The sequence below is a fragment of the Rhinatrema bivittatum genome, chromosome 4 (genome assembly GCF_901001135.1).
Source record: "Rhinatrema bivittatum chromosome 4, aRhiBiv1.1, whole genome shotgun sequence".
In the NCBI taxonomy this organism is placed as follows: Eukaryota; Metazoa; Chordata; class Amphibia; order Gymnophiona; family Rhinatrematidae; genus Rhinatrema; species Rhinatrema bivittatum.
Window position 1 is genome coordinate 428,800,763 of NC_042618.1, and position 72,089 is coordinate 428,872,851.

General features: G+C 45.6%; 1 protein-coding gene across 2 annotated transcripts; it reads right to left on the minus strand.

Annotated features, from left to right (window-relative positions):
* Nucleotides 1–1,510: 1,510 nt before the first annotated feature.
* On the minus strand, nucleotides 1,511–40,583 carry LMCD1 (LIM and cysteine rich domains 1). 2 transcript variants are annotated; one of them, XM_029601452.1, is made up of 6 exons: nucleotides 40,479–40,583; nucleotides 24,081–24,175; nucleotides 16,407–16,662; nucleotides 8,144–8,482; nucleotides 4,094–4,309; nucleotides 1,511–2,749 (listed from the first exon to the last, which is right to left on the minus strand). In XM_029601452.1, exons 1-6 carry the CDS (start codon nucleotides 40,548–40,550, stop codon nucleotides 2,591–2,593), a joined length of 1,137 nt encoding a protein of 378 aa, XP_029457312.1. In that variant the 5' UTR covers nucleotides 40,551–40,583; the 3' UTR covers nucleotides 1,511–2,590. The 2 variants fall into 2 exon arrangements, with proteins under 2 accessions (XP_029457312.1, XP_029457313.1); XM_029601453.1 differs by lacking the exon at nucleotides 16,407–16,662.
* Between the last annotated feature and the right edge of the window lie 31,506 nt (nucleotides 40,584–72,089).

Here is a 72,089-nt window from a genome sequence, read left to right on the forward strand (position 1 = left end):
GCCGTCCCGGGCAAACATCGCAGCTTGCCAATGACGATTGATTGCCGTCCTTTCCTTACTGCGCGTTTAAACGGCCAGAAGGGACTAAGGCTGGAACAAGCCTCCTAAAAAGATAAGAAATCACAAACCAGGGGCCCGCCTCAACCGTAGCTGAACAGGAACGGCTCACATCGCGTCCAAGAACAGATCTCAAACATGGCTTTCATGTTAATGGTATTTTATTTAAGCTTTGAGAAACACTTCCATGAATGCCTTGTCAGTGAAACTGATTTTATAAAAATGTTACAGAACAAATTAAGTATTTAAATTAGTCATCAAGGATTCAAGCTGAAAGATGTAAATGATACTTATTTTAGAGTTTGGAGAGGATAATAAAAAAAAACACACAGGAAAATCTGTCTGCCTGCAGGTGCCGCATGAGTCATTCTGCACTCCTCCCCAAACACATTGGGATGCAAGTCAGATCCCAGCCCCAGGATGCTTCTGAGGTCGGATCTTTCAGGCAGAACACACCCCATACACTTTAAAGGTGTCAAAAATAAACCAGGCCACATTATTCAAACCCAGTTAGCATGAGGACAATGGAAGCGCTCATGGCTCACGGCCGAGAGGAAGGTTTGTCTGCAGAGGTCCCCTGACCCTGGTAAAATAAGACCTGCAAAGCCACAGTTTTATCTAAAAACATAAATGAAAAAATAAATATCTATATTTTTTTATTCCAGTACTTTAAATACAGGTTTCTTGTTGGACTGCAGTAACAGGAGAGGATGCGGTCAATGGCTGAGATGGTCACAGGGACCTGTAGGCAAGCTTGTTCCACCGGCTCATGCAGTAATCCTGGCTTTGCATGTTCTCGGAAAGCAGGGTATAGCTGCATCCATCTCTGCACTTCCCACCCTTAACAATTATTTTTCCAGGTTGGAAACTTGAAAATTCTTCCAGAGCCAATGTTTAGAGAGTTTTGCTTTGCCTGTTATTTTGAGTTATGCTCTGCCCACAGGGGGCAGCTCAAAGCAGGAACAAGAAGCTAAAAAGGCCTGCCCACACTTCAGCCATCACACTGCTTCGTTTAGATATGCTCCAAGCCATTTACATAGCCCAACTCCCTTAGAAGCACAAGGAGGAAGAGGAGAGCAGTGGAGGAGGATGTGAAATGATTAAGTGTGTGCAGGGAAGCAGAGAAGTTAGTTTCAGGAAAAGTTGGCAGTGATTCTTATGAGACAGATAGAGAGCAAGGGAGGGCTCTAGATGAGGTTCTCAACATTAGCATAAGCCAAAGTAGATTTTAAAAAGACTGAGAGCAACAGCCAGGGTGCAGAAGAGACGTGGTAGCTCCTTAAAAGTGGCTTTTCCACTGAGAAGACGCCTAAAATATGTTCTGCGTTGTGATGTGGCATAAACGAAGAGGGCTTGTTGGGGGGAAAACAGAGGATACCTGCAATTACACCATTGACAACATTGGATAGGAGCTGCACGGCGATGGAGCAGCAATATACATAATTGGAGCTGAGGGCTGCCAGGCTGAATGGAAAGCATGTGTGTGTCTGGGTGAATAGGTGTTGGTGTGCAGCATGGAGGGTGAGAAGAGAGGATCTGCTGGTGAGACAGACTCTCTCCTAATATGTTTTTTTTTCGGGCTGTGCTAAATGTCTCTTTTTATTATAGCTGTATTCTGCAAAATCTGAATTCTTTCTGCTGTTTGGCCTCTAGAGGCCAACATTAATTTGGGTTACACCCTATATCTTGGGCTCTTATCCCCAGAGCTGACCTACATTTTAAACTCCAGGTGTTATAAAAGAACTAGTGCTGAGGACAGACCACATCATCTTCAGTACTGTCTAGAATAGACTGAGAGCAGAAATAGTGAGGTGTGCTATAGTGCATATAACAGAGATAATATCACCCCAAAGACCTGCTGTGATGTCAGTGGGAAGCTCCTTTATCACAGCGATCACAACACAGTCACACCAGTCCTTCGAGCCGCTCCTGACACCATTGTTCTATTCGTAGAAATACTTTTGCGTCAATGTGGTCAGAAAATAACACCCATGAGAAGTCATTGTTGCCCCCTTTCTTTCCCCCACCTGACCCCCATGATGATTGTGTAATCAGACTCTGCATCAAACAGAATATGGTCCAGATGTGTGCAGTGCACTTGTGCCCTGCCTTTCCAGGAGCAGAAATCAGAGCGGGGGGGGGGGGGGGAGAGCAATTGCAGACAAAAAAACCTTTGATTTTTTTTTTTTAAATGTTATTTCAAGAAGGGAGGCAGATAAGGTTGGGGGAGGGGGGTATCAGCAAAAAATTCTATTAGGAGATTTGGCGCTGTGCAGTTACTGAGTCACTTAACCTTCCCCTGATCTTTCAAACACGTCTCTTTGTTTGCTTCAGACTCAATCAGATTTTCTTTTCCCACATTGTCGTTCCCCCTTCCTGCAGCCCTAGAAAAAGAAACTTGGGTGTTGAGGAGACTCAGGCTCTGGCTAAGAAGGCCAAACGTGCAGGCCTTTATATAAATCTTCTCTCATTTTGGTTTTTTTTTTCTCTTTTGTTTGGGGGTCAGGAGGGGGGCGCACTGATGCATCTGCCTCTAACAAGATTTCATCTTCTTGCAAGCTGCGCAGCATAGCCTGCCGTGGTCCAGGGCATACGGTGTCCCCGCCAGTGACTGTTCACACTCCAGGCAGGTGAAGTGGTCCTTGTGCCAGGACAGGCCTTCGGCTTGGAGTGAGTTCTCAGAGAATATTATCTATGAGATACGAGAGGAGATGCATTTATTATCTTACCACAGAACAATATGTGGACAAGACTGTTTGCAAGCAGCGGCCTGAGCCCAGTGATTAAAGCACAAGACGAGGAACTGGGAGGGGAATCCTCACTCAGCCCCTGAGCATATCACTTCACTGCCTGCAGTCTCATCAGGCCCAGTGCACTAATATTAATAAACATTCTCCCTTTGCTCTTTTGGAAGCTGCAATAGCATCCAAGGACCAGAAATGTGTTGCCAAGGCATTGCCCAAGAGAAGGCTACATATGAAGTATGCTAGACTCAATAGATCTGCTGCATGATAAGTTATCATCATCTAGGTAGCTTTTCTAAGACTAAGGGCCACCAGATGGATGGTTTTGGATTTAATTACCATACCTGGGAACTCTCCGGATTTGGCCCGGAGACTCCGAAGTTCTAAAAGAATTACCGGGTCTCCGGGCCAATACCGGAAATCTCCGGGTGCTGCAGCAAAACCAATCTGCTTGGACCCGGAAAGAAGAAAGGAACATCATTGGTCTTGTGCGGTTGAAAAAGGAGGAATTCAACAGTGATTTCTACCATCTCCGGACATTTTTAACTCTTAACTTCGCTTCCTCGTGACACCACCTTCTCCTGCACAGCCTGTTTCCTGTATCCAGCCACTTGCCCAGTTTGCCTTGGCCAATCGACATTGCGATTTCCTGCCCATGCATCAAACGAGGAGTAAGAAACAGGCAGCGTCCACTTCCGCAGCACAGGAGGAGAAGGAAGAAGCTGCTGCTGCTCCAGGAGCCCAAGTTAGAGTCTGCTGTTACTAGTGTGTTTTGAAAGGGGGGAGAGAGAATGATGAGCAAGTCTGTGAGAGTGAGTGAGTGTGTATTTGTGTAGGAAGAAGAGATCTGAGAGTGTGAGTAGGAGGGTGTGAAAGTGAGTGGGCATGTGTGTATGGAAGAGGGAGAGACTTGAGTGAGTGTTTGTGTTGGTGGGAGAATGGCAGAAGTAAAGGTGTAAATGGACATGTGAGAGTGTGAGAGAATGAGACGTGAAAGTAAGTGTGAACATGGAAGAGTGTTTATGAGAGCAAATCTGTGGGCATCCGATCCCACTGTGCAATTGCCCCCACCCCCCCAATCCATGGTAATCTCAGGGTGACTAGAAGTCAAAAGTTCCCAGGTATGTTAATTACTCGCCTTTTCAAACCTATGCTCTAGGCCACTTACATGATGTGCTAAGCCTTTTGCCCATAGATACAAAAATGGGGACAAATCTTTTGGAACATCTGCTCTTGACACATATTTGAAGGCTAAGGAGATGAGCCATTTCCCTTTCTAGATCAACTCTTACCTCATCACAAGCCGCACACCGAGGCCTCTCAGACTCGCAGTAATGGCGTCCACACCAGATGGCATCGTTTTTCCAAAAATAGATCAGGTCAACCAGAGGTTCACTGCACTTAGAGCACACAAAGCATGCTGGGTGCCACAGGCGGTCGTAGCCTGCTCTGTCCGCATACACCACCGGGCTGTCCATGGGCACAGGCTGCTTACAGGTCTCACAGGCCTGCAAGAGAAGCAATCACTGGCTACGGTAAGGTGAGCAGAAGTAAACTATGCCTAGTTCCCATGTGCTCTGCTGTATTAGAGCAGGAATACAGATAATATGTACCGCCAGGATCACAGACGGAGAATGCAGGCATGAGAAAAAGTCAGCTTAGTTCCCTGGATATAATTTACCATTATGTCCTAACACAAATGCTCCATCTGTTCTTCTAAAACCTTTATCAGCTGTTTTCTTATATATAAGTGCGCGGACACATTGGGTCCAAGCCATGCTGCTTCGCCATTGGCTACTGCCTCCACAGCCATACAAACTGAGATGACCAAGGTTATCATAGTCCTGTACCCCCAGGTCTAGGTCCTTGCTGCCCATCAGAATCTCCCACCTCTGGTCTTGGGACCCTGTTAATGCCTGGCACTGAGTCATTGCTCTTAGCTTTAGTGCCACACTGGTTAAACACTAGCACTGCTCCCTGCCCTGAGGGTCGGTGTTAGCGATTGTGCTGCCCCATGCAAACAATTTACATGCCGCACCCCCCCTTCCCACCCTAGGCAAGCCATCATGTCACGGGCCTTCCTGTTTGGGAGGGAGGGGAGAAGAGTGGAAACAGTGCGTGCGCATGGGCCTCTCCGACGGTGGCTTGAGTGCCGGCAGCTTGCACCTTTCTCCTCCTTCGGTTGCCAACGGCCCCGCGGCCTATCCTGCTGCTGCCGGCTCACCGCCTCCCCTGGGTGTGCTGTCCCATGCAAATGCACGGTATGCACACCCAGTTGCACCGGGCCTGCCTGCCCTCCTCCTACCCTTCCTTACAGGATCTTTTCTTTGCTGCTTTAGTCTCTGCCTTTGATGCCGTCAGGTCTTAGTGAGTGAGTCAGGCAAAATACAGACGATAAACAGCTCAGCTCTGTATTTACTGGGGAGGATTCACTTAATGCTTGACGAAACCTGCTTTTTTATCAGGAGCCTCAGGAAGAGATTCCCTTTCATTTCTTTCATCTTGGGCTCTCTGGATTCCCAGATGTTCAGAATTCATTGGTGCATGTTGGATTTATGCTGAAAGATGATCAAACAAGTAAATAAACTAAACCCCAGGTAAGAATGAGGCTAAAAGGTGAGCTTGCACCATATTTAAGAAGCAACTGCAAATATCCACAATGAATATGCATGAGATAGGTTTGCATATATTGGAGGCAGGTGCATGCAGACCTATCTCATACATATTCATTATGGATATCCTGAAAACCTGTCCTGACTGTGCTCTTGAGGACTGGATTTGGCCACACCTGACTTAGGGTCCTGCTTAACTGAAGCTGGAACTCTTAGACTTTGTTCTCCTGTCTCTTGGTATTTACAGTTCTGGAACACTGCCCTGTATAATTCTAACTGGGACCCCTGCGACTGTTTCTTGTTGGGTCTCATATCTGGTGGGCCATGGTAAAGCAATTCACCACTGCCCGATGCTCAGGCACAGACCAGCCCCCTTGGGTTCTGCTCTCAGCATCTTGCAGCAACAAAAAGACTCCAGTGTTGGCTCTTAAGTGTGCAAGAGCTCGTTTCTGAGCACATATATAAACCATATAAATATTTTAATAAATAAGCCCCGCCCCAAACCAAATGTGGGAACTGACAAGCACGGAAAGCCCTCCTAGGCCCCTCCTCCACGGCAGTTAACGTCAAAGCCTCTGGAAAGCTGCTCCGTTGGGACAGGATCATTGTGTGTGTGTCCGTCCCCTCTCTTTATTTTAAATTTTGGAAAAGAGGCTTTCAGTGCTTCCCTAACTCCTCCTTTGGCCACATGAGTCCTCCTCATGTCCACACTGCTTGCTCTGTGGAGGATGACGTCCCACTACACTTGGAAAGGTTGGGCAGCACTGCCTTAGATTGAAGGGAAACTGTACTTATTAATGGATCAGAGCATTGGATGGGCAGCTCCCTACTGCTCTCCTCTTCTTACACCACACTGTTTAAGTTACTTCTGGACAGGCATCAGACACTCAGTTCTCATTGGGCCCCCTTGGACATCCCTGATATCTGCTATGAACTGGCATCCGGTGCTTCCTCCTCACATCGGAAATCATGTCCAGGATGAGAAATATACTCCCTTTCCACCGCACTGACGAAGACAGGAGCAGTTACTTATAGCTAAGGATCAGAATCGCCACCATAGACTCTATACTCAGTATGGACCCGGGCGAAACAGGGAGAAAGACAGAGAGGCTGGAGCTATATCTCAGCTCCTGTCCTTCTGAGCAGAATGTTCTCAGCCTGCTGGAACGCTACGCAGGACTGCACCACTGCGGCCACTCCTGGAGGGGGAATACCAGAGAAAAATGGTTTGGTCCAAAACACTGCTCTGCCACTCTCACTATGTCCTAGGCCTAATGAAGGGACATTGGAATATCTGGGAACTCTCCGGATTTGGCCCAGAGACTCCAGAATTCTAAAAGAATTACCGGGTCTCCGGGCCGATCCCGGAAATCTCTGGGTGCTGCAGCAAAACCAATCTGCTTGGACCCGGAAAGAAGAAAGGAACATCATTGGTCTTGCGCGGCTGAAAAAGGAGGAACTCGACCGTGATTTCTGCCATCTCCGGACCTTTTTAACTCTTAACTTCGCTTCCTCGTGACACCACCTGCTCCTGCACAGCCTGTTTCCTGTATCCAGCCACTTGCCCGCCCCATCCTGTTTGCCTTGGTCAATCGACATTGTGATTTCCTGCTCCTGCATCAAACGAGGAGTAAGAAACAGGCAGCGTCCACTTCCACAGCACAGGAGGAGAAGGAAGAGGCTGCTGCTGCTCCAGGAGCCCAAGTCAGAGTCTGCTGTTGCTTGTGTGTTTTGAAAGGGGGGAGAGAGAATGAATGAGCAAGTCTGAGAGTGAGTGAGTGTGCATTTGTGTAGGAAGAAGAGATCTGAGAGTGTATTTAGGTGAGTAGGAGAGAGCTGAATACAAGTGAGCATGGGTGTGAAAGTGAGTGGGTGTGTGTGTATGGAAGAGGGAGAGACGTGAGTGTGTGTGTGTTGGTGGGAGAATGGCAGAAGTAAAGATGTAAATGTTAGGCCACGTATGCCAAGTTTTTATGGTAGAAGCTTGCAGTACTGTACTGCCTTATAGTTCCCACATGACATGAATATCCATGGGGCCACTGTTATATAGCTTACATGGGCTCATGAATGCCTTTTTTTCAGAACAGTCCATGACGTATCCTTGCGACTGCTTTGTGGTAGTAGCACCAGCAAGGATCAAAGTAGGGACCATCAAGAGTGGTAACTTCTGTTCGCACTGGTATCTTCGTCTTGGCTGTTAAAAATGATATGCCAGTTGACCCCCAAACTGGCATTTCCATCCAAGGGCTCCCTCAGACACACAATGCCAGGATATGTACGGCACCAGACTATTACAGATATCACTGCTACTATGCTTCTATCTGGGCCTGCTGGTGCCCGCAGCAGCGGAAGCAACGACTTGAAGAAAATGCAGCATGGGACCTGTGAACCAGCATGCACCTGCACAGGCCCCGCCCCTCCACAATAAACCTATGCAAGAGGCAGGGCTTCTGCAGAAGTGATGGGATGCAGTGTGAGGAGAGGGGAGGATCTCTGCACTAATTATGCATTTGAGGCAAAACATGAGAGCTGTAATATTGACTTCCCAGAACCTACTGACCACTAAGAAAAACATAGGGATTTGAGATTTCTCAACTGCTGCACACTTATTTGTTTTTTGTTTTTTTTTTGCAGGGTCTCCTGCAAGTACCTATGCATGCCCAATTTTTATATCTGCCCTGTGTGGTATTAGGACTTGTTTCCACGAATCACATGCATAAAAGTACTTACGTATTCTGCCTTCTGTGGGGTGGCACTCACTGTCCCATTGGTTGCAGTTTGTGCTGTGCTGACAGTTGCAATCTTGTCTTCCTGTCGCTTTCCTTCCTCCTTGCCAGTGCTGGCTTGACCAGGAAGTGCCACTTCTCCCACACCAAGAACATCATTTTTATATTTCTTAATAAATTCTTCCATCACTGTGTGCTCGTCTTCGGAAAGGCCATGGCACTGGGAAGGGTCCTGATCATAGATGGGGAGCTGCCTCATCAATTGCCGGCGACGGTAGTAGGCACCTTCCATGCCTGCCACGGGCTGCCTCTCTTTGGGTATCAGCTCCATGTAGCGGGTAGCCTGGTTTATGGAGAGGATAGAAGAAACATACCAGAATATGCCTCCTATGACCTGTGGATTCCCTACATCCTTCAGCTTCATACAGCATGATCCACATTTTCAGAATACAGCTCTTAGTAGCAGGCATTAATCCATCAACAGATGGAGAATATTTTTAATCGTAAACTATAACTTAGACTTGCCAAATGTTACCAATTTCTTGAAACTATACTCTGGAGATAATTTTCAAAATGATTTACAAGGGTAAAACTATGTTTTGCATGTGTAAGTGGACTTTTGAAAATTGCTGCTTTTACATGCAGTAACTCCTTTGAAATTTCACTGAATTTTCAAAAGCTTTTATGCACATAAATGGACTCTACGCACTTAAATAGGCTTTTGAAAATTGCTACCTCACTTTTATACACGTAAATCCTTTTGAAAATTACATCCACAGTATTCACCAATTTTTGTTGTAACCTGCTTTGAACTCTGTTGGAATGGTGATATAAATAAACTATGAGAGGGAGGTTGAAAGGACAGTACAGTTTGGGGAGATATGCGGTTGTAATTATGACATCAAATTCTTAATTTCATTTTCTGGAAGACAAAAAACAAATATAAGCAAAATAATATTGGGACAGGTCATGGTGTGCCAGGCATCTAAATCAATAAGGAGCCAGCCAACCAATGAAACTAGGAATGCAAGAGAAAAACCATTCTTCAGGTATGAACCTCCACCCCAGAAAGTGACATTCACATTGGGGTGCACTGTAGAGAGAGGATGGTTTGGGGAGTTCATAAGAAGTCCCAGAAGTCCAAAACTGTAGAAGGGCAGTGAGAAACAGGCAGCACTATACAATATCTGAGCTCCAAGGCTCAGGGAAATGAAAGCAACCCAAGGTTGTGTCAGGAGTGGCATCAATGCAGACAAGTTACCCAGTGCAGAGGACAGAATGCACTAATTACTTGCCATTGACATAAAATGGATGAATACCTCATGTCTGTGGCAAAATAGTGATCATTGTTCCCTGCTGCAATTGCTTGTTTTGCCCTGGAACCTATTTTCCCTATTGAAAACTGCCTCCTATTGCAAACTCATAAGTTACCAAAAAGTGACTTTCTGATCTCTGCAGTGTTTTGCAATTCCTGACAGCTTGGAGGCTCTCTTTCATATCATCAAAATCTGTAGGGATTAAACTCACCCCATGGATATAAAATGGAGGCATTGTTTTATCTCAGGAAGTTCTAATATTGCAGTGTTCAGTGAGTGTTAAGATTAAGCAATGTTTCAGTCAGTCAACCATGTTCTGGGTTAGGAATGATTCTGCAGCATTACCTCCATAGATCTAGCCCAAAATTTACCAGAAATCTCAGTCCTAACTGAAGAACACAGCCAACTAGACCTATGTGAGGACCCTGTCCCACATCTAAACAGTATCTTGTGGACAGACTCACCATATCCTCCCTGGGCACAGGCTTGCTAAAATGAATCTTGATTAGGTAATGTTTATTCTATAATTCCTATTCCTTTTCTTTGCTGGTTATGAATTTTACAGTTCACTGTATCTCCATTTTTTCTAATAAATTGTTTTAGTTTGTTAGCCCTGTGTCTGATGGATGATCCCAGCATTTTTTTTAATTTTGTATTTGGTTTGTAGGTACGTTTCTAGAAACTGTGTGACCCTTAGGTTGTGTGGGATCTCAATATCCCTAGATGCCACCATGGAATAGCTTGCAGGAAGGATATTTGCCCAGAAGCAAGAGGAAACCCAGTTGGCGGGCATGAGTTACCAGCATAGGGGGCACATGCGCAGGTGCAGATAGGCCTCAGTAGTGCTTAGCAGGACCCTCCAAGTGTCCATTTGATTAGCCCTGAATGGGCATTAGAGATAGAGTTAAGACATTAAATGACAATGTTCCTGTGTACTCTCACTAAGGGATAGTTATTTATTTATTTATTTATTTTTAGTTTTTATAAACCGACGTTCCTGTATAAAATACATATCATACCGGTGTACAGTGAAATAAAACTGTCGCCACGTGGGCGACAGTTTTATTTCACTGGGCTTACATTATAAGTTTATTTCACTAGGCTTACATTATAAGTTAGCAGTAACATTTTCCTTAAAGGCATCCAGATAAGAAGCTATGAAAAGAGCTAAGGACCTAGAGCAAATTGGAACCGGGAGAGAGCAGGATTCAGAAGCTTCTCCATTGAGGGGGCTGCTGAAGTTCCAGACCAGTGAAAGACAAGTGGGCAGGGAAACATATGGACAAAAACTCTTAATGAGACTCTGTAAAGTCACCCCCATAATGCCAGTTGACTGGTACAATTATATTTCCCCCATATGCTCTAGGACAACAGTATCTGGTGAGGATAATGGCAGCATGGTAGCCTAACTGGGAACAGCTGAAGCAGAAAATGTGAGACCAGAAGGCCAAAACACCTACAAAAGGCTCCACGAGACCTTCCCTGTTAATTTAGAATCAGAAGCTGCCTGGTTTGTGGGTATGGCTTCAACATGCAGTTCCACTGCATCATACTTGAGTTATATTAGCAGCCTGGTGTGGACCCACCTGTGAGATCAGTGCTTGCATAGTAGCTGTCTTGTCTGCAGGATGTCCTATAATGGCATGTTCCCTCTCAGGAAAGAGATTTATTGGCATCAAAATGATTTACTTTTGGTTCTAAAAATGCTCTTTAGTGCTTCCTTCCTATTCAAGGCAGAACATCCAATTATCTTCTGCTCTGCTTCCTCTTTCCTTAGGACTTTTAGGTGGATCAAAGGGGTCAGAGGTTAAAAGCAATATTCGACTGGCATCTAAGAACTCACTGGCTACTGCATTTTGGGGAAACAAAAGGCAAAGTCCATTTGCAATATGCCTGACAAACTAGATACCTCAGAGGTGAATTTTAAGACCTGCATGTGAGTGCACATGTGTGCGTGGTTGACGCAGCAATTTTAAAATATACGTGCATATACCTGCACCCATTATATAATCGGCAATACACGCTTACATGTGTGCATGATTTTATACTGACGCACGTAAATGCCACCTTGCTGGCGTGTGTGTGTGTGTGTGTGGGGTGGGTGGGGGAGATTTTAGTAGATAACACGGGCTGACGCAATTACCTATTTCCCCAGTTCGATCCCAGTTCGCCCCAGTAAAGGAGAGGACTTCCTAAACCCTCTAGCTAACTTGCCTCACTTTTACCCTATTAGCCCCGACCCTTTAAATCCAACTGACTAGCCTAGTTTATTTTATTTTAATACTTGCACACTGTCCGTAGCGGAAGCAAAGTTACGTGGTAGGGCATCCCGGCGTGCGTTTGTGTCTATAACTACTTACGTGCAGACTTCTTGTTAGAGACTCAGCCTGCCCATTCCCCACCCAGATACTGCCCAGCTTTGAACTTTATGATTTGGGCGCGCACAGGAAGATCCGCGCGTACTCTGGCGGTTTTTTAATCCGCACGTCGCGCGCCGGGCCAAGTCACACTAGTATCTGCCGGCTTTGGCGCTTGTTAGGGCTTTTAAAATCGATCAGTTAGGGTGCAGCCATCCTAGGCCTATATTGGAATAATCGATCCATGCTTTACACATCAATAACTACCACTGATCTCTATCCATAAGTATCCTGAAATCAACACACCCCCAACACACCATCTCATCCCAATAACTTGCTTCCAATAACTTACCCTTATCAGGGCTTCAGACAGTTAAGGGTTAACACCTTATATATCTAGTTCTTTTCTATAGAGCTGTCTGGTTACTTTGTGCTTTCATCTTGGGCTTGGGATCTCTTGCTTTCAAATATATTCCCCCCTCAGATTGCGCCCCTGTCCACCCCATTGCCCCCATCAATGTTTCCTGTAACATTATAACAGAAAAGCCATAATCTTCAGTGGCACCCTTGTAACCCCCATGGACTATTTACACTGTGAGTTTCTCTTTAAGAAGCTTTGAGAGAGAGAGAGAGAGAGAGAGAGAGAGAGAGAGAAGGGCATAAAGCAAAGGCAGCTGGACAGTATTGCTTTTCAGCAGCCATTATTAAGGTGTTCATGAGATGGCAAAACTGCAGGTGGAATAAATGCCTATAGCCATTAGCCAGCCAGCCAGGCCCTCAAGGAACTAGATTACTTGAGGGCCTAGACTCCCTCTTACAGAAGAAAGCTACAAACAGCAAAAAGTCTGTGGCAAAGGTCTGGGCAATTGGGAAACTGGTTTGTTTTTCTGTGAAAAGGAATCAGAAAGGGTAGTGGTAGAAAAATCATCATTTGCATTCATTTAATGAATACATGATTTAATATCATTGTCAAGGTTTATGAAGAAACACATTGTCAAGGAAATTATATAAATAAAGTTACATCTCTGGTTAAGAAACAACTGTTTCTCCCTCTCTGTTTTGTCTTTTTTTCCTGAGAAGCTGTTGAGTGGTTACCAAAGGAAAATGAAAAACAATTCAGACTCTGAATTGAACTCTGAGTACCTGGTGCACTGTGCCTTACTATCACTGCTGCGGTCGTCTTAAGCCAAGTGCCCAGATAGTTCTCAGATAGAGAGAGAGAGAGAGACTCTTTAGATACTCTGAGCATCTGAACAGGGGCAGGAAGAGAGATAAAGATTTATATACATTCATGTTAACTGCAGGCATGAAGCTAAACGCTTCCATTCATTTACATTTGTTATAATTCGCCTTGAGACCAACTTTGGGAAAGGCAAAATATCAAATATTCCTAAAGAATAAAACTCAATAAGAATACATCATAAAGGCACAGCAGTGCAGTGCCATCAGCCGTAAACTAAGGATGTGAATCGGTACCGGACTCGTTTCCGGTACCGATTTCGGGTAAAAACCGCGGGAAATCTTCGTTCCCGCGATTCTTACCCATTTTAATCGGCTGTGTCATGCTGAAAAAAAAAAAACAAAACACCCCGACCCTTTAAATTTCATCCTTTCGCATGCCCCTACCCTCCCGACCTCCCCCCAAAATTTTTAAAGTACCTGGTGGTCCAGCGGGGGTCCCGGGAGCAATCTCCCGTGCTCGGGCCATCGGCTGCCACTAATCAAAATGGCGCCGATGGCCCTTTACCCTTAGCATGTGACAGGGTATCCGTGCCATTGGCCGGCCCCTGTCTCATGGTAGGAGCAATAGATGGCGCGGGCCATCCGATTCACATCCCTAGTTTACGGCTGATGGCACTGCACTGCTGTGCCTTTATGATGTATTCTTATTGAGTTTTATTCTTTATGAATATTTGATATTATTTTGCCTTTCCCAAAGTTGGTCTCAAGGCGAATTATAACAAATGTAAATGAATGGAAGCGTTTAGCTTCATGCCTGCAGTTAACAGGGTATCCGTGCCATTGGCCGGCCCCTGTCACATGTAGGAGCACTGGATGGCCCGCGCCATCTATTGCTCCTACCATGTGACAGGGGCCGGCCAATGGCACGGATACCCTGTCACATGCTAAGGGTAAAGGGCCATCGGCACCATTTTGATTAGTGGCAGCCGACGGCCCGAGCATGGGAGATCGCTCCCGGGACCTCCGCTGGACCACCAGGTACTTTAAAAATTTTAGGGGGGGTCGGGGATGCAAAAGGATTAAATTTAAAGGGTCGGGGTGGGTTTGGGATTTATTTTTAAGTGCCCTTTCTTCCCCCCCCCCAAACAATAAGAGAACCCCACGAAAAATTTCGTGGGGTTTTCCTATCGGGTTCGGGGGCCCCCTGAATTCTGATGAGTTTGAAAATATCTTCCGATATCTTCCGATATTTTCAATTGTCAGAAAAACGATTCACATCCCTACTGTAAACCCTTCCCGCATTTCCCCAAGGCAGAGCTGCATTGGTTTAGAACTATCCACATTGAGTGCCAGCTCTCTGCCTTCCTCGGCCCCCCCAACTTCCCTGATCTGTTCTCCTTGGCTAGCCGTCTCATCCATCCACAGGCAGCCTTCAAAACAGGGACCCTGACTGACCCTCAGTGCCGTAAATCTGCCTGGGCCTGAGGAAGGAATGGTTCGGCTGGATTCTGCATCTCTCGGCACTTCGGTAACGAGGAGAAAGCAGTGCCAGTGAGCAGCTGCTCCCCAGGGCTGGGGGCCAACAAGCATTAGTGTAAAATACTTCCAATGACCTTTGTAGTAAAGTTTCCAAATATTTCATGCTCTACTTCAAAAGCCCAAAAGGACATGACAGAAAATATTTATAATAAGTCGGAGAAAAATGTTTCCAGTTACCAGAGAGGATACAAACCCTGGTGGAGAGTCTCGGTCATCCTGATTAGTGCAGCACAATTAGTATGCCCATTGTTATAGCACCACAAATCAAGTAGGGTTGACTTGGTGCATAGTTCTAGTACCTGGCAAACCCACAACTCTGGGCATTGCAGGGAATTCTGTATGCTGCCTGCAGGTAGAATTGGGATTTTTTATTTTTTTGTGACATTATCCTTTCATTCAACCTATTCAGTTTTTCTTTTTAGTGATCAGGATCCAAATGGCGTTGGGTGGGGTGTAAACCCCTCTCCCCCTATGCTGTCCCCGTCTTAAGTACTTTCTGGTTTGAGATTCAGCTACTGCTCCTATCCATTCAAGAGAACCACATGGTCTTTTTCTGAATGCAACCAATTGCTTTCTCCCAGTGAAGGTCCCCCTGGCAATCCCCCCATTCTGTGTGACCCATCACAGTTACAGACTGTTTGCATGCATCCAAGTTCTTGCCTAGGCAGAAGTTTCTTGCGTTGGTTTGTTAGAATGAGACGGACTTTAGCAGTCGAAACCAGCCCTGTCAGTCCCTGGGGGGTGTGAGTACAGCTGACCTTTGTGACTCCAGTGGCTTTTTAAGTGATCGGAGAGGCTGTTACAGTGAGTGTTATGAGGCATTTGGAATGTATCTTAATGCACAGCAAGTTAACGAGTTTGGATGTTAGTTCTGCACGGATAACCAGTCGCGAACGTGAACTGCAGGCTCTAGTCTGTGCTGTGTAATTTCCTGTAACACACGGCATGCGTCTTTTAAAGGGGGTAGGGGGAGCTGTCCCATATTTTCTTCCTCCCCTGGCTGACTGTGATGGAGGGCATGGACCCTTTGGTGCCACAATGCCTTTAAGCCCGGTTTTAGGAGGAGCAGAAAGCGCTCTCTCTCTCTCTCTCTCTGGAGCCTCTTATAAAATGATTTAGAGCTACAGATCCCCCTGCTAGCGCTGTGTTTGCCTACATGGGGGGGCATCAGAGGAGAGTTTTACTCACAAAGTAGTCCATACTCTGACATGTCCACTTTCTAATCATGACACCAGTCTGTGCCACAACCTCTCTCCTCCGTTTACCGTTACTACTGCTTCCTTGACATGATGCAGTACAAAGGGAAACACTTTCAAAGGCTTCCTTGGGAATTATGCAGGAGGGTCCAGTGGCTAGAATGACTGAATCCGCCTAAGCTGGCGAAAAGTACACAGTCAGGTACTTCCACCACCCGCATCAAAACGAGGCAGGCCCCAGTGCATAATCTGGTCAGGAGAGAAAAGTATGTTCAGACATTTAATTTAAAAAAACAAAACAAAACCAACTTACATGTGTATCCAATCCACGTACTTTATGCTCCCATTAGAGATGACTGAAAGCGTGGATGGACTTTTATCTGCATAAGCACTAGATTTTCAAACACGAAGATCAGACAGGTAGCTCCTACTTTGGCAATTAATGTAACCCATGCAGCTCAGAATGATTTGTGTTACACTGAAGTTACAGGTAGGGCAAGCAATTGTCATGATAGCCATGTCTGCAACAAATGAAACGGGTCGATAATGAGTAGAACCCAGCTGGAGAAAGCCATGCCTTTAATGAGTGCACGTGCCTGTAATTAGTATGCAATGTGTAATTATTACACCCATAATAAGCTGTACCTTTACCTGCTCTTAGCCGGAAAGACTCTTACCAGTTTCTGAGTCAGGCCTGGTGGGGCCCATTCGTAGGTGATGGTGTCGAAGGTCGGGTCCTTGCGGGAGACAATGGGGTTGGTGATAATCATCCGATTCCTCTTGTATATTCGCACGCTGTCACTGCCCTTCAGCCGGGCTGTCAGGTTGGAATATTTGGAATCCATCAGCAAACGGCCAATTTTCCGGTCGTCCTCCATGTCCGAGCTGAGGCTGTGATCCTCTGCACTGCACCTACATGCCCGGCATATCTTCCTGTGGAGAAGAAGTGATATCACTCTTGGGTCCTCTCTGACCCTCGGCAGGCATTTGCTCTGCGCGGGCTGATACTTTTAAGTTTAGTAACTGGAAAGGTCGCTGGGGATCCGGTGGCAGCTGGGAGATAAAAAGGCCTTTGTTATGTTGCCGTATTTGGGAAGTGTCCCGGTGGTGCTCCCTGGAAGAATTACTGATGCTAGGGAATATAAAACTGCGCAATCCTGCCTCGATCTCCGCTGCTCGCTGTGGCACGGTATACCCAGAGCAGCTGGTCCCGTTGAGTCACACAGAAGGAATCTCCCAGGATAATAACACGTATGTTGCACCTTGCCCAGAGATCTGCACGGACTTCATACAAAGGCACAGGATGCTAACAGAGAGCCTCAGAGCGAGACAAGCACTCACCCTCTGCTTCGCTTGTCAGAAGGAGATCACTGAAGGCTCACTCGTGATCGTAAAGCTAAGAAGCCCGACAGCTCTCAGCACGAATCTCCCAGCACTGAATCAGGCTGCTGGGAACAAAGATCATCCCCAGGGCTTTCGGTCTCACCGTATCACATGGTGCAGGGAATAAAGACCATCCCCCCCCAGGCATTTCTGTCTCTTCTATCTCACTGTATCATACTCAAAACATTATGAAACAAGTTTTACATGTATAATTAGGTTGGAGAACAGCTAAATCGCAAGCCCTGCTATAAGCTTTGCACTGTGCTAAGACTGCTAACAAGAGACCGATTTGTTAAGGAGACTCACTTGCTGTAAAATCATCTTTGCCCAGGAACTCTAGTGAAAGAGCCTTCCTTTCCTCATGTGATAGATCAGTCTGTAAACAAGACCTGCAGGGTTTGTTCAGCTCAACAGACATAGCACAGGCAGCAATAATGCAAGCTCCCCCCAAAAAACACACACTGCCCATCAGGCCCGGCACGACCGGGTGTGCATACCGTGCATTTGCATGGAGCGACACACCCGGGGGGGGCGGCAGGCCAGCGGCAACAGGAGAGGCCAAGGGGCCACCACAGTGGTGTACTGAGGGGGGTGGGGGGCAGGGGGGTCCAGTGCTCCCAGGCACAGAGCCATAGGGGGCACCGGTAGATCCCATCAACAGGAAGACAAGTCACGTGGCTGCCGGTGAACCTCATCTCACCAGCAGCAGAGCAAAGAAGTGTGCCCTTCCTATCCTGGGTGCCGGCCACTGTTCCCTCGAAGTTGCGCATGTGTGTGGCAGCGCAGAGCAGGAAGATTGTCAAGGCGCCCACCAAAGCCTGAAGAAATCTTCAAATCTCCAGGTGCCCCTTCTCCTTCTTGCCTGCGCGACCCTGGAAGAAAAACATTGCCGGAGCCACGGGGGAAGGAAGGAAGAGGAGCAGTGTCCTGCATGTAGAAAAGGAGCAGCATCTGTGGCGGGGCCGCTGCAGATCTCACCTCACAGCGGCCTAATAAGAGGAGGCCCACTGCAAAGCCCAACCTGCTGCAACCCACGGCGGCCCTGTGGAGTGTATGAGTTTTGAGAGTGGATTGAGAGATTGTGTGCACGTGTGTGAGAGAGTGAGCTGAGAGACTGTGCAAGGGAGAGAGTTTGTATGTTCAGAGAGACAGCATGTGACAGCCTCTGTGTGTGTTCGAGAGACACATTGTGAGACTGGGAGCCTGTCTGTTTGTATGAGACAGCATGTGAGAGTGAGAGCCTGTGTGTGTGAGAGAGTGAGATAGTATGTGAGATGAGAGACTGTGTGTGTTTGAGAGAGAGAGACAGTGTGTGACATTGAGAGCCTGAATGTGTGTTTGAGGGAGGCAGGGAAGAAGATAGCTGGAGAGAGAAGAAACAACAACAACAACAAAAAAAGACCCTGTAAAATGAATTGACAAAAAAAAACCAAGAAAGGCAACATGGAAAATAAAAAGCCTGTGATCAACCGATCAGAAAACTAAGATCAGACAGCAAAGGTAAAAAAAAATAAATAATAATTTTAATTTTTAGTGATTGGCATATGTTATCTTTTGGAATGTGCAAGAGTAGCACTTAAGCTGATCTCGTGATGCACGAGATCAGCATGGAGGACCTGGAAGCCCGCACATTTTTAATACCGCAGGGCCTACACAGAGGAGGCAGCAGAATGGACTTCAGTGTCAGAAGCAGCAATCAGCACCTCCCCAATAGTCATGTGGCAGCAGTGACAGCGGCAGCAGAGGAACGAGAGTGGCTCCGAGGCTGCTGGCAAAAGAAAGAGAGGAGGTCTGCTTTCAGTGTGTGCATGAGTATTATGGGAGTCTGCCAGGGTTTTTTTGTGTGTGTGTGTGTGTGTGTGTGTGTGTGTGAGATCGAGAATGAATTGGTGCCTGCCTGGAGGTGTGTGTGTGTGTGTGTGTGTGAGAATGAATATTTGCATGCCTGGGTGGGTGGATGGTGTGAGAATGAATGGGAGCCTGCCTGGGGGTCTGTGTGTGTGTGAGAATTAATGTTTGCATGCCTGTGTGGGTGGGGCAGTGGTGTGAGAATGAATGGGAGCCTGCCTGGGGGTCTGTGTGTGTGAATGAATGGGAGCTTTCCTGGATGTGTATGTCAGGGAGCCATGAGAGTAAGAGCGTGCGTGTGTGTGTGTGAGATAATCTGGGGGAGTAAAAGCTTGTGTGTGGGAGATGGAGGGAGAGAGAGGGTCTTAGAATTTGTGCATGAGAATGTGTCTGTGAGAGAGAGGTTGTGGGTGTGTAACTGTGTATAAGAGCATGTATGTGATAGTGTATGTGTGGGAGAGAGAGGATAAAGTTTGTTTGCCCTCCTAACCCTCGACAATCTGAGGGTGACTGGAAATCAAGAGTTCTCAGGTATGGACAGCAGGGCTTTTTAAAGGTGAACCGGTAGATATAGTATACTTGGATTTTCAGAAGGCGTTTGACAAAGTTCCTCATGAGAGGCTTCTAGGAAAAGTAAAAAGTCATGGGATAGGTGGCGATGTCCTTTCGTGGATTACAAACTGGCTAAAAGACAGGAAACAGAGAGTAGGATTAAATGGGCAATTTTCTCAGTGGAAGGGAGTGGACAGTGGAGTGCCTCAGGGATCTGTATTGGGACCCTTACTTTTCAATATATTTATAAATGATGTGGAAAGAATTATGACAAGTGAGATAATCAAATTTGCAGATGATACAAAATTGTTCAGAGTAGTTAAATCACAAGCAGATTGTGATAAATTGCAGGAAGACCTTGTGAGACTGGAAAATTGGGCATCAAAATGGCAGATGAAATTTAATATGGTTAAGGGCAAGGTGATGCATATAGGGAAAAATAACCCATGCTATAATTACACAATGTTAGGTTCCATATTAGGTGCTATAACCCAAGAAAGAGATCTAGGCGTCATAGTGGATAACACATTGAAATCGTCGGTTCAGTGTGCTGCGGCAGTCAAAAAAACAAATGGAATGTTGGGAATTATTAGAAAGGGAATGGTATATAAAACGGAAAATGTCATAATGCCTTTGTATCACTCCATGGTGAGACCGCACCTTGAATACTGTGTACAATTCTGGTCGCCGCATCTCAAAAAAGATATAATTGCGATGGAGAAGGTACAGAGAAGTGCTACCAAAATGATAAGGGGAATGGAACAGCTCCCCTATGAGGATAGACTAAAGTGGTTAGGACTTTTCGGCTTGGAGAGGAGCCGGCTGAGGGGGGATATGATAGAGATGTTTAAAATTATGAGAGGTCTAGAACGGGTAGATGTGAATCGGTTATTTACTCTTTCGGATAATAGAAAGACTAGGGGGCACTCCATGAAGTTAGCATGGGGCACATTTAAAACTAATCAGAGAAAGTTCTTTTTTACTCAACGCACAATTAAACTCTGGAATTTGTTGCCAGAGGATGTGGTTAGTGCAGTTAGTATAGCTATGTTTAAAAAAGGATTGGATAAGTTCTTGGAGGAGAAGTCCATTACCTGCTATTAAGTTCATTTAGAGAATAGCCACTGCCATTAGCAATGGTAACATGGAATAGACTTAGTGTTTGGGTACTTGCCAGGTTCTTATGGCCTGGACTGGCCACTGTTGGAAACAGGATGCTGGGCTTGATGGACCCTTGGTCTGACCCAGTATGGCATTTTCTTATGTTCTTATGTTCTTATTCTGCTAGCGTGTAGTGTCTGTGTAGGGATCTATAGAAATCGGGTTTGTTTGTTTCCCTGGTAGGTGATATATTGGTATTCTGGGACCCAGTGTAATAATTACCTGTGTTTTGAGTCCTTGGTGTTATTACTGTTATGTTACGATGGGATTGCAGTATAGATTTTGAGTGTCTATTTTTGTGGGGTTTTGTGTTAGTTTACAATGTGCCTGGCAGTGGAAGGTGTTTGTGCTGTTACTGTGAGGTGACACCAGAATTTGAAAATATCTTTTTGTCTGATGAGCTGTAAGGGAAACATCCAAGCTCCATTGTTGGGGGAATTTCTGTGGATGCCCAGAGTTAGAGAACTGGAGGTGCAGGATTTATATTGACATTCTGTCCCTTCCTATATATTCCAGACTTCACTCTCATAGCCATATAGAATTAGTTGAATGAGGCTATCAAATAATTTTAATAACAGTTATACTAGAAGTGTGAAACTGACCAGCTTTTAAAAATTATGCAGAAGACCCTTGGGACTTTCTTATAGCCAGTTTTAAAGGAGGGGGCCATGCTATGGAGGTGTGTGTGATATGAGGAAATGTAATTTTGGCTTGCACCCCCCCCCCCCTCCCAAAATTATTCTTTCCAGAGACGCCACTGATTTTCTGTGACCTTAAGCATTAGTACAAGAAGGATTTGGGGGGGGGGGGGGGAGCGCTGGAGAGGTGTATAAATGCATTGGCCCTGGATGCCGGAGACCCTCGGTATGCTACTGGGCCGCCGGTGAAACCTAACCCACCAGCGGCCGAAGAAGGAGAGAGGCCACAGATGGAAAGGAAGCCAACCCACCGGCGCTTCAATGGCTTAAAATGAGAGGCCGGTGTTCCCGTGGGTGTGCGTGCCCCGGGCACAACTTTAGCAGTGGGCGCACACAGCTTCCGCTCCCTCCCCCTCCCCCCCACAAGCAGGAAGGCTGGAGGGCCATGGTGGAGCTCATCCCACCACAGCCCAAAGAGAATAGGAGTCCCCTGGGGCTGTGATAGAGCTCATCTCATCACGGCCCGATGAAAACAGGAGGCCATGTGTGCGAGCGAGTGACAGCCTGTATGTATCTATGAGAGTCTGTGTGTGTGTCTGTGTGAGAGGATGTATGCCTGTGAATGAGCCTGTGTGCCTGTGTATGTTTGTATGCCTGTGAGAACCTGTGTGTGAATATAGGCTCTCACAGGTACGCACACACACGCATAATGTACCTGTGAGGGAGAGGGAGCCTGTGTATGTGAGAGAGAGAGAGAGGGAGTGTGTGGGAGAGAATGAATGTGTTATTGTGTGAGTGTGGGAGAGAGACGATAACATTTTTTGTGGCACTACCTCCCCCAATCCACGATGATATTAGGGTGACTGAAAATCAAAAGATCCCAGTAATGGAGAGCAGGAGATTTTTTAATCCTTATTAGTTTTAATTTCGGGGTGTAATTTGATGTTTCTACGCTTTTGAAATATGTCATTTTTTTCGGGGACTAGAACATTTTTAAGTTATTGGAATTTTTATTCATTACTAGGGCCTTATGAAATATGTGCAGTGTTGCCTTTTCATATTTAAGACTGTTAGGGTTGTTTTGGTATGGGAGGTTTATTATATTGTAATGGTAATTCTGTTTATTCATGGCTTTCTGAGGGCTGAGCTCACACTTCTAATTCCATAGGAGTTGCAGGTGTCTTTTTTGCAGAGTTTTCTGGTTGGCACCACAGCAGTGCATGTAAATATAATATGAATGTTGTAAGTGATATATTTGCCTCACAAGACTGTACTTTTGAATGTTGTTTGTCATGTAAACTTTGTTACAAATGCATTATTTAATTGCGTGTGTCTGTAAAAGGTGTGGAGTGTAACTGTGTGTGTGTGTGTGTGTGTGTGTGGGCGGGGGGGGGGGGGGGGGGGGGCGTGAGTGCAAGTCTATCATTTTTACCTAGGGTACCTAATACTCTTCCCTATCCAAGGTTTTCGGGAGTAGATGTGGGCGTGTCAGTTTTTAAAGATACAGATTGCAGGAGGGAGCTGGGCTCTATTTGAGGGGTCCTGGATAGGGAAAGAGACTGAATGAATGGGGGTGGGGGCAGCACAGTAATTGTTCACACAGGGCAGCAGAAAAGCTAGCACCGGCCCTGCTGCCCATGGAACAAGTAGAGCACAGGCAGCAATAGGGCAAGCTCCCCCCACCACACACACACACACACACACACACTCTACCTCACAGGACAAGTACAGAACACGCAGCAAACGTGCGAGCTCCCCCCCCCCCCCCCACAGAAGCAGCAGCTGTGCGAACATCCCTCACACACACACACTGCCCCACCACAGGACAGCAGAAGTGCGAACTTCCCTCACACACACTGCCCCACCACAGGACAGCAGCAGTTCGAACTTCCCTCACACACACACACTGCCCCACCACAAGACTGCAGCAGTGCGAACTTCCCTCACACACATACTGTCCCACCACAGGACAGCAGCAATGCGAACTTCCCTCACACACACACACAGCCCCACCACAGGACTGCAGCAGTGCAAACTTCCCTCTCACACTCACACTGCCCCACCACAGGACTGCAGCAGTGAGAACTTCCCTCACACACACACACTGCCCTACCACAGGACTGCAGCAGTGAGAACTTCCCTCACACACACACACTGCCCCACCACAGGACTGCAGCAGTGAGAACTTCCCTCACACACACACACTGCCCTACCACAGGACTGCAGCAGTGAGAACTTCCCTCACACATACACACTGCCCCACCACAGGACTGCAGTAGTGCGAACTTCCCTCACACACACACATTGCCCCACCACAGGACTGCAGCAGTGCGAACTTCCCTCAGCTACCCTGAGGGCTTACTGTGTCCCAAAACCGCTGTAGAAGAATTATGTTTAAAAACGAGTTTATTTTCCCTGCCCATGTAATCCTTGGCCTGTGCTTAACTCTTGGTAGTCTTAGTGATATGGACCAGCGCTCTTCATGCATCTTTCTGGTACTTCCCACAGCTGTGAAACAGGGCCTCTGTATCCCTTCTCAGGTTTAACTGCAATCCACCGCATCACCTCAGGCCTCAGCTGCATCCACTGGGACACATTCCCCAGTAAATGCCTTTCTGGAAAACATTAACTCTTAAAATAATACGAGTGTCTGGATCTCGTTTTCCTGGACTGATAAAAGCATTGGTATAGGCTGGTGTTTACAAGTGCAACAATTATCAGTGGAAAAGACACTGCATAACAGGCGCTCTCCTGCGGCATAAACCTTACCTCCAGGCATGAGACTCGAAGCCTGCACAGGCTGCCCTGCACCGCATACATGGTGCACCTTGTCCTAGCTGCTGCTGCTGCTGGCTGACAGACATCTGGAAAAGACACAAGAGTTTTCCGTTTAAAACAGCTTGGACTGAAATGTTCATTTTTTTTTTTTTGGCATTCTGTATCCTTTCAAAGAACTGTGGCAGTACTGAAAGAGGCGCACATAACTCCAGAGGTCCGGCAGCTCAGGGCCTGCTGCGGTCTACAGAAACCCCAGTCACCGGTGAGGGACCAGCAGGCTACAAGCTTCCGGTCATTCTGACTACCCTGGCTGCTTGTCACGGTTGCATAAATGTCTAATTATGCAGTAATCTGTCTGCATAGAATTAAAGAGAACAGAAGAGGAGTTAATATTATTATTATAAGGCATCAGAGTGCTGATTCTATCACAGTTTAGTTCTAGGACTTGAAGGCTGCGTGTTTGCTGATAGACCAGCCCAGGTAGGCATATGCTAATATCCCTGCCAGCCTCTGGCACATCTCACCTGAGCAGGAAGCCACTCTGCCACTGGTCTGTTTCTTGGACGGCACAGAATGGTGACAGTGGGTATCCTGAAATAGCTTAAAGAGTATGCACTAGTCCACCCAACAATAAATCTGTTCTCCGGCTTCAGTTTCATGGCAGCTCCACCCATGGTTTCTAAAAACTCACATATTGTTTTGTGAAAATAAGTGGTGTTTTATTTCCCATTGTAATTGGCCGGGGTGGTTTATTTTCACCTTTCCTCACCCACATGAGGAGTTCGGCGCCCTGTCAGCCCCCTCCTACCTCACAGGAGGGCCAGCTGAGCAGTGTAAAGGCACAGGATGGGGCATGGGTTGTGCCTGGAAGCTATGTGTCCTGGCCCATGGGCTGGCAGCCATCCCCTGAGAGACTCGGCAGACACTGTGCTGTTTTCCAGGCTTCTGGTGTTAGCGACTGTGGACTGGTCTCCATCTCCGTGGTAAAAGGGCAGATGAGCCATAGAGCAGAAAAAAAAAAATGACAAACTCGTTTGTTACTAGTCTGTGTCACTTGGGAGCAGACCTGAGTGCTGCCACAACTCCGTTGGGAACCAGGACTGGACCAGATGTAGTGGGCCACGAGTCAGAAAACCAAGACTGGGACAGCATTAAAGATGGTGATCCTGAATGAGACCTGCAGACAGCTCCTCGGCTACAGGTGACAGTGTCATCACAAAAAAAAATCAGACTTAAAAACACCGGTACAAGAAAAGACTGAAGCCATCAGACATCTTCTCCAGAAAATTTTGCCTTCTGGTTCGAGCAACGTTAACATGTGTGACTGTTTTGGCTTCCTCTGGTTCTGTACATATCCAAACCCACTGGTAAATATTTCATTTGAAATAAAGGTGGCAGTGGTTGATTACACATGCTTCTTCCATTGCCAGCCTGCACTATGGCTACAATGTTCCCCTCAGGCCTTCCATGTACCTTGAACCACATCTGCCACAGCCAGCCAAGAGATCACTGGTTTTAAAAATAAACCGGGCAAGATGAAAACCAAGGTTAAGGACCTGTTCCAGACAAACTGCAGCAGCTGCTCCCTGTTGGCACCTGCCCATCACAGAGCGGTCACCTCTTTCTAGCACATCTCTACACATGAGCAGTGACAGTACACTGCCCACCGCCCTACCTGTCCGTATGAGCTTTCTAGCACACCTCCACACATGGTGCTCCAATCACACAGCGCACAACCCTACCTGCCATTGTGTGTCCTTTCTAGCACATCTCTGTACATTGTGTACTTCTGTAAATCATGCTATAGTCGAACGTGTCACGGTGTGCACGTGCTCAAGTCTCTATCACACCTCTATATACGGTGTACTGATGTAAATGATGCTGTCATGCAGCCAAATACGTCAGTATGTGCACACTTTCTATCACACCTCTACACAGTGTTCTGGAGTAAACAGTGTTACAGTCAATAACTGTACATCGGTGCTGGACAAAATGGTAGAAGCCATTCTGAAAAACAAAATCACTGACCATATAGATAAATATAGCTTAATGGGGAAGAATCAACATCGGTAAGGCAAGATTTTCTTTTGCTAAAAAAGAAAAATGTTGATTTTTTTTTTTGAAGATGTAAAATATGTAGATAAGGGTGAGCCAGTTGATATAGAGTATTTGGATTTTCATTCGACAAAAAGTCATCCATGAGAGACTCCTTAGGAAATTACAAAGTCATGGGATCGGATGCAGTGTCTAATTGTGGATTGGTAACTGGATAAAACCAGAAAACAGAAAGTAGGACTAAATGGTCAATTTTTTAAATTGAGAACAAATGATCTGGAAAAGGGAACAATGAGTGAGGTGATCAAATTTACTGATAACACAAATTATTTAAAATTGTTAAAACAGCTGCAGATTGCCAGGTATTGTGGAAGGACCCTTGTGAGGTTAGGCAACTGAATAACAGATGAATTTTAATGTGGAAAAGTGCAAAATGATACACATAGGGAAAAGTATTCTAACTATAGGTACGCAATGCTGGATTCTCTACTGGAAGCCTCCTATTGCCTCTATCGATCCACTTGAGTATTGTGTGCAATTCTGGTCACCCCCATCTCAAGATAAACATAATGGAACTAGAAAAAGTGCAGAGGAGGAAGACAAAACATGATACAGGGGATGGAGCATCTCTCCTATGATGAGAAGCTATGCAGGCCAGGGCTCTTCAGCTTGGAAAAGAGACGGCTGAGAGGAGAAATGATAGTTTATAAAATCATGAGTGGGGTGGGACGGATAAATAAAGGCCGATTATTTATCCTTTCAAAAAAGATACAAAGAAGGGGTCACGCCATGAAACTAACAACCAGCAGATTTACAACAGACCGTAGAAAGTACTCTCACACAGTGAGTATCAAGCTGTAGAATCTGTTGCCAGAGGACATGGTCAAGGCGTCTAGTAGAGTGGGGTTTAAAAGAGATTTGGACAGGTACCTTGAGGAAAAGTTCATAACGTATTAGTCAGGTAGACTAAAGAAAGCTATTGCTATCCCTAGAAGTTCGTAACAGGAACAGATCGACTTTATGGGATCTGCTGGGTACTTGCGATCTGGATTGGCCCCTGTTGAAGACAGGATGCTGGGCTCGATGGACCTTGGTCTGACGCACCATGGCACTTCTTCTGTTCATGTCAGTTTCTGCACTTTCTAGCACCCTTCTGCACATGGTGCACTGGGGTAAATGGTGCTATAGTCGGATATTTTTCTCATCATTGAATATTGCAAATCAGATTTCTTACCATAAATGTCCCCTGTCTCACCACTGGGGGAAACTCTAAGGTGAGGCATGTCCCCGCTGGGACTCAGCCAACAGGACAGCGCCTCCTAGTGCTCAAGCAGTGGAAATTCTGAGCTTTCCCCTGCTGCCATGCTGATCTCTCAGCACCACTGGGCATATACACTACATATTTTGGAGGAGGAGAGAAGCAGCTATTTAAGACATCAACTCCAGCAAAAACAATATTGGGATGCCAGTGCAGATGCTTTGGAATGTGGTTAGACTCTGGGTATGTATGGAACACAGTTTAAAGAGCCAGCTGTGCCCTCAAAGAAAAGTGATTTGTTTACATGCTGTGAAACTGCTCAAATGGGCAGAAGGAAGCGATCTACAGCCTGACAGTCAGTAAATCAGCTTCCTTCAGCAGTATTAAGGGAACGAGTTAGAACGTGGCATATATTTTACCGCAGGATCAAACAACGTCTTGTATGTTGGAATGAAACAGAGGCGTTGAACTATACCAGGAAACTATTTCCCCGCTGCTGCCAACTTTCAACCACCTACAAAATGAAAAGAAGTCTAACAGAATCCGAGCCTCCGCGAATCTCTCCACCGCCCAAAACATTCTTGGCCAAGGTCCTTTCCATTGCCTGCAATGTGTGACCCTCTGATAACAGAAGTGGCTTTTCACAATAGGAGGAGCTCATGACCCTAGTGATACCCTGGAAAACAAAGCAAGGAATAATAAAACTTGACTGGCAACATGTCAGGGTTTGGGCAAGGAAGCAGGAAAGTGCATGAGGTTTAACTCAGATCAGCAGTGTTTTCAGCAGACCTCGGAGATTTTGTAAAGGTTCATGAGTTTGTTGCTCAATAGCATTAGCAAAACGATTGTAATTTCAGCACCTGATCTTTATGCCAACAAGTACACTGACAGGTTCTGTATCCCTGTTTTCCTCCCTTGAGCCCTCCAGTGCTAGTGGTGACAGGCTCTGTAACCCTGCGCTGTCCCCCGAGCTCTCCAGTCCTAGAAGTGACAGGCTCTGTATCCCTGTGTCCATCCCCTGGCCTAAGCCATCCAATCTTAGAGGTGACAGGCTGTGTAACCCAGCACCCATCCCCTTAGCTCTCCAGTCCTAGATATGACAGGCTGTGTCCTTGCACCCCCCCCTCCCCCACCAAGTTCTCTAGTCAGGTGACAGGTTTTGTATCCCTGCTTGTCCCCTGAGCCCTCCCCAGTCCTAGAAGCAACAGGCTTTGTATTCAGATGCCTGCCCGATTCCTACAGCCAAGCTTTCTCTTATCTTTATTTTGATAAGACGGAAATAGAATGGAGAACTTGCTACCTGTTAACCTAAAACAAAAATCAAGTTCAGCCCATCATTCTCTTAAATTGCTATGTTTACAATGTATGCCACTATACATATGTAGGCAGGGCTCGTTTTCACACACCTTTTCCCCTCCACCTGCTTATTTTGACCCGTGGGCCCTGAAAAATACAAGCATCCTGCATGTGAGTACCGTCACTTTTTTTTCCAGATGAAAAGCACTGCAAGTTTATTTGTTGGAAATAGATTTATTAAACTGTCGGATTTTCTTTACTAATGACACAGATGGATATAATCTCCTATTCTACAATCCTAAAAATCGTCATCATTTCGGTATTTCATAATTCATTGAAATGCAAAAGTTATATCTTCCTCAACCATTTGAGAAGGATTTCATAGCTTATCTGTTGTTACTCTTTTTCAAAACTAGTTATTTTAGGATCAAAAGGGGTCATTTTTCCAGAGGTGTAAACAGTAGAGTTTTAGGAACCTTTTAGCCTTGGAGAAAGCTGCATTTTTCTTTTGACTCCCAGTGACCTTTTATTGGGCCCGTGTAAGAATAATTAAAAGATGAGGCTACTCATGAGCTTCGGAGAGACCACAATGATCCCCCTTCTTAGGATGGCTGGTTACGCTGAAGACAGGATCAGCGTGGGGCTGAACGTCTGTGCTACCCGGGGGGGGGGGGGGGAGTGGCTCAGATCGGAAGTTCCACCACTCTTTTTTTTTTTCAGACTTAACAGGCAGAAGAAGAAGCAGGGGAGCTCTGCTCCAGCTCCTCCCCTCCAGGCAGCCTGCCGGGAAGAAGAGGGGAGCAGGCAGAAAAGAGAACAGCCACTCTGCTCCCTAACCCAGCCCCTGCACCTCTTTGTTATCCCCTTTCCTCTCCGGTTGGGAATGGATAGGGAGGGGGTGATCCTGAGGCAGACCCTGCAGAGCGAAGATCAGACAAAAAAAAAAAAGGGAAATAGCACGTTTGAAACATGCGAGAAGCAGTGCAAATTGTCAAGGCTTCAACCCTACTACTGCTCACAAGTTTAATTCAACCCTTTTTTTGGTGTGTGTGTCTGTTATCTAGGGCTTAGTTTCTGGTGGAATGACCCAGAACAGCGTTCTGCTACGTTTTTACTGGGACCCACGGAAGCAGAATAGAGCTGGAAGTGTAAATCAGTTTTGGCTCCCTCGCAGAAACAGAGCAGAGCCAGTAGGGGTCATGGATCATTTCCGACCCCCTCCTAGCCACTGGAGCAGAGAGAGTATTGGAACTGCAGCCACAGGGCCTTGATATTTTGTGCTGTATCCCAGCACTGATTGAGGAGGCTGGGAGGGAGGACAGCCGAGGTCGAAGACACACAGGGTGAATGCCTGTCAGTTCCACTGCCTCTGCCGCTACTGGTGTGCTGGTTGACTGGCCCCACTGCGGCTTATCATGCGGACTTCCTGAGCACCGGTGGGGGCTGGGGATGGAGGATCACTGGGTTAAGGAGAAAGAGGAAGCGTTGTGTTCGTGTATGTGTTTGGGGAGTTCAAACCCCTCTTGCACAGATCACACCTGGCTCTGCTCCACCTCCGCTCCACCCCCCCCCCCCCCCCCCCCCCCCGTTACACAGCTCCACTTCTGTAATTTCCTCAAATGAAACCCTGGTGCTACCTCATCTTTTGGAGAATCCTTGTGTCAAAGCTGACAGAGATTCCTGAGCGGAGGAAACAGAAAAGCACCACCACATTAAGTACCCAAAAGCCATACGTCACACTATTTTGAAAGACATCTACCACAGCCACAAGGTGGCAAAACCCCTTTGAGCAAATTGAGGCCTGTGAGCATGCTCCTATCTGCAGGGGAATAGGGAAGATGATTCTAGTCCATCTAATTGGGTTGGATAATGACTACTGAAAGCAATTATTCCTTGCATATGCGCTATCTTAATCATATGTAGATATAAAACATAGTAACATAGAAATGACTGCAGACAAGGACCAAATGGTCCATCTAGTCTGCCCAGCAAGCTTCCTATGGTAGCATCTGCTGCACTGTGCAGGTTACCCTCATGTTTCTCTTAGGGGTAGCAACAACTGCTGCTCCATGCAGTTACCCCAAGCCTTATGATAACCCATAAAAAATCTACGGCTAGCCACATTTTTACTGAGTGAAGAGCCTTTGTGAAAATTCAGATAGTGCTGCTTACTGTCCTTTGCATATAGACTTGGCCTTAAAAGCGGTCCTATGCTTTTTCTCTTATGTCTGCATATCGTACCCCAGACCATAAAAGTCAGGGTCCTTAATGGTTTTTGTCTGAATCCAATTCCTCTTCCACGCCCCCCGCTACTGTCAATGTGGAGACCAATGTTGCAGTTGCGTCAAAAGCAACAGGACTTATTGGTTAAGGTAGTAATCCCATGCCTTCTGTCAAGGGTTGTAACTGCTACTCCCTGCAGGCTACCCCGATGCTTAGTTCCCCAAGCCATAAATGCATCAAGGCTTATTGATTGAGGGTAGTAACCGCCACTCTAGCAAGTTACCCCATGCACCCTTTTCTTCATTCCCATCTTCTAGCCTTTAGGGATCCACAGTGTTTATCCCATGTCACTTTAAATTCTTTCACTGTTTTCTTCTTCACCACCTCCTCCGGAAGGGCACTCCAGGCATCCACCACCCTCTCCATGAAGAAATATTTCCTGACGTTGGTTATGAGTCTTCCTCCCTAGAGTTTCATTTCGTTACCTCTAGTTCTACTGATTTCTTTCAAAGGGAAAAGGTTTGAAGTTCATGCATCATTTAAAACCTTTCTCTCCCCCCAGGCAGTCCCTGCGCCGACAGCGCGGCTCATTCAGCAGCAAGGCAGATAAAAAACAGCTGCCCACATTTAAAAAAACGCGCCGAGAACGCCGCGATCGGAAGCCCCGCCCGCCCTCCAATAGGAGCCAGCCCAGAGGGGATTTAAAAAGTCTTCAGCCAGGCGCCGCGCGCCGTGCGTCGCGCGCCGAAGGAGCGCGACAAAGGGGCCTGCCCCTTTGTCTCGCCCCTTCGTAGAGCTCCGAGGAGGCTCGAGCCATACCCGCGGAACAACCTAAACCCCCAAACCTCCAACATAGGCAACAGCCAGCAAAGTTATGGAACAAACCGTTTCAGCAGTATGGAATACAAGTCTACCTCTCCAACAACTCTCCAGCCACCTCTGAGACCCCATGCAAAGGGCATCACCCCCTACCCTCCCGAAGCGCACAACGCTCAGCCCTCCTATCCAGACAGACTCAAACAGCTCGCTCAAACATCCAGCTCTTCAGCAGACAGACCCATGCTTCACTCTCAAGTTGACCTAAGCTCTTATATCATTCCTCCCACTGTCAGACTAGCCTTCCACCACGACCCACTTCCTTCCTAGAGAAGTCAACATGCAAATCTTCCCTATTCCTATCATATACCACCGCCACCTCCATCACACAAAAGCCTTCCAACAACCATCAAGACACACTAACAGATCTCTCATTCCAATCATGACGTCTCCGCTCACGCAGATGCTAGGTCTCACCATGTTCTCACTTACCCTTCTCAACGCACAATCGCTAACAAAGAAAACACACGTCCTCAATGACTTCCTCTCAGACTCAAAGCCAGATATCTGTGCCATCACAGAAACCTGGCTAAAAAGCTCAGACACAGCCCTAATAAACCAGTTACCGACTCACCTCTACGACATCATCTCGATCCCCAGGAAAAAGAAACGAGGAGGTGGTATTCTTCTAGCCTCCAAAAGGAATTTAAACTTAATTCACTTCCAATCAAAATCATCACACCTACAAAACTCGAATTAGGACTTTTCAAATCTAAACTCCTACAAATTCTTCTAATATATGCTCCGCCAGGACTTCTGGACTCAGATATTTCCCCCCTAATAGAAACAATAGCCAAATACATCAATATGGACTCGCCAGCCATAATAATGGGGGACTTCAACCTCCATGTAGACGCCTCTCCCCTCACCCCTAACTGTGAAGCACTCCTTTCCACCCTGGGTGCAATGGGCTTTAAACAAATCATAGAAAAACCAACCCATAAAGCAGGACACACTCTGGACCTCATCTTCATCAATTCTAATATATCTTATAAAAATGATCCTATCTGTACCACAATTCCCTGGTCAGACCATTCAATAATTACAACCACACTCATGACTCAAGAAAGCCCTAAACCTCCTCAACCACCTTCCACCATCCAATTTAGGAAAACCTGCACTTCTGACACACTCAGTGATCAACTCACCAAAGAACTCCCCAACCTGGACACCACGAGCCCAGATGCAGCCTTCCTCTCTTGGCACAATATCACCGAGGCAATAGCAAATAAATTATGTCCTAAAACGGTGAAAATAATCAACTCAATACAGAAGAAGAAACAACCCTGGTTCTCCCCAGAACTCAAGCAGATGAAACAAATCCTCAGACACAAAGAATACGAATGGCGTAAGATCCCCAACTCCACTAATTTAGCTGATTACAAACGCACCCTCCACAACTACAGGATCACCATCTTAAAGACAAAAAGAGACTTCTATGCCCACAGAATACACGACCTTCAATTTGATGCCAGGACCCTATTCTCTTACGTCTCCCAACTCACAAAATCCCCATCACCCACCATTCCAGACGACCAAGCACAAACCAAAGCAGACGAATTAGCACTCTACTTTCAGAAAAAAACTGCAGACACATTAGCACGCCTACCGAACAATGCAACTCCACCCTCCATAATTTTCAATTCCAGGACTTATATTGGGGCCATCCTTGATTCCTTTGAACCTACAACACCACTGGAAATCGAATCTATACTTAAGAAACTAAAACCATCAAACCACCCAACAGATCACATTCCAACTAAACTACTGCTTCTCATCCCGAATACTATTTCCAGAGCATTGGCCAACATTATAAATTGCTCACTCTCCCAAGGAATCTACCCGGACAGGCTGAAAACCGCATCCCTCAAACCTCTCCTGAAGAAACCTAACCTCGACACAAGTGAACCTTCTAACTTCCGCCCCATATCCAACCTCCCTTTTTTAGCAAAAATCATGGAGAAAGTTGTTAATACACAACTTTCCGTATACCTGGAAGAGCACAATATCTTTCACCCATCCCAATATGGCTTTCGTAAAGCAGCGAGTACAGAAACCCTTCTTATCTCCCTTGCCGACCACATCCTCATGGGCCTAGACAAAGGTCAATCTTTTATCCTAGTCCTTCTGGACATTTCATCCGCATTTGACACCGTGAACCACTCCATCCTACTAAATCGCCTAGCAGAAATCGGATTAACAGGATCTGCACACAGCTGGTTTAACTCCTTTCTAAGTAACAGAAGCTTCAAAGTAAAAATCAATAACAACGAATCCCCAGATGTCAAATCAACATTAGGAGTACCACAAGGCTCTTCCTTATCACCCACACTATTCAATATATACCTCCTGCCCCTCTGTCAACTGCTCACGGACCTAAAATTAAAATTCTATCTATATGCAGATGACGTACAGATTCTGATTCCCATTACAGAATCTCTCCCTAAATCTCTCGCCTTTTGGGAAATCTGCCTCAAATCTATAAACAGTCTGCTCACCAACTTGAATCTAGTTCTGAACGCAAATAAGACTGAACTCCTAATCATCTCCTCGGACCACTCGGCCGTAATCAATCCACCAGCAGGCAACACCCAGATCACGCAAGTAAGGGACCTTGGAGTAATCATTGATAACCGTCTGAATCTTAAGAAAGCCATCAATAACACTACCAAGGACTGCTTTTATAAATTACAAGTCATGAAAAGGCTCAAACCCCTCCTCCACTTCCAAGATTTCAGGACAGTGCTCCAAGTCACACTCTTTTCCAAAACAGATTACTGTAACTCTCTTCTCCTCGGGCTCCCTACTTCATCTATCAAACCACTACAGATGCTCCAAAATGCTGCGGCAAGAATCCTGACTAATACCAACAGAGGAACACACATCACCCCCATACTACAGAACCTGCACTGGCTGCCAATCAAATATAGAATATTACACAAGGCTATCACTATAATTCACAAAGTCATTCACAACCAACAACAACTAGACCTCCAGATTCCCCTCAAATTATACACATCAGACAGACCGATTCGAGAAGCATATAAAGGCACCCTGCAACCCCCTACAACGAAATCTACCCGCCTATCATCTACCAAAGAACGAACCTTCTCTACAGCTGGCCCAGCCATCTGGAACAAGATGCCCACAGAACTCAGATTAGAACCATGCCCGTCTACCTTCCGCAAAAAACTTAAGACATGGCTCTTCATCCAGGCCTTCACTTAACCAACAGTTCCAGCAATTCCTCACTAATTCAGACACTGACTCCTAGCTAAACTCTATGACAAGTGTAGCCTATACACTTACGCCTCTTCTCATCATATTATTGTATCATCTAATTATCTAATTTGTTCAGTTATGCCTTCTATCGCTCCGGCTACCCTAGCCATCCAGGTTAATACCCCCTGTTATATGTAACTTTCATTTCTTGTTATATGATTGACTTTGTTATTCCCCTCATGTTATTTGTAAACCGATCTGATATGAATTTCTTTCATGAAGGTCGGTATATAAAAATGTTAAATAAATAAATAAATAAATAAATATCTGAAGGTCTGTATCCTATCTCCCCTGTGCCTCCTCTCTTCCAGGATAGATCCTTCAGCCTCTCCTCATATGTCTTCTGATACTGACCCCACACCATTTTGGTCACCTTCTCTGGGACAGCCTCCATCCTGTCTCTATCCTTTTTGAGAGATGGGTTCCAGAGTAATTTTTAATCTTTAAAAATTAATTATATGTGCAGATCCCACTGAAACATTTTACTTCATGTATTGACTGCATTTTGACTCAAAGGGCTTTATGAACTGGAAAAGCCCAAACTGGCATATTATCCTGTCCTGAAAACAAGGTCACAAAATGCAGCACAATAAAAACTTGGAACTGGGTCCATAGTACTTACTGTAGTAGAAATGCGAGGGGAAACCCCTTTTTAAAGATGTGCTTAGATCATTTTATGGCTATGGACAGTAGGGGGCAATATATTAAGGTCACTCTTCACCTGCACAAAACACACCAACACCAGGATAAGAGGACCTGAGGGTGCCTCTTATTCACCATGGGGTAGATTTTCAAAGAGGTACGCGTATACGATACGCGTGTACCCCCGAAAACCTACCCCAAACCCCCCCTGCGCGTGCCGAGCCTATTTTGCATAGGCTTGGTGGCGCACACAAGCCCCGGGACACGCGTAAGTCCCGGGGCTTGGCGCCGGCCCGGGGACGTGGTCAAGGCCTCCGGACCAGCCCCCGGGTCGGGTGATGGTGCACCAGCAGCCTGCTGGCGCGCGCAGATTTATGTCTGCTTTCAGCAGGCATAAATCTGCCAACAAAAGGTAGGGGGGGTTTAGATAGGGCCGGGGGGGGGGGGGGTTTAGGTAGGGGAAGGGAGGGGAAGGTGTGGGGGGGGGGGGGAGGGAACAGGCAGCGCGTGCCGGAATCGGCGCGCGCAGGTTGCACAAATGTGCACCCCCTTGCGCGCGCCGACCCCGGATTTTATAAGATACGTGCGGCTACGCGCGTATCTTATAAAATCCAATGTAATTTTGTTCGCGCCTGGTGCGCGAACAAAAGTACGCGCTCGTGCAAAATTATAAAATCTACCCCCATGGTTTCTCTGCTCTTCACTTGAATGATTGTTCCTGATAAAAAAAAAAAAGTCATGATTTGGCTTTGGGGAGGTCTGCAAGCAGCCTTACAGCCGCGCCTGGCCTTTCAGAGCTCAAGATCTGTAATAAAGAAGACTGAAAGACTTTCTTGAGTTAGATCTCCTTTTAAGAACCCAAATACTTATAATTTCAGACGCGACCCAAACATCTGTCTCTGTGAGGAGCAGCCTCTCTGGTTTTTCCCGCCCTGCCAACCAAGACATCAGTAATAATTAAAGACGAAAACTGGTTTACATTTCCATTTTTGAAGCCCCTAATTAATTCCAGACGTGCCAGCAAGTGCTATTGCTCAGATTGGTAAAATGATGATGCCCACAACTCACTTCCAGACTCCTCCACTAAGAGCTGCGTGTCAGGAGGAACCCACTGGGCATGGGGCAGGGGGCTTCTGGCATTCTGCTTCTGGTAAAGGGACCACCCGTACCACCCAAAGACTCTGGATCCTCATGCCAGCATGCCAGAGGCATCGTGCTTGGAAACAAATCTGTTGTGTGGCCTTTGGAAATCTTTTCCATACAGCACAGAAGCCGGTGGCTTTTTTCTTTTTTTGAGAGGTCTGTGGCTTTCCTGTTATGACGCAGAAATAGTGGAAAATATCCAGGAGGACAAAAGGCATTTTTCAGTGAAGCGTAGAGAGCAAACTGCAGCAGGATCACAAGAGCATAAACCCAAGCTGTAAGCTGTGTGCTGAATGAATCCAAGCTGCAGACGTCTCCGCGGAAACCCCTGGAGATGTCCGCAAAGTTTCATGGTTTGCAGGGATAATCTATGGCCATGGCCATGGGATTGCTAGAGCTCCTTCAGGAGTCAGCCCAGTACTTCTCTGGAAAGTATTAACGAGAACGCTGGGGTTGCCATGGCCTGGAGAAGATCCTCCTATTACAAAGATTGTCACAGATCGTTACTACTAATAGAAGAATGTTCTCAGAGAGCACAGTGAGACACCTTCTGCTTAAACCATTCCATCACACTCCTCCAGCAACAGATAATTCCTCAACCCCACTCATTCAGGTTTTGCATTTATCTGAAGAGTGTAAGCCTGAGGGTGCATCTGTCTGAGGCCTCGCCCAGCAGCACTTGGGGATCCCTGAGGAGCAGTCCCAGCACCCTTCACTCATCTCAGAGACAAAGAACATGTTAAAGTGTGAAATACTGCACATGTGACCTGTCTCTCTCTCTCTCTCAATCAGAGGTGGGGAGAGATTATAGGGCTGAGCTCTGGCAGATTAAAAAGTGCACCCCCAGAGTGGGAAGAAGAATGGAGGTTTCCAGACAACACATTACCTTGTCATTTCAATACTTGGCTCTTTTTTTTTTTTTTTGTATATTTTTATTCTAAAAATAAATGTAGCTGCAAACCTCTGGCTGACACAGCCTCGTGCGATTCTGAGGTTTCTCCTTAGGCAGACCACGTGGAAAAATAAGATGAAAACTGCCTAGAATGCACACACAGACAGGTTTTGTAGCTCTGCAGAGACCCGAAATGTCTGCTGCTTCTTGCTGTGCAGTTCTCCTCCCTTCATCCTCCAGCTGTAGAAACAAAGGGCTGATTCAGTCCTGGCTGGCCAGTCTGGCTCCCCTGTATGCAGGGGTTTATGTGCTGGAAAAAGCCAGGCTGGCAGATACACAGAACCCCCTCAGTGCAGGAGGTGTACAATGGGCAGCAAAGTTTGAATCAGACCCAAAATGTGTCTACAGCACTGTCCACGCTGGAGCCCTATCCTCACTTCACAAAGATCAGCTGTTCCAAGAACTGAAGAATTAATTTGTGTTCACACTGCTAAAAAAACATCTTCATATGCGACCTGGAGACCTACACAAGATCTAATCTTCAGCTAAACCAGTTCAGTGGTAAAGTGATCTGCTGAATTGGTTGAAGAAAGCTGCTTTTGAGATATAATGTACAGAGCAGTTATGACCTTATAAATACCTTGTTCTGTATCCGTAATGGTAAATAATGTGCCCCTCCCACTACTGCCCATCTGCTGCCTTCCCTGTTTTTGTCCTGGTGAGACTGACGGGTACCGGAGGTAAAGGTGACTCCGCCCATTAATGGGAATGCCTCCTGTCACACACAGGCTGCTGCCAATGTCTTACACCTTTGCTCTGCTGTTTTATGATGTGGCATGGGAGCAATACTAGCTGTGGCCAGTGGATTGTCCCTAGTACGAAGCATTATGAACAGTTTTCAGCAGATTCTCCATGGCACAGGTGTGCACTGGTCAGCAGTCTGTGGTATGCAGTATCACTAGCTGTGGTCAGGGGATGCAACAGGCATTTGCATTCTCACTGTGACTGCACATCTCAGTGTGAGGAGAGGATGGAAGGACACTCAAGACTGGGGTCTGCTCCTGAGTGGCTCACTGAAGAGACAGGTAATGTTAAATCAGTAGTAGAGAGACTGAGCACGCCCAGCCCATCAGATCCTTGCGGAACATTTCAGACCTTCTCATTTACAAAGAATGGGGTCCTAGCTGACCTGGACTCACCATTTGGGTGCTCTATGGACTGCAAAGGTGCATTCTGCTTAGCATATGCTCATAGGAAGGGAATGGCACTTGCTCTGTTGGTGGATGGATGCTGGTAATCAGTCTCATAAAAGCACTTCCATTGTTTCATACTCCTTTGCTTTTTTACAGTTAATGTTGTAAACAGCACAGTTTTAACTTTTCAGCTTTACAAAGGCAAACCTCTTTCCTAAAATAAATAATGCATTTTCCATAACAGGGTTTTGCTTTGGGGATTTTCACTCATCTGCAATGGAGAAAACTCATCTGCAATGGAGAAAACCCTGTCTCTCTGGTGATATGTACAAATGATTGTGCTACCTGCCAGTGATTTAAGGAAATTATTACACTGTGATCAAAGACCCTGCATCCTTATAAACCCCAGGACACACCGTCCTTTTAAAATCCTCACCATGAGCTCCTGAGGATGGGACGTGCTCTGCCTCTCAGCTCAGAACTGTCCTGCAGTGGTCTGGCACAGTAACTGGATGCTCTTACTTACCTGCACACCTCAACACGCAGCGGGAAGAAAACAGCTACTGCCAGTGTCAACTCTTAATATCTGGCAGTGGCATGTCTGAGCACGAATGCATACATTTCAAGTATGTTTGCAGTGTGTGTCTTTATTGTGAAGATTATGTCTATGTGTATGCAAAGTGAGCATCTATGCATGTTTGCACGCACATGTACTGTGCAGCTGAGGGGAGCTCTGTATATTTGAAGTATGTATGTATGTATGTATGATGTGCACATGAGTATGTGTCTGTGCAAATACATATAATGTATAACTGAGGGGAGCTGTGCACATGTGTATTTCTGAACACATGTAGTGTGCAGCTAAGAGGGGAGCTGGGCACACGTGAAGTTAGATCTCCTTTTAAGAGTATATATGATGCACAAATGTGTGAGTGTGTATGTGTGTAATTGAGGGGATCTGTGCGCATTTTGTGTGCAGCTAAGTGAGGGGAGCTGTAGCTTCTGTATTTACTTCAACTGTTAAAATATACTTTTATTTTGATTATAAAAGATCATGGTTCAGAGGCATCCTACCAAAAGGGTATTTACAATACAGACACTATAGTATTTAAAAAATGAAATCAATCAAATCCAGTCTTGTACAACATGGTAAAACCGGTTGTATCTGCTCCTCTAATAATACTTTCCCTGTGAAGTTTCTTCATTACCTACATAGACACTCTCATACACACACTAGGCATGTTCTGCGTGCTGAACCAGTGCTGCAGGCATGACAGGACAGCGCACAGCTTTACGGAGGTTCCCCTCACATGCACTATAGAGGGGATACACTGGCAGCAAGTTCTGAGCTGCAGACACTCAGTCCCTTCCACCTTCCCCGTCCTGAACCTTGTGCCTGTAACGTGCTCGAGAGTGGTGTCGGAGCGGATCAAGCGATCCCAGTGCAGAGGGCACCGGATGATGGCAGGGGTCTGCCCTCATAGCTACAGCAAAGCGCCCTAGAGCAGTGCACGGCACGGGACGCTCACCTTCTGCATCCCCGGGCGGAGCTCCATCCTGCCGCCAGCGCTTCCTTCCCGCAGCGGCGCTGAGCGAAGCATCCCCGTCCCCAGGGCTGCACAGCCAGCCTGCCGAGCCAGGACATTTAACTGAAAGCTGCCAGCCAATCGGAGGCAGCGGGCAAACTCGGCCGGCCAATGGCAGAGGAAGGTGTTCCCCTGGCTTTCCTTTCCCTTTCACGTGGGGAACACCCACGGAGCCCAGACGGGCTGATGTCACTGCCATGCGGGTGCGAGAAAAGGCAAGAATGTTTGATTCACATTTTTACCAGTACAATCAGCTGGACAGAAGGACATAGCTGCTTCCGCTCTTCTGCTATTAATACTTTGGCCTTTAAAGGAATAGGAAGTAAATGATTCCACATAACTTACAAACTTATTCAGAGGAGAAGAGCAAGCCAAGAACAAATCCTACACTTCCAGGTCTGCAAACAGACGCTGTGTCCGTAGAACCGCCCTAATAATGGGAGCGGGACAGAATTTAGGACGCTTCCCTTACGTCGTGCAAAAAAAAAAGAACATTCACATTCTGGTGTTATCTCAATAACAAGGACACAAACTACAGTATCTCCACTACTAGGCACTCGGTGAAGTAACTCAAAACCCTGGGAAAAACACACTCAGCACCTAGGTAGCAAACCTGCCACACCAACCCAGCACTAATATCCAGAACTCAAACAACTGCAAGCTGGCCTATGGCAAAACTGTAATGTCTCCTAGAACATCAGTTCTAGTGGGAGGTGCAAATTGGAAAAAAGATCAAGCTGGACTGCTACAGACAGGGGCATCATTAGGCATGGGCACATGAGCCCGTGCCCCGTGTCCCTGGGGCCACCTTTAAACTTTTAAATGTGACTTCTCCAGTCTTTTTAACCCCTCACCTCCCTCTTCTTTGCCCTTTTCAGGAGCTTGTAACCGGCTGCTCCTCCCCCAGTGCCGGTACCTTGCTGTTTCCTTTGCACGGGCATGGTTCATAGATACAGAGCCCCGCAGTTCAAACATCGTCATTAAACTATATAAGGTAGCAGCAAGGCAGCAGCATCGTAGAAGGAAGGGCAGCTGGTTACAAATTTCTGAAAGGGGAAAGGAACAGGGAGGTGAGAGTGATAAAAGGATAGGGATCGCCATTTTAAAATGTTTAAAAGTGATTCCAGGGAACTTGAGAAAACATGGATTTGAAGTACCCCCAGGTTTGGGGGGGGGGGGGGGAGGGGAAGAATGGAGAGTTGGGGCTGAAAGGTATGGTGGGCCCTCAGATTTGGTGAATGGGGAGGGAGTGTGGGGACACCCAGATTGGGAGGAGGTGAAGATTGGAGACTGGGGGATGAAAAGGACATCCAGATTTGTTTGGTGAGGAAGATAGGGGAGTGGGGTCTTCCAGATTGTGGGGAGGGGAAGTAGAGACTCAGGGATGGGGGAGGGAGAAAATAACAGAGACTACCAGATTGGGGGGAGAAGGTTGGTTGTGGGGAGAGGGTGGAGACAAATATGTGGGCAGAGTGGGCATTCAGAGACTGAGTGGGGGGAAAAGCAGGGATGTGGGAATGTGTGGTCAGAATAGGGACAGCAATTAGGTGGGGGCATGAGTGAGGATTTCATTAGATGGGTTGGCAATTATGAGATGGGGCTGTGGATATGGGATAGGAGAAGGGGTCTAAGTCATGGGGACAGGTTGAGATATGGTGTGAAGGACCTGGTGGGTTAGGGAGAGGTGAGAGATGGTGGAATGGGATGGATTTTTCAAGTGAGTGAGGGGAGAGTGGAAATGGGGCTAGGAGAGGAGATGGCTGCATAGGGCATTTGAAACAGAAGCAGGGAGAGGAGATGAAACAGAGGCAGAGGAAATTATTTGAGATCTGAGGAGGGGTGAGTAGAGGCTGGAAATGGGGGACTAGAGTGAAAAAGGGGGAAATTGGCTGGGAAAGGCGTGAGAGATGGGGGGGGGGGGGAGGGAAGGGAGGACTGGGGAGGGATTGAAAATGTGAAGACGGGCTGGGAAGGAGATGAATGGTGAAAAGAGGGAAATAGAAGACAGAATGACGGAAGAAGAAAGGATGGGTGAAATCTGGCTAGGAGAGGAGAAAGAAACAGAAAGAGAAACCGAGAAAAGAGATCAAAAGCAAAGATCAATGTCAGGCAGATGTAAGAGAAGAACTGAAGAAGACAGGAGAGAGAAGAAAAAATGCAAATAGACACTGGAAAAGGAGTTAGAAGACAGAGGAATTGAGACTGGGGCCAACTCAATTAGAAAATTAAAATGTTCAGACAAGAAAGCTAGAAAAACGTGTTTTATTTTCAGTTTAGAGATTAGAATATGTCAGCGTTTGGAGTGTGTATTTTGGGTATATTTATATTTTGCTCAGTACAGGAAGGAATGCATTTCTGTTCCTATATTTCAAGAGTCTAACTTGTGGGGTTTCATCTGTACATTTCTAATTTGTGGTCACTTATTTTGTATTTGGTGTGACACAAGTGAGATATTCTGTTAAGTGTGCAGTTTCCATGTAGGAATTTATAGCAATGATATGAAATAGATCACTTAACACTAGAATATAGAGCTGAGATACTGGTAATGACCTTGTTAGCACACATATAATCGTTTTGATAGTTTTCAAACTTCTACATCATAATGTTTCTCCTTGAGCAAATGCAATTATGACATTTTATGTTCCCACCCATACTCTCCGTTCTGCTAGTTAATGTTTATTGGAAGTCCCCTTATTTTACACTGTCCATCTGTCAGAGGCCCATGACCATGCTTTTTCCATTGTTGGTTCACAGTTGTAGAATGAAGTCCCTGACTTTATCAGAATTATAACCTGTATTACTACCATTTATTTATTTGTTTATTTATTTATTTGTTTGTTTGATTATTTAAATCTTTTCTATACCGTCGTTAAGAATGATCCGTCACAACGGTTTATAATAGGGCACAAAAAAATAAGGATGCTGAGATATATTAATTTACACAAGTGCCATAATGATTCGGTACATAGTTTTCTCAATGATATAATTGGTTTGTGATACAATACTGTCCATCAAGAAAGCAATGAAAACTCATTTTTTCAAAGCAGCATTTGGTGATGATGTGTCAAGCTGATTACTTTATCTATCATAGAGAGTGCTTGTTCCAAATAATTTGTATGCAATTTTAGTTTCAGATTGTTTCCTATTATTTACACTCTCACAAGGATATGGTAGAGTAGCCATCTCTTTTATTTTTGCTTCTGGTTCACTGTACATTTTGTTATTCTTAGTTTGGCTTTTTATTTGTTTTTAGTTAATGTCTCTGTTTTATTTGTATTAATTTTATCATAGCACTGAGTATATTTTGTTTGTTTTACTGGTGAATTTTTGTTAGTATTATTTATTTATTATTTATTTTACATTTTATTAAATATGTTTCATATGTAATCTGCTGCAAACAATGGACATGAATGGAATATAAATTTTTAAAATAAATACAAGATTCCACACCATATTTGAATTTTCAGTGCAGTTACCTTCAGTTTAATTACTAATTTCCTCCTTAAAATTCAGTCCATGAAATCCCTTTTTTGAAATTTTGTTTGTGCAATCAAAATCCATAATAAACTTGCAACATACTCTTATGTTGACTAATATTTTCCAATGAATTGCCCCATCCTATCATATTAATTATAAAAAGAGAGCTAGAGCACGTATCTTAGACTTGATGAAATGTAATTATAGTAGACAGCCGCAAAAATACATGACACTAGGCTACATTTCGATGTCCATCAGGTGTTCTCAAACATGCGGCAGCTCAAAGCTCTCTAGTTGTGCCGTGGCTTCCAGGAAGTGACATATTATGTAGGTCATTTTGGCCTACAAAAGTACCAATCACAAGTCACATGTCTCACTTGATGTCATGATACCAACTTGCCAATGAAAAACACTCAGTTATGAAATGCATATTAAAATCCTGATACCAATGTATGTAAGGAGTACAAATAATACAAATACAAATAAATTGCTTCATCCAAACCCTTGAGCTGTATCAATGAAAACCAGTCCAGATCTTCATCAAGCCCAAACAGGATCTCTGTGTACCGTATAAATCCAATATTGTTCTTTAAAATTGAGGGCTGTCAAGCAGCCAATCCAATACCACCTCTTTCTGAGTACCCCCACTTGTTCCGAAATTGTGCATCGAAGATTGGGAAAATGCGTGCTTGCATCCCGGCAGTGTTGAATCATCGGGATATGTACCTTGGGTGTATTTAAACAGCTCTGATGCTCTATTAAACGGACACAAACTGATCTAGTGGTCTGGCCTATATATATCTTGGGACATGGACAAACACTAGCATAAATTATGGTACACTGTATCACCATCTGATGTGTGATTGGATCTTCCAGATATATTCTGCGATTGTGTTATCACAGAAATTGCAATGCTGACATGCTCAATGTCCTACCTTCCCTAGGTCTCAATTGCTAACTAGATCTCTCAGTGCTGCATGGATTACATTATCACATTTGTTAGGACCTCAGACACATGTGATTATGTAGTCCTTGCAGCACTGAGAGATCCAGTTAGCAATTAATATCAGTTGACATATGAGTAGTATACTGCAAGTTTATTATGGATTTTAATTGCACAAACAAATTAAAAAATAAAGGGATTTCATGGACTGAATTTTATAGAGGTGCTTAATGATTAAACTGAAGGTAACAAATCGGTAGTTGCCCCAGTGTGATCTATTTCCTATCAGGGGGACATTTTTTCACTTATTTAAGTGGTTCTGCATGAGGGAACTGACAGCATTCCAGCTTGTTTTGTTTTCTAGTATGAGGTGTTTTGCTGCTCAAGGACCTGATGTAATATTTGCCGTGTGTCCAAGTCTGGCAGTTTGTGTGCTGTGCTATGGCAGCTTTGCTCTATGGGTTCTGCGTGCATTTCTTTTTCAAGGTTTTGTATAACTTCACAATGTTCTTGGCAGCAGAGGGGATTACTAAGATGACGCCTGAATATTTTTGTACGGTGAGTAGTAAAGGAAATCGTCCCAGTTCTGCTTTGTTCCTGTGATTGGAGCTGTTGTGGTGGGTGCAGGGTGTTTATGTGGGCACTGTCCCATTTGTTTAATCCCCACACTTCATTCTCACATAGAAGAATTGATTGCTATCAAATGGTTTAAACAGTAGTTTTACTGTGCGGTTAAAACTGGCTTGGATGTCTTTGTTGGATAAAGACCCTTCTGGTTAGAGACTCCACCGACATGCACACCCAGAACCTCCTGAAAATGGTGCAAAACATTTGCTGCAGTGCCTCCTGCTTTATGAATGGGGGGGGGGGGGGTCTTCTCACTCTCTGCAAGGACAGAGCTTGGTAAGAGACAGGCATGGAGGAGTCAGAAGAGTTCCGCCATATGTGAGGTTACTAAACAAATGTCAGAATATAAAAACTGCAAATAAATAAATAAATGTAGGACTACTTCTTGAAAACAGTTGCATGGGAATGTAAGACAGAAATCATTTAATATTTTAAAGTGAGATGTCCAATTATATGCTTTTACAGGATTGTCCTCGGTGGGGGGGGGGGGGGGGGGGGGGGGAAAGCTTCTGTTTGAATATCAGAATCCGGGGGGGGGGGGGGGGGGGGGGGGGGAGGAGCAGAGGGGCTTATGGGCCTGTGCCCCACATCTTTTACATACCTAGCAATGCCTCTGGCTACAGATCCCCACACAGAAAATGCACCCTAGCAGAATTCCTCTCCTCAGTCACAAATGCAAAAAAACACAGACAAATACAGAATACGTGATCACAGAAATAGAAAGATGCAGGCAAAAACTGAACTTGGAAACCCCAAGAAGCCAAAATGACAGGAGTCGGGTGGCACTTTATAGACTAATCAAGTTATTGAAGCAGGAGCTTTCGAGGACAGAGCCCACTGCATCAGATGTTACATCAGACTAACACGGCTATCCTTCTGAAGATTTTTCACCCAAGAAGCCAGGCTCTGTAGGCAATGCAACACTGGAGAAATAGAAAAGTAAGGCATTTCCTTCCATGCTGTGCAAAATACAAAGATATCAGACAGACACACATTTCCCAAGGCTGACAGAGAAAATTCAAAGACTTCCCACTAAAAGAATGAACAGGAGAAAGTCTGTATAATCCTGGGGGACAGAGAAGAAACAGCGGCTGGGGCAGCACAATATCTGTCATCCTGTCAATGGACCAGAAATGAAATCTGATCAGGGACAGTTATGAGCCAGCACCAAAACTTTAGCTCTGTCCCCATTGTTGTATTTGGTGCAACCTGTAATTTTACTCCACCGTTATTATTCTGTAATGCTTTCCTTTCTTCCTCTTTATTTTAGTCATTGTTTATTATATTACTTTGGAAACACATATAAAATTGTCATGCCAATAAAGTTAGCTGAATCTGGAGATACTTTTAGTGTACTGCAGAAAACCAGTAATCTGGTGAGCTCTGCACGATATTCCCTTGTGCATGGTCACATGAGCTTGTGACTAGGGAATTGAAGTTGTGGGTCACTGGATGGGCAGGCAGTAGGTGGCAGGTCGACTGCAGGGATCTCCATCCCCAGTTCCCGGAACTCATGGGGTCCTGGGGCCCATCTGTTAGATCCTGCAAGGAATAAGCCACTTTCTCAGACTTTGGCTGTGTGGAGGGCTGGGCGGTGGCTGTGTTAGAGGATTAAAAACAAGCCCCCCCTCCCCACGTTTGTCTCTTGCAAGAACAGGCATCTGCCTTGCACCCAGCCACTTTTGCTTGCCTGCCTCGCCTCCTTCTCTCTCTTTACAAACCAGGGTGGAAGCCAGAGGAAACACCAGCAGGGTGCGGGAATCCCAGAGAAAAACAACAAGCAGGTGATTCATCTACTTTCTTAAATTAAAATATGCTGGGAAGAAAATCAGTTACCAGAATATAATGCCTGACTGTTAACCTTCCTAGTGCAATACCTGCAGTCCAGTCTGAGCCCATGGGCTCAGCCTGTATGCTTGGAAATACATTCAAAATCCTTACTGTGTCCCTGTTACCCAGCCCGCCCTGTGCACGCCAACACACTGCAACCAGACAGGATAGGATGAGTGGAGGAGAAGCCTGGTGGTTACAGCAGCAAGTTACAAACCTGAAAAACCAGGCTTAAATCCTGCTGATACTCCTCACTTCACTCTCCATTGCCTCAGGTACAAATTTAGATTGTGAGCCCTCTGGGGATAGTGGAATGCCTACTAGGGATGTGAATCATTTTTTGACGATTTAAAATATCGTCCGATATATTTTAAATCGTCAAAAATCGTTAGAGCCGCAATACAATAACAATTCCCCCGATTTATCGTTAAAAAATCGTAAATCGGGGGAAGGGGGAGGGTGGGAAAACCGGCACACTAAAACAACCCTAAAACCCACCCCGACCCTTTAAAATAAATCTCCCACCCTCCCGAACCCCCCCAAAATGCCTTAAATTACCTGGGGTCCAGAGGAAGGGTCCCGGTGTGATCTTTTACTCTCGGTCCTCCGTGCGTTGTAGAAATGGCGCTGGCGCTACCTTTGACCTGTCATATGACAGGTCAAAGGTAGCACCGGCGCCATTTTGTTTTTTTGTCCCCCGACGGCAGGAGCGTAGGAGATCGCTCCCGGACCCTCAGGGACTTTTGGCCAGCTTGGGGGGGCCTCCTGACCCCCACAAGACTTGCCAAAAGTCCAGCGGGGGTCCGGAACGATCTCCTACCGCGAATCGTTTTTCCGTACGGAAAAATGATTCGACTGCAGGAGGTCGTTCCAGACCCCCGCTGCTCCCCCAGGGACTTTTGGCCAGCTTGGGGGGGCCTCCTGACCCCCACAAGACTTGCCAAAAGTCCAGCGGGGGTCCGGAACGACCTCCTGCAGTCGAATCGTGTTGCCGTATGGCCGGCGCTAGCCGAAATCGATCGTTAAGACGATCGATCACACGATTCACATCTCTAATGCCTACAGCACCGGAGTGTAATCTGCTTTGAAGTGTCATGAACGGTGGACAATAGATACATGAAAAGGGTCTGCGGTGAAGGAGCCCTGATGGGTGGCCAAATTGAAATCTTTAGTGAGTAACAACAGGTGTGTGAAAGTGCCCCTGGACTGCAGTCCCATTCTTTAGTTATCTCCGTCCATGGTGCTCAGACAGGGGGCTGGAAGGTGGGCTTCCCCCTTACAATAACTCCAGAACATTTACAGCACTGACGAAGGAGGAGGTATCTGTTAACTGCCTTAACAAGGAGGGGTCCAGGGGTTTCGGGAGCTGGGACCCAGGTTTAGTCACACAGTGGTGAAGAATTGAAGTTTCCTTCTGGGCTCTGGTCAAACCAGCCAACACCTTTAACGCATTTATACCTAATTGCTAAAAGTAAGCAAATATTTTCAAGGGTTTTTTTTTGTTTTTTTTAAATAATGTAATTACTTACATGTAAATTATACACTATTCCTACTTGAAAGTTGAGATTCAGTGCAAAAAAGAACAGTAATGCAAGTACGACTATAACTCACTTTTATAGCTCTCCTAGACCGTTCCAGGCAGATACACATAAGGAACGGTCCGTCAAGAAACAGCGTACAATGTCCTCCTCCCTTTCGTTGGTAGAAAGAGAGAGCAGTGCTTTTTACTACCTCTACCTCATCCTCTGCAGATTTTAATCTGTAGTCTGAAGGGCCAATGCAAAAAAAAAAAAAATGCGTTGAAAGCGGGCGCTAGGTCTTCAGCGCCTGCTTTCTTAACGCACCCCCAGGCACCTCTCCTGGGGTCGCCATGCGATGATATTTTAATTAGGGGTCACGCTGTCAGGAAGGCGCTAGGGTCGACTGCACGCCACTAGCGCCTCCTCGACAACCGGCACCCACGAACGGTCGGCTGTCCGCCGGTTTAGAAAACCGTCACTGATTTTATTGGCAGCCGTTTGCCTAATTGGCGCACGGCCACGGGTTTGGAAAATGGATGCTGGTTAACCGAGCGCCCGTTTCCCAAACCTGACCACGGCACTTTTTAAAAAAAATGTTTTTTTTTTTTAAATCTTTCATTCCTCTTAATATCGCCATGGTAATATCGCCTACTCCGGGCAGGCGTTAATTTCTGAGCGCAAAATTGTGCGTATTGGACGCACATTGTTTTTTTTTTCCATTCGTAGTGAATAACTAATAGCCTCATTCACATGCATTTGCCTGTGATGAGCCCTATTAGTTCCCCAGTGCGTTAGATGCGTTGTGGAGGCGCTAATCCCCTTATAGCAAAAGGGGATTAGGACGCCCTCACACAACTTGCGTCCAACTGCGGGTTAAGCACTGCGCTTGGCTGAGTGCATTGTATTGCATCGGCCCCTGAATGTGTAGACTAAAGGGTCAGCCCATATGGTTCAGACTTCAGATGAGAGAGGAGGAGAGATAAGAGGAGAGATGTAAGGTGCGCTGCTCTCCTCCTGCTGGTAGGAGGGGAAAGGGGAGTAGGGATGTTCAGAGTCCAAATTTTGGCTTCAGTTCGGTTTTCTTTGCTTCGGGCTTTTTCTTTTTTCTCTGATTTTCTGTTTGTTTGATGTTTATTTTGATTTGCCTTGTTTCCTGAACCGAAATAAACATTAAATGAAAAAAAAAAATTCCCAAAACCCAGAAATGCACTTCTCTCCTTGCCAGCCACTCCCACACCCCTGCCACCCCTTCCATGGTGGTGCTAAAGGGGCAGGAGCTCCTGGCCCACTGGGTCCTTTTTAAAAACGAGGCTGGTCGGTGCCATATTGTGTTACAGCCCATGCAGGAGGCAGGGGGCGAGGCTGTGGCAGGGTCTGCGATCATGACTGGCTCAGAAGCCCTGCGCTGAGTTATTCTTTTTGCTTTCAGTAATGTTGCCTGTACAACAGTCTACCTATGGGGCAGGGGCTCCCGACTCTTGGTGGGCCCATAGGCGTGTGTCGATCTGGCCATCCGGCCCTGCTCCAGATATATTTTGTGTCTGTCCATATGTTCTTTTACTTCCTGGAAGGGCGATGCTGCAGCATATTCTCTAGACACACATTCAGTAACAAAACATTGTAAGGGTGGCGCCCATCTCAAGGGCTGAACCATTAATCCCTGTCACCAGAGCACGGTGGGAGAGCTGGAATGAATATGTATATATCTCCTTTTCACAATGGGTGCGGTTTGTTTGCTGATATAAAAGGAGGGACCTTGCTGAATTAGAAAATTCTGATAAAATGCAGAACATCTGCCGATCTTACCCAAGACAGGGTCAGGCATTGCAAGGGCTACTGATCCAACTCGTAACTTTGTGGAAAATGTTCGTTAGATCTGGTTTATTATTAGTGCTTGTTCTGGGATTGTCTTGCACATTAGTGCTTTCTTTTTAAGAGATTCACCCACCGCAGGGGTGGGCAAACATTTTTTACACAGGGTCACACTAGTGATTCTTTCTTGCACCAGAGGCTGGGGTGGCGCGGGGGGGGGGGGGTTCCCTCCTTCTGTCCCCTTTATTTCTAAGAGGATTATGGGAGGCCAGGGACCACGTGACTGATGGCACGCCTCGCCTCCCCACACATTTCTCTCTTCTGCTTTCCTGCTGCTCCCTCAATCAGCTTTTTTTTTTGCCACAGCCTGACTTCTGGTTTTATCACCATTACTGTCTGCCTGTAGGATGGCAGCAAACCCAGAACTGAGGCTGAGGTGATAAAAAGGGTCAGATCAGTCGTTCCACGGGACAGATGATTATGGGGCAAGAAGGAACAGAGAAGCAGTGGGGGATGGGAGGGACTGGAAGGGGATTAAGGACCTGCAGTTGCCACAGGCTGGGACACCGTCGGCGGGAGACATGATGCCCATGGAGTATGGGGCTATATTTTACCCAGGCTGATCTACAAAATTATTTTAAATTGTAATTGCAGATACCTTAATACACCTTCCCCCCAATGTGAGTCACTAGTGAGGGAGATCTCCCACCCTTCACCTTGTGCTGAGTCGTTACACAGAGATCCCACCTTCTCCATTCTACACTGAGTCACTAGTGAGGAAGAACCCACTCCCTCCTCCAGTGTTCCCTCTGAGCCGAGGACATGAGCAATCCAATCGTTGCGTTCGTGGACCCCAGGGCTCAGGCAGGATTGGCGCAACCTGCAGGGAGGAGCACTGCAGGCTCCCACCATTGGCAGGTGGACCCAGACGAAGCAAAGCCCCAGCTGGAGGAGCTTTGCCTATGCCGGCCCTCATTCCCCTCGGGTTGAGCCTTTGGGTGCCGGGGCTGGCAGGTCTTAGGTGGGGGCCTCTGCTGATGGCATATGAGGTCGTCGTAGAATAGCTGGGTAGGTTGATGGAGGTCGGATGAATCCGATAGCAGGCAGTGGTCAGTGGCAGGCAGCTGTCAAGTGTAACCAAGATCAGGCCGAGGTCAAACCAGGAAAGGGGAAGGAGGAAAGGATAGGCAGGGCAGGAAGGCATGGAGAGGAACAGGCGGGCAGCGAAGGAGAAGCTGAGGAACTAAAGACAAAGAGGCTAAAATTGAAGAACTGAAGACAAGGACCCTGGAACTGAAGAATTAAAGCAATGCTTGCTACTTAGAGTAGTGGGAGCTGTTGCCGAGGCAAACAAGTGAGGTTAGGAGGTCCTTTGATAGGTCTGACTTCTGTGAGGTCATCAGGATGCGCCTCAGGCCCTTTAAGTTTGCGGGAGTTCGGCTCACGTGCTTAAGGAGCATCAGAGATTACATGAGCGGTGGCGTCCAGCCATGCCTCGAGGAGGCCAAGGCAGACGCTGGCGTGAGTGAATAGGTCCTGCGAGCTGGGAAACGTAATAGTGATTATTCATACATTTCGGAGCATTGCTCATGCTCACAGGTTTTACATGGTCACTCACACAAATTTTTATTTGTGCTATATACAGAAATGCAGCGCTAATACTGGTGCTCTGCTCATACATTTTTGGTTTAAAAAAATTGTTGCTCACATGAAAAACAATTTGCACACACCTAGACACTCCTTAAAGGCAGCATTGCCCTCCATCCTGTGCTATCGTTAGTAAGGAAGATCATATGCCCTCCATCCTGCGCTGAGTCAATAATGAAAGAAATTCCACATCCTCCACCCTGCTCTAAGTCACTAGTGAGGGGATCCCACACCTTCCACCCTGTGCTGAGTCACTAGTGAGGGAGATCCCACACTCTTCATACTGGGCTGTCACTAGTAAGGCAGATCCCACACGTTCCACCCTGTACTAAGTCACTAGTGAGGGAGATCTCACACTCTGCACACTGAGCTGTCACTAGAGAGGGAGATCTCACACGTTCCACCCTGTGCTGAGTCACTCAGGAGGGAGATCTCATACTCTGCACACTGAGCTGTCACTAGTGAGGGAGATCCCACACCTTCCACCCTGTGCTGAGTCACTATGGAGGGAGATCCCACACGTTCCACCCTGTGCTGAGTCACTAGTGAGGGAGATCTCACACTCTGCACACTGAGCTGTCACTAGTGAGGCAGATCCCACACCTTCCACCCAGTGCTGACTCACTAGTGAGGCAGATCCCACACCTTCCACCCAGTGCTGAGTCACTAGTGAGGGAGATCTCACACTCTGTGTTATGTGAGATGGAGGGGGAAATTAGCCATTATTTTTTTTTCTGCTAATAATACTTGTTAGAAATCAGAAAATTCCAAATAAACTGTTTTATTTATTTAAAAGTTTTTATAAACTGCTTTTCCAAACATGTTCATAGCGGATTACATGATTTCATACATAATTTTAAAACAAACTTTACAATAAATATACAGGATAGATTCAATTCAGCCTTTCCTTATCTTAAACAGTTAATGATGCCGATGCAAATGATTTAAAGTTTATATCAAACCACAGGGCATCTGAAAACATGATGGAGACAAAGGTTATGAAAGAAACTTAGATAATCATTAATAAAGATTACTAACACAAGTGAGAATGGGCTCCAGTATCAAGGTCAAATGCCTTCTTAAATAAGAATGTTTTTAGGATGCGCTTGAAGGTTTTCAAACCTGTACCTGCTTTCGATAAGTTGGGTAGGGTATTCCAGTATATACAGGTCCTGCAATAGAGAACGCTCTTTTCCTAGTAATGCCAAGCCTTGTGACTCTCGTTGTTGGCACTTCGAGTACATTTTTGATTCATAAATGTAGATGGTCTGTATAGCCAAAGTACAGTACAAGTCTAAACCAGCGAGTCGTCGTGAATTAACTTGAAAAGAATTCTCAATGCCTTGTATTGGATTCGAAAGAATATTGGTAACCAATGAAAGGAGGCTAGAACTGTGGCTAACATTAGTTAGTATTCATTCTGCTGCATTCTGTACCACCTGTAGAGGGCGCAACATGTATTTAGGCAATCCCAAGTATAAGACATTATGCTAATCAAGTTTGGTGAAACTCAAGGCTTCTGAAACTAGTCTGAAACTAGAGTGTTATTACAGTACAAAATTATAAATTACAAGCCAATCATGTTATAATGTATATTTCTTTCTTATAGTGATTTTGTTATATGCATTCACAAGGGATTTCCCAAAGGTTATATGCAGACAGACAGGCATATTTGCTGATTATTCCTATAAATAATGCTTACTCTCAAGTCAAAGTAGCCCACCACTAACAAGTTCTGAAGATAAAGATGAAGGCAGGAGATTTAGACTGGTCAGAAGATCAGGATCTGTGTCATAATTATTTCATTTGCACTTCATATATCTGTCAGTCACAGACAATGTATACATAAGGAGCCTATTCTGTACTTTTCTGATATTTCTGCCTGGTTGCAGCTGACAAATAGCTGGGGGGGGAGGGGGGGGGGAGGGAGAGGCAGTACGCTGGGCTACATCTTGGAACTTTTCCTCTTGGCCTTGTTGGTTGGAGAAGCTATGCCATTGTCCTTCACAATGGTCTATGTCTCCAGTAGTTGTTGCAAAGGTATTCACAGGTCCTTGGAAGCTGTATATCTTGCACAGCCTGCAATTCATATATTGTTTACAATTTCTCCTTCACTGTTGGTAGCACATTCAGGAGTTTTCCCAGCTTCCTTCACTTTCCATGTTTGTTGGTTCAGCAGTTAGCATGAGATGGCACAAAAGTCCATCATCAGCCAATTGATTTGGACCTGAAAAGCTAAGTGCGAGAAGCACTACCTAATACCAGAAATCTGTCTGTTTCACACGTTCCCTCTATTGACACCGAGCCATGGTGTTGATGTAAGCGAAGTGTCACAATAGATAAATGCAAATAATAAATGAAATATGGATAATTAATAATAATAATAATAATAATAATAATAACAATTAAGAAAAGTGAAATAATGTAAATTAATCTAAATAATATGATAAATGCCAAAAAAGTAAATAAAAATCTCAATTAATATAAATCTAATTTAAATTATCTAAATTAATCTAAATAACTAAATAACTAATCTAAATAACTAAATAATAACTAAAATTAATTCAAAGTATAAAGTAATCTCAATCTACATACTAGTGAAAGAAATCTCAATAGAGAAGGTAATGGTAACAGTAAATAATACATATACTGTAAGCAATAAAGTAATCAGATAGTAATGATCAATTAACAGTATATTTTTTATCAATAAGATGTGTGAAATTGATGTTACATGTAAGAAGATTCTAATATTAAAGAAAGATAGACAGTTTTTCTCTGACTCCAATATATGATCGATAAAACAGCAAACAACTTGAATAATAGCCACAATAACAATAGGATGAATCATAAAATAAAAAATGTAATTTGCTGTAGAGAAAATCCAAAATACTTCCCACTAGGAAACATAAGTACATTTTTGTACACTATCCACGGCATATGTCCATTTTGGATGGAGATATGTTGAACTTACTTGAGTTGCAGTCTGTTGCAAGGTGGCAATATAAGTGATGGATCTCTGTAAAGTTCCTGAGTTGGCGATAAATGTCCTCATCAATGCGAAACTGAATGGGGTGCATTGAAAACAAAATGAAATTGTGGAATACTGGTCCGCAGTGGAGTTCGTAATAATGGGTGCAAAGAAAATGTAGTTCTAGATGGTAATTGACAGAATAAATCTGCATTGTTCAGTAAGTAGGCAGACTGAATACAGCCACAGTCGGAAATAGTGGCATTTGAAGACATAAATAAATTGAAACATAATGTCCAGCAACTAAATAGTAGACAATATGTGATTCAGTTAAAGAGGCATGAACACGTGTGTAAATCATAAGAAGAAACATTAGACATACAACGTGATGAAACATTGTGTAATTGACCATCAAAACAGGAAAAATGATATGGAAATGATTTACATAAACCAGGATAAACAAAGCAAACAGATTCTCCATCTCATGAAAGTGATGAAACCCAATGTACAATATCAGGGAATAAATGAGCAGGTTATTGGATTGGATAATACCAATATTAACAAGTGGATAGATAACACAGTTAGAACCACTCCATTTAAGCACCATTATTAGTACAAGCAGAAAAAGAAAAGAATGGAGCACTTAACTGTCTGCCAACTTAAATTTTGCAATACAAATTTAAGGAACATGCCAACTCGGAACCTGCATTAAAGATGGTGGCCATTACCCTAATTTAGCCAAAATGATGATTTCTTTTCAAATAGTTATGAGTTCCATTTGTACTTGATTGCATGCAAATGTCCAAGAAACTTTAGGATCAACAGTGCATTGTGCTTCCGTGAGAGTAACGGTGTCTTATGTTCAATATCATCCGAGACTAAACCAGCAGGATTGAGAAGTACAGCATGCAAATGTAAGGAGGCTTGATTACTTTTAGATCGGACAGGACTGTTAGTGAAAGAAGGAGTTTGAAGAGAAAACCAGGAATGGCGCAGCGAAATATGATTACTAGTAACAAGTGGTGTCCAGTTAGGATACAGAGAGTTAAGCAAGAATAACTCAAGAAAAGAAAATTATTGCCAGAAGCATATTTAGTTTTCAGAAGGAGAAAAGAATGATGGAGACATTTTGTTAATGGAAAATCAAGAAAAATTTAGAGAAATTAGTGTTGGTAGGATTGGGAGGAGAACATGAATTATTCTATCTATCACAGGTAAAGATTGTGTTAGGAGTCACCCACCAGTGACAAGAGAGAAACATACTAATTGATAATTTTTACCACCCTTTATTACTTTATTGCTTATTCTTATTATTCACGGTTACTACTATTACCTGCACCCTGTGCTGAGTCTCTAGTGAGGTAGATACCACACCTTTCTCCCTGCTGAAGGGAGTTTTCTGTGGCTTTTGCTTGTTATAATTAATATGCTGCTATTTAACAGGGCAATTTCAAAGCTATTTACCTGTGTAAAATGATTTATCCATATAAATGAGCTTGTTGGAAGTCTGCCCACCTCCACTCCCACTCCCATACACCTATACTCTCCCTCCCACACACATACAAGTTATCACACCCACATGCTCTCTCTCTCACACAGCCACACCCAGGCAGGCTCCTATTCATACACACACACACCCAGGCAGGTTCCCATTCACACATACACCCCAAAGAAGGCTCCCATTCACACACATACACCCCCAAGGCAGGCTTCTATTCACACACAACCACCCAGGCAGGTTCCCATTCACACATACACCCCAAACAAGACTCCCATTCACACACACACACACACACACACACAGACACCCCAAGGCAGGCATCTATTCACACATACACACACACACCCCAAGGTAGGCTTCTATTCACACACACACACACACACACACACACACACGCAGGTTCCCATTCACACATACACCCCAAAGAAGGCTCCCATTCACACAAACACACACACACACACACACACACACACACACACACCCCCCCCAAGGCAGGCTTCTATTCACACACACACATACCCAGGCAAGCTCCCATTCACTCAAAGACACAAAACACATGCAGGCTCCCTGTCAGGAGCAGAAAGGGGAGCACATTCTGCTGCTGCTTCTTGTGTCCTTGCCGTGCAGTATTCAAAACTCTTGGGGTTAGCACTTCATCTATGTTGATCTCGTGATGTACGAAATCAACATAGAGCACCTACTGGCTGCACATGTTTTGAAAGCCACAGGGGTGACATACTTGGAGGAGTGGGAGAACAGGCTCCTTCCTCTTCTCGGCTTCCAGTGGTATGGGGTCCACCATTGGCTTGGCCTCTTCTTCTCTGTCACCATTGCCCTGGATGTGCACGCCTGGCATGTGTGCTGCGGTCCTGCAATAGGCCCTCTCTTCTTGGGCCTGCTGGGCAATGCTGTTTGGGTGGGCCTGAGCTCAAAGTGGGTGGGACATGGGGCCACAGGCTGCAAGCCCCGCGCTGAATTTCTTCTAGGTTGCTGCTGCTGCTGCTGCCACTGCGACAGGATCGGGACAGAACTGCTTTAGGTAAGTGGCTGGGAGTTTACATCCCCTCTCAGGAGAGGGGATGTTAAGGGGATGTCCACTCCCCTCGGTGCCTATGGGGTGCTGGCAATGGAAATCCGACCCTGGCTTGGCATTTTGAAAAGCGTGCATAACGTTGTCCCCACCTCCCCCCCCCCCCCCCCCCCTCCCTCCTTGCTTGGCTGCTCCCAAGAATAGCAGATGCAAAGCAGGTTTAGTGCACTGCATGTACTGAAAATGAGCAGCAAGCATACACCATACAAATACCTGTGCACTTTACAACCTTATGGGATATCTGACAATCGGCCCTGCGAGGCTGATGCCAGTGACGTCCGGGTGGTGAAATGTTGTGCTTATGATGACAGGAATCACCTCGGAGAACAGGTTGCAGCCTGTGAATAATTTGAATTTTCTTTGCGGCCTTTGGGTTTGCCGATTGCTCCTGGGAATCCCGTGCATGCTCCGTCTCAGCAGAGGTGATCTGGCCAGAGCCCGCTGTGTACACAGAGCAAGCACTGAAGTGAGAAGATGTATTAGTTTAGTTCAGTTCAGTTTATTTAGTACCTGATTGATCACAAATCTTATGTGAGTAAGTTGAAGAGATTTACAATTAGTGTTCTAGGGCCTGGTGTAATATATTTGCAGTGCTGTCCTTTCCTTGCTGGGTGCATTCTGTGAATTAGTCTTACAGGTTTGCTCTACAGGCCCTGAATGACTTTTGTAGGAAAAGCAGATTTAAAACAAAGTGGAGAAAGTTTTTTTTTTCACTCAGTGCACAATTAAGCTGTGGGATTTGTTGCTGGAAGATGTGGTCACGGCATCAAGCACAGGGCGGGTTTAAAAGGGGCTTGACAAGTTCCTGGAGGAAAACTTCATAAACAGTTATTAGTCAGGTAGATTTGGGAAAGCTACTGCTTATGCCTTGGAGTGAAAAGAAAACAACTGGAGGTAATCTTTGGGATCTGCTGGGTACTTCCTAATGACCCAGATTAGCCACTTGTTGGAGACAGGGTGCTGGGCTCCATGGACCTTTGGTCTGAGCCAGCATTGGCACTTCTTGTGTTCCAGGATGATAAATGTGTCCTCCCGTGATCACACCCTCTCCTCCCCCTGACATTCAAACCCTAAAAAAGAGGTGAACACTAGCAGCCTAGCCTACTCTTGTGGAACTGTGAGGCGTGAGGAGGGACAGAGCCCTTCTCATTCAGTCTGTGTCAAGCTAGGGGAACCTTCCAGGCAAACCGCACTGCCTGCCTGATTCTGTAAAACACTGGAGCACTGGATGGGTTTACTGTGGAATTCGGTCTCCCTTCTCTTTGCCAGCACCGCTCATCCAGCATGATTTCTTTAGGCAAACAAAGTTTTGCTGGCAGTGTACTACACAGAGGGAGTAAATCTGGTGTGCACACAGGGGTGTGGTGTTACAGGCTCCTTGCACAGTCTCCAGCCAAGGAGTCTGCCACTGCTCTAGCAGCCAGGGTGGGGATCCTAATCCATTATTGCTTTTGAGGGGCAAAACAGACATTTCTTCACCAGAAAGATCACTTCCCAGAGCATTTCAGCTGAACATTGAGCAAGATGGGAAACTCCATGAAAAAAAAAAGAGAGAATTACTTGGTATAATCAAGGCCTGTCCTGTACACCCTCCAACATTTGACTTTTAGATTTAATTACCTCTGCAAATCCAAGTACAAAGGGAGTTGAATTCAGGATCAATAGGCATTTTCCTGTCCCAGAGGCTTACAGTCGGAGAGGATAACTTTCAAACAACTGCGCACGGCGGCATATAGGCATGTATGTGGCCACTTGTAGTTTTTCCATAATATTTGATAACATGCGCATATTACAAAATGCACGTACTTTTTACCCTATAATGCAAGCGAATGCAGGCCAATGCACGAATACATGCAGTGCTCTGAAACGGCATATTTCAATGCATCAAACGCACCAACTTTACTCACCTATTTTAAAAATATACGCAAATATATGTTAACGTGCGAAAATAAAATAGGACTTACTTGCAAAAGTCAGGATTTACACCCGTAAAATAATGTAGTTTTAAAATATACATACATGAGTGAAAATATCAGTTTAACCAATGAGTCCACCACACCTACTCCTGGTTATTGAGACCCTCCTGGTTCTTCAGCCTGAACTCCCCCAGTTCCCCCAGACCTCCCACCCGACCCAACAGTGCACAATAAACACGTTTAATATCACTTATGCCAGATAATCAGCAAGTGTAAAAATATGCAGGTACGTTGGAAAATGTATGCGATGTCTTTGAAAATAGCAACTTACGTGCATAACTGTTGGCCCCGCCCAGGAACATCCATGCACCGCCCCTTTTTTAGCACATACAGTATAAAATGCGCACGTATTTTGAACTTTCATAACAGATGGAAATCACCAGAAGAAGCAACTTAACATGCATATATGCTAATTTTTACGCTTGTAACATTTTGAAAATTCACCTTTGCACTTTTACTTAAGGCAAAGAACAGCAAAGTGACTTGCCCAAGGTCACAAGAAGCATCTGTGGAAGAAGTATGATTGAACCTTAGCTTCCTTATTTCTCAGCCCACTGCACTAAGCACTGTGCTCTGTGTGCAGGGCCTGTGCTTCCATTAGGGCAAACTAGGCAGTTTTCTACGAACTCCAAGATTTGGGGGGGGGGGGGGAGGAGACAGCAAAATCCTACGAGTGTGATGTCTAGAGGGGCGCAGTAGCACAGCCAATACCATCAAAGAAGGGAGGGCTGTGCTGGATCCATTGCAGCCAGTATTTAAGTTGTGTGAGTGTGTGTGTGTGTGTGGGGGGGGGGGGGGGGGGGGAATGACCAAAGTTTCACCTAAGGCACCAAATATGCTTTCACTGGCTCTGACTGTATGTGGATAAATACTGGGCAAGTTTCAGTTTGAAAGTCTGCTTCAGTGAGCTCACAATAGAAGAAGCTGACACTGCTGCTGCCACCTGCTTGTTCTGTGGTGGGGCTGTGAGCATGCATGTGTGCAGGTCCGGATTTAGGTGCAGGCTATTGGGTATAGGGTGCCAAATTCTGAAGACACCAAATATCCAGACCAAAGAGGAACCTGCCTCTGTTTGCTTTAGGGCCATGTACCTGTAGAGCTTCAAAGAGGCACCTCCATGGCACGGGTGCCAAAATCTTAAATAAATCCAGGCCTGCATGTTTATGAAGCCTGCACTACTGTTGCCCATACTAAACCTGTCATATAGTGATGTTATGTGTGTGTGTGTGTGTGTGAGGGTAGCTTGCACTGCCACTGACCATGCTATATACCTGTTGTATGGTGGTGACGTGGGTGGTTGAAGCTTGTTTCAGTCTTATCTTGTTCTAATACACCAGCTTCTCTGCCTCTGCCCTGCCAATGATGCAGGAAAACGAATGAGCAGACATCAAGCTGTTATTTATTAATAAATATTAAGCAGTGTCTGAAATGAATACAGAAAAATAGCCTATCAGTCACTTGAATAGATGCCGAGTTCTCGACTGCCTCCTTCTTTCTGCACGTCCAAGAGAAAAATGGTGTTTACATACAGTGATATTTCAGTAGGCATACTCTGTGATCTTGTTAAGTCCTTCCTACTTAATAACGTGTCAGGAAGATGAAAGAAGCAGTGAGGTATGAAAGGAGAGGTTTAGGGATCCTCAAACACCCATATTAAAGATGGCCCTTATGGGATTTTCTTGGATTCCATAGGATTAAAGACGTCGCCCCCTCTAAGCTGGTGATTGTTCTGTCTCAGATCACTGCTCCACAATGCAAACTGGCCTTCGGGAACTATTGTCTGGAGAGTGTTGCTCTCTGCCTGTATCCTCTGGGTGTCTCTACATGGTGCCTATGTTCCCTGGGGCTTTTTGGTGGATGAGCAGAATGAGGAGTCAGTTCATTGCATCCTCAGAGCAGAGGAGTCTTCATGGTCATACTGCCACCTGGTGACCAGGTGAATAACTGAATAAACAACCTCTGTACCCCAAGCACATTCTCCAATCTCTTATGCTAATAATATCCATGAGAGCAGAAGATGAAGCACATTTCCAAATGACAAAGTCATTGACACATAAAAATGTGTGAGGTGGTTAAAGAGGCTAGGGTGGGATATCAGGGTAATTTAGGGTTATAAATGCAGTAGGTGAACAAAATAACCCGGGACCTTGGTTTTCAGTTTTTATTATACTTTCCAGGGAATTTATCAGTGTTTATTGCAAAAACAAAAATAGGTGAAACGCAGGAGAAAAAAAATAGAATGACTCATTTTTTTACACTGATTTTCTCCCATTTTTGATCATTATAATAATTACTGATAAACTCCCTGGAGAAATAAAATAAAAACTGAAAAAAATAGGTCCCTAAAAATAACACATGGGAACTGAAAAGTACTAAACAGTCTTCTTGAATAGTTCCACAGCTAAGCAGAAACCTTTCAGTACAAAATCTGGTAGGGAAATGGCCTCAGAGGCTGACTCTTGGTCTCCTCTGGTTTCCATTTGGCAGTCTAGCACAGTGATTCTCTACCTTTCCTCTGTCGGGACACACCAGACAGTAGGGGTGTGCATTCGTTTCCTACGTATTAGGGATGTAAATCGTTTTTGAACGATTAAAATTATCGTCAGATAATTTTAAAATCGTCCAAAATCGTTAAGAGTGCACGATACAATACAAATGCCCCCGATTTATCGTCAGGGGCATTTGTATTGTATCGTTAAATAGGGCGCGAGAAAACCGGCACACCAAAAAAACCCTAAAACCCACCCCGAACCTTTAAAACAAATCCCCCACCCTCCCGAACCCCCCAAAATGTTTTAAATTACCTGGGGTCCAGTGGGGGGGGGGGGGGGGGTCCCGACGTGATCTCCAGCTCTCTGGCCACGGCTGCATTGAGAGAAATGGCGCCGGTGGCCCTTTGCCCTTATCATGTGACAGGGCAAAGGTAGTGCCGGCGCCATTTTGGTTCCTGGTTCCCAACGTCATGCGTGCAGGAGATCGCCCCCGGACCCCCGCTGGACCCCCAGGGACTTTTGGCCAGCTTGGGGGGGACCTCCTGACCCCCACAAGACTTGCCAAAAGTCCAGCGGGGGTCCGGGAGTGACCTCCTGCACGCGGGCCGTATTGCCAATCTTCAAAATGGCGCCGGCGCTACCTTTGCCCTCACTATGTCATACGCCCTCCCCCGATTTACGATTTTTAACGATTTTTTTTTTTTTTAAAAAACACGACGATAAGATTTCCCTCCCTCCCCAGCCAAAATCGATCGTTAAGATGATCGATCACACGATTCACACCCCTACTACGTATTGGTAATCCGCAACGTATAGGGCCATATTTGTTGTATTTGTGGGGAAGCGAAACGTATCGCGATTCCCCACGAATACAACAAATTTCGCCGAATTATTCAGCCATCTAAAGGAGCAAATTTAAACAAACCCCCCACCCTCCTGACCCCCCCCAAGACTTACCAAAACTCCCTGGTGGTCCAGCGGGGGGTCCGGGAGCGACCTCCTGCACTCGGGCCGTCGGCTGTCAGTATTCAAAATGGCGCTGATAGCCTTTGCCCTCACTATGTCACAGGGGCCGACCAATGGCACTGGTAGCCCCTGCCCAGAATTCCCAGCCTCCTTTTCCCCAGCCCCCCCCCCATAGGGTGGATCATTGCTTGCAGACCCAGCAGGGAAAGATAAAAGTCAGTATGCAGAAGAGCAGGAGAGTTGGCAGTGTTTTGCAGTGATCTGGGGGAAGGAGGAAACAGCCTCCCACTGGGTCAGAAAGAGGAGAAGGAAGCGAGAGCCATTGGTCTAACTAGTCTGACTGCTTTGCAGACTTCTTCCTCTACAGAAAAGGCTCCGTCTGTTGGTTACAGATGTTGCTCCTATCCTCAGTTCAGATTCTCAGCAGGTTTTCTGCTTCCCGGGGATTTGGCTTAGGTTAATATCCTTTCGCACCTCTTAACGTTTCCTTGACTCTTTCCTCCTGACACTGGCAAAGGAAAAGACTCCTCCACCTTTTCCCATTCATTTCTCCTTCAGGAGGCAGCTGTCCTTTCATTTCTTCTTCTTACGCTTTCACCTCACTCTTTTTCCAGCCTGGGCTGCGAAATCATTCGTGCTCCTGTTTCCATAAAGACATTTTTTTTTTTACCGGCACAGCAGGTTCTGTATTACTGGCAGTCCAACTACACCATTGCTGTCCCCTGTAATGCCCTCCCTGTTTCTGCTTGGCACGCAGCAGCAGCAGTGCCTCCTGGTGTCTCTGCTTCCTGAGACCCGGCTGACTGAAGAGAATAAGGAAAGGGGCTGAAAGACCCACAAGGCCCTTTCAGTCAGAAGGGCCATGGCTCATCTGAAAGGCAGGAGAGTCAGGCCGCAGCCTGTAGAGAATTTTTTTCTGGCAGCTGAATTATCTGTGGCATTTTCGGCTCTTTTCCTTGTTTTATTCAAATGCAGGAGAAATGACCCAGCGTCCCATCGGTGCAGCGTGGGATGGATTCAGACTTCCTGTGTGAATAGGCGTCTGGACTTTGCTCACCATGACTGCCCTGGCCAATTCTGATGACTAAGGATGAGTGCTCAGCTGGTAGCTGCCTTGCAAAGACTTTGAAGGAGCCTTTCATTGGACATTTCAGGCTTTGGGGATATTTAAGCCGTATCTTCATTGCCTGAAGCCTCCAGTAAATCCGAGAGATTTGTGTGCTCCTCTGACGTACATGAGGGCAGAATTCTGATGTGGTTTCTCCCTCTGGGGTTCTCTGATGCTGATCTTCCGGTGGTGCCAGGTCTGTGCTCATTCTCTCCTGCCCTGGAAAGCAAGGAGTACTGATGTGTTAGTCCAAAGAAAGCTTTTATATTTCCTGTTAACATTGTATTTGCATTTCAGGTCTCATGGGTTGGACTTTCCGAGCAGTAAATGCAGGGCATCAGAGTGCGTAGATTTTGCTATTAATTTATACCAGCCGGTTTAGAGTCTATTAAAGTTATGTGGTGAGTTTGGTCTTGTTTTCCAGGATTGTGATAGAGATGTGTTCAGAAAAAAAAAATGTTGTTTTGCTTTGTTTCTTTTTCTTTTTTTTTTTTTTTACATTCGGTTTTCATTTTGTTTATTTTGGTTCATGTCATTTTTTTTTCAAATGAAATAAACATCAAAGGAAAAGAAAATACCCAGGAAACAAAACAAAACAAAATAAAACTCAAAGGAAAAAGGATCCGGGTTCTCCGTCCTCTCACCAAATCTCCCCCACCCAGCAGTAAAATTAAAATAAATGCAGGAGCTACCTCCAGGCAGAGAAATTATTTTAATTACATTTCCTTCCCTCCCCCACAGCGATTCACAAGAACATAAGACTTGCCATGCTGGGTCAGACCAAAGGTCCATCAAGTCCAGTATCCTGTTTCCAACAGTGGTCGATCTGGGTCACAGGTACCTGGCAGGATCCAAAAGGTGGATAGATTCCATGCTACAGCTGCTCTCAGGGATAAGCAGTGGATTTCTGAAACTCCACTTTAATAATGGTTTATGGACATTTCCTGAAAGAACTTGTCCAAACCTTTTTTAAATGCAGCTGTACTAAAAGCTCTCACTACATCCTCAGGCAACAAATTCTAGAGCTTTTATGCACTGTGTAAAAAACAATTTCTCATATTAGTTTTAAATGTATCATCTAGCAACTTCATTGAATGTCCCTTAGTCTTTGTACTCTTTGAAAGAGTCAACAACCGATTAACATTAACATCTTCCATTCCACTCATTATTTTATAGATCTCTAGCAAATCTCCCCTCAGCCGTCTCTTCTCCAGGCTGAAGGGTCCTAACCTCTTTAGCCTTTCTTCATAGGGGAATCGTTCTATCCGCTTTAATATTTTGGTTGCCCTTTTTTGTACCTTTTCTAATTCTGCTATATCTTCTTTGAGATGTGATGACCAGAACTGCACACAATACTCAAGAGGAGGTCACACCATGGAGCGATACGGAGGCATCATGATACTCTCTGTTTTATTCTCCATTCCCTTCCTAATAACCCCCTAGCATTCTGTTTGCTCTTTTGGCTGTGTGCTCCACACCGAGCAGAAGATCTCAATGTATTATCAACGATGACACCTAGATCCTGTTCCTGGGTGGTGACTCCTAATGTGGAACCTTGCATTGTGTAGCTATAATTTGGGTTGCTCTTCCCTAAGTGCATCACTTTGCACTTGTCCACATAAAATTTAATTTGCCAATTGCATGCCCACTCTCCCAGTTTTGCAAGGTCCTCTTGTAATCTCTCACAATTCTCTAGTGATTTATCAACTTTGAATAATTTTGTGTCATCAGCAGATTTGGTCACTTCACTCGTTAAAAAGCAGTGGTCCCACTGAGAACATTTACCATTTAGCCTCCTCTCTCTTAGTCTTTTCTAGCCCTGTTTTCGATTCCAGTTGTCCAAATGGAGCAGGAGCAATCACCCTTTGCTGCTGCCTTGCCAGGTTCTGATCTGAAACTGGTGCCGGCTGGTCCAGAAGGCCGCTGCCATTTTGGTTTATGGCTGTAGGATGAACCACAGAATGGCACCAGCCTCAGGAGCAGCTGCCTCCCTTTTGAATGGTCCAAAAATGCTTATCCACAAATGTGGGGGTATATCCAATATTTAACGTGTCCAAAAACCCGCACACAAACCCAAACTTTCTTTTTTATGTATTCATTATGAATTTTTTCTTTTTATGCTAAAATATTCTATATTCAACTATGTGACTCTCACTTACATATATATGAACAATTTTAAAATTGCTATATTTTTGTTTCCAAAATATTTAATAGTAAGTGCCATTTTGGATTATGTGCTCCGGTTTTGAATGATTGGCGACCTGCAATCCTCTGTTTGATATTAGTGCTCTACACTTACTTTTTAAACACGTTTTTTCAAAAAACAAAAAAATTAAAAAATACATAACAAAATATGTTTCTGAACAATTGATTAAAGGACTAGAGGGTGGACGGTGGTGCTCATGATTAAACAATAAATTAAGCAAGGCACTAATGCTGGGTGCTCTTGAAGATTTATGAAGCATCACTATGTACCTATTAAATATTTTGGAAACAAAAATATAGCAATTTTAAAATTGTTCATATATATGTAAGTGAGAGTCACATAGTTGAATATAGAATATTTTAGCATAAAAAGAAAAAATTCATAATGAATACATAAAAAAGAAAGTTTGGGTTTGTGTGCGGGTTTTTGGACACGTTTCCCTTTTGAATGGGGCAGGATTGACTTGGCAAGCTGCATGGGGGGGGGGTGGCAGGGGGAGTGAATTCCAGTTTTAAATTTCTGTGCGCTGGGTGGGATGGGGGCATGGGGCACTCTGGTGGAAGCGTTGCAAAAACACAAAGCCCAACAGATTTTGTTAGGGTTTTCTTTTTGTTTAATTTTCTAGCAAAACAAGAATCTGCTCGATACAGTAAAGTTCAGTTGAAGATTTCTCGTCTGTAACGAGCTCGCTGCGCACAATTCGGACGCGTAAGGCAAACCAGCGATACAGTCTCCAGTTTTGCGCGTCCGTAGCGCTTCTTAAAACAGACGCGTAACCCTTCCCGCACCCGGCATGTAAATGAACGAATTAGCTGTATAATGAAGGAATTAGCTATTCCCCTCCGATACCGTAACGGGCACTCAGGTTCTCTCATTAGTAACGCACTGTTTTGCCGCGGCCGTAACGTGTTAGTTTACCGCCTCCCCCTAGTAGGAGTTAGGACTGTGAGTCTAGTAACAAATCCATCGACACCGCTTAAGATACTCAAAAACAATAAAACACAATTTAAAAAAAAAAGCCATACAGAGATGATCGAGAAAATGTAATGATGTGGGACACATAAAACCTGTCAGAAGAAAAAATAAAAATTTTTAAATACCTGTCGGAGGGCCGCGTGGGTCCAGGTGGCCGGCGGGATCCGGGGGGGCCGGTGGTCGCGTGTTAAATCTAGGCCGCGGGCGGGTGGGCGCCTGTTCCGGGTGGCGGGTGGACGCGCGTTAGTTTCAGACGGCCGCGTAGGTCCAGGCGGCCGGCGGCGGCGGGAGCCGGGTGGTTGCGTGTTAAATCTAGGCCGCGGGCGGGTGGGCGCCTGTTCCAGGCGGCGGCGGGGGGACACGCGTTAGTTCGAGACGGCCGGCGGGCGGCGGGTGGTCGCGTGTTAAATCTAGGCCGGTCCGCACAGGCGCGCATTCATTCACTGCCGGTGGGGGCTGCCGGAGGAGGCAGCCCCCACCGGCAGTGAATGAATTCATTCATCCAGGCGGAGGAGCCGGCTGCTTTCGCCACCGGCTCCTCCGCCTGGATGAATGAATGCGCGCCTGTGCGACCCCTGCGATTCGGCGCTCAAGGCAGTCACATGCCGTGATGTCACGCCTTGAGCGCCGAATCGCAGGGGTCGCACAGGCGCGCATTCATTCATCCAGGCGGAGGAGCCGGTGGCGAAAGCAGCCGGCTCCTCCGCCTGGATGAATGAATTCATTCACTGCCGGTGGGGGCTGCCTCCTCCGGCAGCCCCCACCGGCAGTGAATGAATGCGCGCCTGTGCGGACCCGGCCTAGATTTAACACGCGACCACCCGCCGCCCGCCGGCCGTCTCGAACTAACGCGTGTCCCCCCGCCGCCGCCTGGAACAGGCGCCCACCCGCCCGTGGCCTAGATTTAACACGCGACCACCCGGCTCCCGCCGCCGCCGGCCGCCTGGACCCACGCGGCCGTCTGAAACTAACGCGCGTCCACCTGCTGCCCGGAACAGGCGCCCACCCGCCCGCGGCCTAGATTTAACACGCGACCACCGGCCCCCCCCGGATCCCGCCGGCCGCCTGGACCCACGCGGCCCTCCGACAGGTATTTAAAAATTTTGATTTTTACACTTCCTGGTGCCTGTCATTTCAAATGACATTTGAAATGACAGGTACCAGCGCACCCAGGTTACTGTATAGGCGCTGTATTAAGCGCCTATACAGTAAAATGGGTTACGCGGGCATAACCCTTCCCTTCCGCTTATAAGCCGCGGCATGCATTTGCATGCGATTAGAGGAGAGTATCGGGGAGTTAGTGAAGAGAACTGTGCGTGCGGGGAGGAAGGGTGCGCCTGACACTACCTCACTGTTTCTACCTCGACCTTACTGTATCGACCTGTTTTCATTTAGTTAGAAAACGAATGCACATCCCGAGAGTTGACAACAATAATCTCGGATAATGGGCTAAACGTTCTGGCTATTGCATTGCTGGAAGCCTGAGGACCGTAGAGGGACCAGTTGCTCTCTTATTAATGCATGGAGTCTGGCCTGGAGTTAGAACTTTTGGGACCTTTTGTTATTGTCAACAAAAAGAGAAACATCCAAAGCATTTATAAAATACAACAAAACAGAGAACAAGTCATCCAGCAGGCTGGATGGGCCAATTGATCATTTTCTGCCACCATCTAATGTGTAACATGTTTAGGGCAAAACATTCCTTCCCATAGTGCGTCTCTGCGGTGGGCAATCAGCTTGGATGGGCTTTTATCCCCAGTCCTGCAGGAGAGGATGGTGTCCTGTCCACCCATGCCTCAGGCTCTGATCCTCATGGCCAGGGCCACATTGGGAAATCATATGTCGCACGTGTCAACCCTCTGGGATGCTGCAATGTAACTCAGCATGGCTATCACATGTCACACGCGTCGGACTCTGGGGATGCCACACTGTAAGTCAGCTGAGATATTGGGTTTCACATATGTCAGACTTCCAGGCTGCTTCACTGTAGCATGGATATATCATGTGCCGGACATGTGAGATCCCCGGGCTGCTGCACCGATTGTCAACATGGTATAAACCAAAGAGCGGACGTGAGGCAGGCAGGTCCTCAGGAAATAACGCTGTATTCTTTCCTGCAATACATTCCTGCATTACTGCTGCCTTTTACACAAAAAAAGTCCAGTAAATATCGGACTTTGTCTAGAGTCTACAGTATTGATGCTTCTTATGGAGGAGCTCCCGTCTTCCCACTGGTGGCCCTGGTTTCTATGTACTGCAGTCTGAAGAGTACATTATGATACACTAGTATCTCGGGGGAGGGGGGAGGGAGGCAGCAACTTAAAATAAGTTTCAAAAATAGAATTTTCCTATAACCGGAATATCTTCCCCTGAAGTCAGCTATTGTACAATTAGTAGGTCTGAAAACATAAAAATATACCTAAAATATTTCTAATTGCCGCTCTTTCAATGTTATTGATGGATTGTGTGCCCTGCTGTTATTGATTCAGTGTGCACTCTGTTGGTACATCGTGGGCCTTTTCAGCATTATTGGTGCAGTGACTGCTCCTTTGGTATGTTGGCAGTGTTTCATTGTAATTGGTGTGCAATCTCTTAGTACACTGGCAGTGTTTCATTGTTATTGGTGCTATGTGCACTCTCTTAGTACATTGGCAGAATTTCAGCATTATTGCTGCTATGTGCACTCTCTTAGTACGTTGGTAGCATTTCAGCATTATTGGTGCTATGTGTGCTCTTTTGGTATATCATTAGCATTATTGGTGCTGTGTGACTGTGCACTCTGTTGGTACATTGGCAGTGTGTCAGCATTATTGGTGCTGTGTATGCTTGTCTGTACATTGGTAGTGTTATTGGTGCTGTGTGCACTCTCTTGGTACATTGGTAGTGTTTTAGTAATAAGAGTGCTGTGTGCACTCTGATGGTACATCAGCAGTGTTATTGGTGCTGTGTGCACGCTGATGGTACATCTGCAGCATTTCAGTATTATTGGTGCTGTGTATGCTGTATTATTATATCAGCAGCATTATTGGTGCAGTGTCTGCTCCTTTGGTATGTTGGCAGTGTTTCATTGTTATTGGTGCTATGTGCACTCTCATAATACGTTGGTAGCATTTCAGCATTATTGGTGCTATGTGTGCTCTTTTGGTATATCATTAACGTTATTGGTGCTGTGTGCACTCTGTTGGTACATTGGCAGTGGGTCAGCATTATTGGTGCTGTGTATGCTTTGTTTGTACATTGGTAGTGTTATTGGTGCTGTATATACTCTGTTGGTACATTGGTAGTGTTTTAGTAATATTGGTGCTGTGTGCACTCTGATGGTACATCAGCAGCGTTATTGGTGTTGTGTGCACGCTGATGGTACATCTGCAGCATTTCAGTATTATTGGTGCTGTGTGTGCTGTATTATTATATCAGCAACATTTTTGGTGCTGTGTGCATTCCATTGATACATCAGTAATATTATTTGTGCAATATGCATTTTTAAGGGATTTTATCCAAAGGAAGTATTACAACCAGTGGGCTCTTCCTAAGTATTACATAAAATATATCCTGATATATTTCTTCTTATACATTCCCTATGGTAACTCTTTGCTCCAAAGTGCTTTACCTATGCTATGAGGAATTATTAGAAATATTACCACCTAACTTTAAGTGTTCCTCATGTCCTTCCTGTCAGAAGGACTAGGAATGTTGCTAGGCAGTTTATAAATGTTAAATAATTAAATTTAATTAATTAAAAAAAATAAACATACTGAGCTGTTCTCAACTGGTCTAGGCCGTTCTGAACTTGGCTAGGCTGTGCTGAGTTGTCCTGCACTGGTATAAGCTGGTCTGATCTGTTTATTTATTCATTTTTTTTTTGTGCCTGCATTAAGAAAGTATGCACGGAATTTCAGCACACAGTTTAATGTCCAATTTATTACATCGGCCTGGAGTGAGAAACGCCTGTCAGGTAACAAGGCTACAAACTATGCGGAAAGAAGACATGAGGCGCCACCTAGTGAAGGAAAGGAGAAATGCAGAGGAGACAACTATATCCCCCATCTCTACTATTGCAAAATACAGATCCCGTAGCAGCCAAGCAATAATTATTTATAAAGCTGTACAGCCGCAGGGCAATGATTACCATGTGTCGAGCTCAAGAACTGCTCTCTGGAGCATCTTCCTACTGGACGCAACTAGATCTGTAAACAGAAAGGTACATTCTTTTCAGGCTTGCACTAGTGTTTGTTTACTGCGCCTCCCTCAGAGCTGAATGGACTGTTTTACTAACGACAGCACTTTTAAAGATGTTTTCCCTGCAATTTGACTAATTTCTCTAGGCAGACAGTAAAAGCGCAAATCAAAACTTTGGCAGTGGAGCCGTCTGGTAATTATGTAAACGAGATAATTGAGACAAAATATCTTGATTTA

Excerpts from the sequence above, each read along its gene's own strand:
- LMCD1 (XM_029601452.1), bottom strand. The coding sequence starts at position 40,550 with ATGCTTCGCTCAGCGCCGCTGCGGGAAGGAAGCGCTGGCGGCAGGATG. Across the intron at positions 16,663-24,080 it reads TTCGAGTCTCATGCCTGGAG|GAAGATATGCCGGGCATGTA; the intron begins GTAAGGTTTATG and ends TCTTCTCCACAG. Across the intron at positions 4,310-8,143 it reads CCCCACAGAAGGCAGAATAC|GCCTGTGAGACCTGTAAGCA; the intron begins GTAAGTACTTTT and ends CTTCTCTTGCAG.